This window comes from Grus americana, chromosome 11 (assembly GCF_028858705.1).
Source record: "Grus americana isolate bGruAme1 chromosome 11, bGruAme1.mat, whole genome shotgun sequence".
Lineage (NCBI taxonomy): Eukaryota > Metazoa > Chordata > Aves > Gruiformes > Gruidae > Grus > Grus americana.
The window spans coordinates 24,389,459-24,450,220 of NC_072862.1; the positions used below are offsets into that span (position 1 = coordinate 24,389,459).

Here is a 60,762-nt window from a genome sequence, read left to right on the forward strand (position 1 = left end):
GCCAAACTGGGCCCTAGCCTGGAAACTGCCTACAGGAGGGAATCTTGCTCTTGTCTCAAGACTGACATAGAATCACAGAATCATTAAGGTTGGAAAAGACCCATAAGATCATCGAGTCCAACTGCAAACCTAACACTGCCAAGCCCACCACTAAACCATGTCCCTAAGTGCCACATCTACACATCTTTTAAATCCCTCCAGGGATGGTGACTCCACCACTTCCCTGGGCAGCCTGTTCCAGTGGTTGATAACCCTTTTGGTGAAAAAATTTTCCCTAATATCCGATCTAAACCTCCCCTGGTGCAATTTGAGGCTCTTTCCTCTCATCCTACCCCTTGTTACTTGGGAGAAGAGACCAACCCCCACCTGGCTACACCCTCCTTTCAGGTAGTTGTAGAGAGCGATCAGGTCTCCCCTCAGCCTCCTCTTCTCCAGACTAAACACCCCCAGTTCCCTCAGCCACTCCTCATCAGACTGGTGCTCCAGACCCTCCACCACTTGGTTGCCCTTCTCTGGACATGCTCCAGCACCTCAATGTCCTTCTTGGAGTGAGGGGCCCAAAGCTGAACCCAGCACTCGAGGTACGGCCTCACCAGTGCCGAGTACAGGGGGACTGGCACTGCCCTGGTCCTGCTGGCCACACCATTCCTGATCCAAGCCAGGATGCTGTTGGCCTTCTTGGCCACCTGGGCACACTGCTGGCTCATGTTCAGCCGGCTGTTGACCAACACCCCCAGGTCCTTTTCCACCGGGCAGCTTTCCAGCCACTCTTCCCCAAGCCTGTGGTGTTGCCTGGGGTTGGTGTGACCCAAGTGCAGGACCCAGCACCGAGCCTTGTTGAACCTCACGCAGTTGCCTCGGCCCAAGGATCCAGCCTGTCCAGATCCCTCTGCAGAGCCTTCCTGCCCTCCAGCAAATCGACACTCCCACACAACTTGGTGTCATCTGCGAACTAACTGAGGGCGCACTCAATCCCCTCATCCAGATCATTGATAAAGATGTTAAAGAGATCTGGCCCCAGTACTGAGCCCTGGGGAACACTGCCTGTGACTGGCCGCCAACTAGATTTAACTCCATTCACCACAACTCTTTGGGCCCGGCCATCCAGCCAGATTTTTACCTAGCGAAGAGTACACCCATCCAAGCCATCAGCAGCCAGTTTCTCCAGGAGAATGATGTGGGAAATGGTGTCAAAGGCTTTACTAAAGTCCAGGTAGACAACATCCACAGCCTTTCTCTCATGCATTAAGCAGGTCATCTTGTCATAGGAGATCAGGTTAGTAAAGCGGGACTTGCCCTTCATAAATCCATGCTGACTGGGCCTGATCACCTCGTTGTCCTGTACGTGTCGTGTGATGGCACTCAAGATGATCTGTTCCATGACCTTCCCCTGCACCAAGGTCGGGCTGACAGGCCTGTAGTTCCCCAGATCGTCCTTCTGACCCTTCTTGTAGACGGGCGTCACATTGGCTAAGCCCCAGTCAACTGGGACCTCCCCAGCCAGCCCAGACTGCTGACAAATGAAGGAAAGTATCCTGATTAGCACTCCTGCCAGGTCCCTCAGTACCCTTGGGTGGATCCCATCTGGTTTCATAGACTTGCATGTGTCTAAGTGGTGTAGCAGGTCACTAACCATTTCCCCTTGGATTATGGGGGCTTCATTTTGCTCCCCATCACTGTCTTCCAGCTCAAGGGGCTGGGCACTCTGAGAACAACTGGTCTCACTATTACAGACTGAGGCAAAGAGCTTTTTCCTCATGCTTTGTCACTATGTTCCCCCTTCATCCAATAAAGGATGGAGATTCTCCTTAGCCCTCCTTTTGTTGTTAGTGTATTTGTAGAAACATTTTTTACTGTCTTTTACCATAGTAGCCAAATCAAGTTCTAGTTGGGCTTTGGTCCTTCTAATTTTCTCCCTGCACAGCCTAACAACATCATTGTAATCCCCCTGAGTTGGCTGCCCCTTCTTCCAAAGGCCATAAACTCTCTTCTTTTTTCCTGAGTTCCAGCCAAAGCTCTCTGTTCAGCCAGGCTGGTCTTCTTCCCTGCTGGCTCATCTTTTGGCACATGGGGATGGCCTATTAAGATTTCCTTCTTGAAGAATGTCCAGCCTTCCTGGGCTCTTTTGCCCTTATGGACTGCCTCCCAAGGGACTCTGCCAACCTCCTACACAGGCCAAAGTCTGCCCTCCAGAAGTCCAAGGTGGCAGTTCTGCTGACCCTTCTCCTTACTTCTGTGAGAATCAAAAACTCTATCATTTCATGATCACTGTGCCCAAGATAGCCTTCAACCATCACATCACGCACAAGTCCTTCTCTGTTCACAAACAAGTCCAGTGGGACACGTTCCCTAGTTGGCTCACTCACCAGCTGTGTCAGGAAGTTCTCTTCCAGACACTCCAGGAACCTACTAGACTCTTTCCTCTCTGCTGTATTGTATTTCCAGCAGACATCTGATAAGTTGAAGTTCCCCCATGAGAACAAGGTCTAGAGATCCTGAGACTTCTCCCAGCTGCTTATAGAATATTTCATCTGCCTTTTCATCCTGGCTGGATGATCTACAACAGACTCCCACCATGATATCATGTGCTGTTGGTAACACCATGGGAGGAGGTCAGTATTTCTCCAGTGATACAACTTGGGCTATTTAGCCTGCTCAAACAGAAGAAACATGCATAAACCAAGCAAATGTGCCAGGCCTCTCTCTCCTACCCTCAGCCAGTCCCTTGTTTTTTCATTAACTGGCAAGAAAAGTGATTCTCAGGTCACTGACTGTACATGAACCGTGAGCACCCTGTTGTGAGGAGGATGTCCTGCAGTACGCATTCACCAGTGAGATGGAAGGGGGCAATGTCCAGCTTCTTCCTGGCAGGCACAGCAGGCTGGGGGCTGGCTTGCCCCTTCCCCAGCCCATGGCGAGGAGGCCCCAGCTCTTCTGCCCTCCCTGCCTGGGACAGCACTGCTGGACTCCCCTGGCTGCACTCCAGAGGCTCTCCACAAGTGCCCTCATGCCAGGGCACCTGAGAGCCTTCCCCATGCAGCCACAGCCGCCGACTTTGAGGTCACAGCAAGCCTGTGAGGTTACAGAGCCCCAAGGTGCTGCACTGGCCGTAAGCACCACCACTCCACCCCAGTCCAACAGCAGCGGCAGCAGCTAAAGCATCATGGTGCTAGTGTGGGGAGCCATGTCCCCAACCCAATGCCTCCTCCTCCTCCTCCTGGTGTCCCTGCATGCCCAGGCTGCTCCATGGCAAGTGCGGGGAGCAGGCAAGTGGGTGGCACTGGTGCAGCCTTTCACGGACCAGCAGAGGAGGGTGGATGATGGGTTTTTTGCTCCAGCATTTTAGCGAGGTCTTCCTCTGTGTGTGTGAGCTCTCCCTGTAAGAAAGCCCCAAGGGGCCGTATGTTGGTCCCCACCTGCTCCCTGAGGGGTGTTGCACATGGCCTGGAAAGAGTGTTTGGAGAGCAGACAGGTGCCAGCCAAGACGTCACCAGGCTGCTCCAGCTTTGGAAATCTTCACTTGTGTCTGGCTCCCACGCTGTTAGCTGACTCCCTTCCAGTGTCTGCAGTTCACTAACGCTGAAGTGGATCCCCACATGCAGTGAAAATGTTTCTCGTCTGTGCTTGCTTCTAGATGGTGGGGGTGGCAGTGCTTCTCCAGCCTCTCAGCGGGATGCTGGTTTTGAGCCCTTGGGGCATCCTGGAGGAAAGTTCTGGATGACCATTTCCTTGGAAGAATAAACATCGACAATATGGCAATAGTTTATCCATGTGCAATTTTACTTAAGGTCCTGTCGAGGTTGATGGCTTCCTGATTTCTTGGCCAGATCCTGTCCTTGAGCCTCAGGGTGATCCCACAGACCTGTCAGTGGGAGGAATGACCATTTACTTTTTAATGTTCTTTCTGTGTGAAGTGTAACTTAGTCCTTCCCTGGCCAATGCGCAGAGATGCAGAAGAGCAGAGAGGGAATGTGCTGGGCTCAGCAATGTGCCCCGGGGTGCTTTTCCTTGCAGAGATGTCTTTGCCAGCCACTCTGACCGTGCTCTGCCCCCGTGCCGGCTGCCAAGCCAGCGGGCTTGCTGGGCCTGAGTTTAGAGCCACTGTGGGCTGCAGGGAGTCCTTTCTCCTGGCAGCTCCGCGCGTGGTTCAGTCCGGTCCGTCCCGGTGCCGCTGCAGGCACACGGTAACTCTTGGCACCGTGCTCCTGAGTGGGAGGGAGAGACGAGTGCCGTGGAGTAATCCTGGCTTTGACTCACACTCGCTGCCACTCCGATCTGAAGAAGCACCACCTTGAACTGTGTCACGGCAGCTTTTTGTCCTGCGCTTCTTTGCAGCCCTGCCTGTAGGCGAAGGTGATCCAGTGTCCCGGCTGGGTTCCAGGACCGAGCCTCCGGCAGTTCGCGTGGGTACGTCCTGGCGCTTTCCTGCCTTTGCGAGCTGCCAGCTCAAAGCCCAGAGGTCAGCCAGCCGGGCGCCTCCGCGGCTGTGAGGACAGAGACCGGCACGTGTGTGCGCTCTCCTCGCGCGATCCCCTCGGCGCTGCTGCGGTTCGGTTCTGCCAATGTCAATGGCAGGAGATGACGGAGGCTTCTCTGGGTCTTTAGTTAGGGGGGTGCCTGCAGGGAGGGCTCTGCCAGCTCCTCGGCTGGATGCTGGGCTACAGCCCGGCTGGCATCACAGGGATGAGTGGTCTGTCTCTGCTGACCTCACAGGCTGTGCAGGGGCTTTCCGTAATTTATTCCTGTCAAATTGAACCCAATACTTTCTGTTAAGGTTCTCAAAGAGCAAAGTACCATGCTAAAAGAGGAAAAAAGTCCCCAGAGGCATCTGAAATCCTAAGGGAGATTCTGAAGGGACTGGAGAGAGGATATGGTGGGTATATTTCACTCTGCATTAGCCATGAGACTTGGCAGTTGGAGGTTTTAGGTACGTGTCTGGTCAGGCTGTAGCCTGCACAGCAGGAGGGGGTCGATCAGAGCCTCACTGTGCAGCACTGGGTTTCAGGTCTTGCGGGTGCTGGTGAGCCCCAGAGATGGTGCAGAGCCTCTGCTGCCAGTTGTGGCTCAGGCTGAGTGCCAGGGGCAGTTGCTGCCCCAGTTTCACCATTGCGGCTGGGAATGGCTGGTTCGTGCAGATGCGGGTCAGGCAGAGGCAAGGTGCTGGCTGCCCTTTCCCAGTGCTGGAAGTCGGATGGAGATGCTGATTCAGCAGGCTTTTTGGGTTATGCCCTGTTTCCTGTCTGCAGACCAATAGCTGGGATGGGACAATGTGACCGTTGCTGGTGCTTACAGGGAAGAGTGTGAGGGCCTTGTGGAGAAGCCCTTCTCGGCAGGCCTGGTTCCCCAGCTGGCCTGCCTGCAGCTTCTCCCCGTCGTCTCTGAAGGAAAGCATTTAGCATTACATTGCAGTTTGCCAAAAATGCACCACGCGCGATGCGAACCAGAAGATAGTGGGCAATTTGCTGGTCTCCCAGCAGGTCAGGTTTGGCTGTTGTTTGGAGCAGTGACTAGGCACAGCCCCAAAAGCCCAGGCATTTTTTCTCGACCTTATCAATGTCTTTGAGCAGTGTTGCCTCCTGAGGAAGCCATCTCCCAGATGGGGAGTGGTTCCATCTCATCCAGCTGTCCCACTTTCTTTCTCCAGAGACAGACTGAGAGGCCGTGCAGGAGGAGGCATTTCTGGAAGGAAGCAGTGGCTCACTGCCAGTCTCTGCCAAAGAGATGGAGTCAATGCAAGCCACCGGCATGCCAGGTAATTGCTGTCCCGTGGTCACGTGGTGTCACCCACCAGGATCACTGTGTGTCAGCAGGCTTTTCCCATGTGTCCACTCTTGCATGTCATGTCAGCAGTCAACCCTGAAAGGGTTAGTGCAGAGCAAGTGTTGTCAAAGAAGCCAGGAGCAGCTCTCTGAGGATGGCTGTCGGTTCTGGGCTGTGGAGGTTATTGCCAGCAGTCTGCCAGAGAGGCGCTTGCAAACCTCTGTGGATGTGGTTATTGCTCACCTCCCATTGCACCCCGCTGCCAGGAATTTTGGAAATTTGTCCTCTTGGACCATGTTCAGCAGATGATGGGAAATGTGACTCTTGCATGACTGTACCTCCCACTGTAGCTGCATCCCAGAGCTTGCTGTGAGGCCCAAGGCACAAGAGCAGTACAGAGCGGGATCCCTGCTGCCAGCTGAGGTCCAGATCAGGCAGGGGCTTAGAGGAAACCTCCCCGTCCTCCTGCATCCTCTGTGCCTGAGCCACGTTGAGGCTTTACCTGTTGTGTCTGCTTCTTGGCAGTGCTGCCAAAGCCCTTCAACCCTTCCGAGTTTGGTTCTGTGGGACAACTTATTCTAAAGGGTCAACAGCACTTGGGGGCCTGGGACAGTGCAGGTGAGTGGGTGTAAAAGAAATCTTGGCATGTGAGGGATCACTAAGAACGAGGAGCAAAACTGTGACCCTGGGAAAATTAGATTATTGACATCTCAGCACGTAAAGTTGAGAAACGAAGGAGAGGCTCCCAAGCACATTGATGTGCACTGGTTTGGGGAGTTCCCTTTGCTTCTGCTGCAAGCCAGGAAATGTTGCAGAGCTGGACCAGCTGCCCTGTCACACCTGAGAGCTGGACCCGACAGCAGCCGCTGCTCGTGCCTGCCTGCCAACACCATGAGCATCCATGGCTGTGCCCGGGCGTGGAGCTCAAGCCAGCGCTGGTGCCCTGTGGGGTTTGCTGTTGGTAGCACCAAGACACTTGTGTGACATCCCTACGTCACACTGTAACCGATGTCTTTAATTTTTTTTATCCATGGTGATGGGATAGGTTGTGTATAGTCTCTGTAAACAAGGTGATGAGATTGTTGGCAACAGTAAGGTAATGGTGGAATGATTGTGGTGTTAGTAACCAGTCTTGCTGCTGTGGTCCCTGTACAGCCCCAACCTAACAGGTAACTAATAAAAACATTTTAAGAATGAGAACCTGAGAGCTTGGTGGTACCATGGAGCTGACAAATTGTGTAGTTGGTACATGAGCCAAGTAATATTTCATTTTCTGACAAAATCATGTCCTTTGAGTGAACTTTGTTCATTATAATCTAATTCTAATACCAAAACACACCTCCATTCCAAAAGCTACCCACCTCCAAGGTATGACCACCCCCCACGTGCTCTCTGAATTTCTTTATAGCTTTAAAAGCAAAGCGAGAAAGTTTTACACCAATCCTAACGAAGTAACTATGTAACTATGTGATGTGATTGTAACTATGTGTGTTTTGAGAATATAAATCTGTGTATGTTTGTAAGGTAGGTGGGCATGGTAGGAGGGGAGATCCCCCATGCACCCCAGCGCTGAATAAACCGATGTTGGCTTTCTAAACTGCATTGCTGTTTGGAAAATTTTTATTGCTGTTTGAGCGGTAACACTATGAGGTTGATGTAGAGTTAAACCTTCCTGTGATATCCACCACTAAGAGACATTGCTTTGCAGCAACAGCCAGAGAAGCCCCCAAAATATGTGCCAGATCCCCAGTCATAGAAAAAATTTAAAGCTTTTCATGGATTTTGCACCTGTTTTCCATGGCTTGTTCAGGTTCTTGAGATGTTACAGGTTCTGGAGTAGATAATAGGGCAGGAGCAGGCACCTGGCTTGTGCAGGTGCTTGTGGTATCTCTGGTAGCTGAGTAGATGATAGGGTAGCATCAGATGGCAGAACTGGCCATTTTGTCTTTATGGAGGTGGTCATGATGCAGGGGATAGGCTGACTCCTTGTCATGGAACCTCACAAACCAAGCCAGACCAACTAACAGACTAAAATGGGATTTATTTTTACAAGATGGTAACAAAATCAAACTCAGTTTTACTCTAAACAAAACTGCTTTGAGACTTCAGCAAACATTAACAATCCACAGGATCAGGATGATGATTGGGATATTAATACTGCACGCTCTTAAGATTTATGATCAATGACCCAAAATGCACATAATCACTCACCTATATAAGAGGAGGTCTCTCAATCTGTACAGAAAATGAACTGTAGGTGGTGTCCCAACCCATGGGGAGAGCCCGCAACCGCAGCCCTGCTGCTCTGAGGGAGACCGACTCAAAATGGCTCTCTTGCTGAGCCCCGTTTATACCCAATTTGAATCTGATCTGTGGTCTTATATGGTCACATAGCCCCCTCTTTGGCCGAAGACCCCAACTTCACGTTTCCACTGAAGTGACCACCACCGTATGGGCAGAACATAAGCTGTGGTGGGAAGTTTTTGTTGAGTCTTTGTTGGGTTTTCATGGGCTTTTGTCAGATCTTACCTGATTTTTGTCAGGGCTTTGTCAGGGTGGGTACATCTGCCACACTCCTTTAGCACAGATGAATCATCATTCACCTCATCATGTCCCTGTCCTTCCAATTCCAGAGCCTTGCGTCTGTTTCAGTAATGGCACCTGGGAAGGCAAGTTAGACAAGGAGGAACTTCTCCCACTGCCCTGAACAGTGAAGTGTTTCCATTTACCACTGTCTGTCAGGTCACTGCTTTCTGCCTGGTGGAGTGCCGTATTCCCCTTGTCATGTGTTATGCTTACTTGACATTTCTGTTCCAGTGAGGGCAAAGTATGGTTCCACCAGTCAACCTCCTTGGACTCCTGGATGCTCCTCAACCTTTCCTCCTGAAGCTCAGCCACCAAGCTGAGCAGTTCTTCCACATGGGTGCACATCTCCCACAGACATTCTTGCTACTGCCCAGTTTCTACACCAGTAGAAACCATGAGCACACCCTGCAGCTGGAGATCTAGATGGCTGCATGTTCCCTTGCGAGCTCTCTCTGGGTAGCTGCATGGGGCCCAGTGGGTCCCACTACCACAGAGGATGCAGAGGACATAGCTTTCTGTCACGTGATCACCATTGTTTGAGTTCCCTGGGGGGACAGGAGGAATTATGGTCACTGATGAAGGCCTGGGAATGAGTGGTCTGGTTGGTGAAGCTGCAGTCCCCCAGCATCTTGGTGTCCGCTAGCAGCTGGTCATCCTTGCTGCCACCTGGTCCCTCCCCGCTCACACAGCCCTAGGGTTTCAGTGGCCCAGAAGTCCCTTCAGACCCCTCCTGGGGATCTCACAAACCTTGCACTCCTCTCAGCATGTGTCAACTGCTGATGCTGATGCTAGTGTCAGGTTTGAACTAGCTGCTGGTCACTGATATCCCAGGAGGAAAAACCTGTCTTTTGCAGGTGCTCGTGATGTCCCTGGTGGCTGAGTAGCTGACTGGGCAGGAGCCGGAACCTGGCTTGTTCAGGTTCTTGTGATGCCATATGTGGCTGAGTAGCTGATAGGGCAAGAGCAGGCACCTGGCTGTTGTGGAGGCTTGCCATAGAATCATAGAATAACCTGAGTTGGAAGGGACCCACAAGGATCATCAAGTCAACTCCTGCCTCCACACAGGGAGTCAAACATATATCTAAGAGTGTTGTCCTAACACTTCTTGAACACTGACAGGCTAGGGGCCATGCCCACTTCCCTGGAGAGCTTGTTCCAGTGCTTGACCACCCTCTCAGTGCAGAACTTTTTCCTGATAGCAAATCAGAACTTCCTCGATGCAGCTTCAAGCCATTCCCTTGTCTCCTAACACTGGACAATAGAGAGAAGACATCAGCACCTCTCTCTCTGCTCCCCCTCATGATGAAGTTGTAGACAGCAGTGAGCTCACCTCTTAGTCTCCTCTGGTCTATGCTGAACAAACCTACTATCCTCAGTTACTCCTCATAAGTCATGCCCTCTAGTCCATTTGCCCTCCTTTGGACACATTCTGGTATTTTTATATCCTTCTTATATTGTGAAACCCCTAAACTGCACACAGGACTTAAGTTGAGGCTGCACCAATGCTGAGTAGAGCAGGAAAATCACTTCTTTTGACTGCTTAGCTGTATTGTGCTTAATGCACCCCAAGATACAGTTGGTCCTTTTGACTGCCAGGGCATGTTGTTGACTCACATAGAGCTTGCCATCAACCCAAACCCGCAGGTCCTTTTCTTCAGGACTGCACTCCAGCCTCTTGTCTTCCATTCTATACATACATCCAGGATTATACTGTCCCAGGTGTAGAATTCAGCATTTGTCCTTGTTAAATTTCATGTGGTTGATGATTGCTCAGTGCTCTAAGCTATCAAGATCTCTGTAAGACATCTCTACCCTTGCTACCTGAAGGCAGTGGTCATAGCTGCAAGTGTACCCAGCTAGAAGAACTCTTCAAAGAAGTAGCTATGTTACAAGGGGAGCTCAACAGGCAGGACAGTATCTGGGAATGTGAGTAGGAGATCAATACATGGTATTATGCACTGTCCCAGGTTGAGTGACAGCCCTGCCTTAAGGCTGTGCAAGGGGAAGGTAAGCCTGAATTTAACTTTAAGCTGACTGACACAAGTAATCCATGAAATGGAGACTAGAACTTGCTTCTGCTCAGGGCATAGAGACCCTTCTCCGTCCCCTGAAGCACCCCTGCATAACAGATAGGATGCTCTGGGGTTGGAGAATGAAGAGCATGAGTAATGAACAGGATCCAGGAAAAGCTGACCATACAAAGTTGATCCAACCACCCATCTGCATTAGAACCAGTGCCACCAGAAAAGCATATAAAGTGTTAGTAATTGCAGATTGCTTGCTGAGAGGCACTGAAGCACCCATTTGCTGTCCAGACAGCTTTTCTAGAGAAGTTTGCTGCCTACCAGGAGCTCGCATTTGCAATGTCACTGAAAGGCTGCCAAGCCAGATTACAATTTGCTCCTACTATTCCATGTAGGGTTTAATGACACTGCAACAAGGCAACTTAGAACCATCAAAAAAGACTTTATGTCCTTCAGAGCAATGTTAAAAGGATCAGGAGCATAGGTGGTATTCTTGGTCCGCCCAGTTGGAGTAGGATCAAGATCAGCAAGGAGCAGATGAATTGAACAGGTGAATACTTGGCTGTGTGGCTGGTGCCATACTCAAGATATTTGTTTCTATGATCATGGATCTATGAGAAGCGGCATCTGTTGGGAGGTATTGGTGTCCATGAATGCTGGTCACTTTGCTGTAGGCAGAAAATTTGTGCAGCCAAAGCTCAATTAGAGTTCAAGCTGGCCAGCACTGTGAAGGACAACAAAAAGGGCTTTTTAAAATAAGTTAACAGCAAAAGGAGGATCAGAGAGAGCATTCATCTGTTACTTGATGAGGTCAGTCACCTCACAAATGGGGATGTAGACAAAGCAGAGACATTTAATGCCACCTTTGCCTCTGTCTTTAACACCAATGATGGGCCCTGGGACCCGTGGAGTCCACTGTTGAAAGACTATGACTGGGGGGATGATAACCTCCCAGCTGACCCTGACCTTGTTCAAGACTTGCTGCTCCAGCTGGATGCACATAAATCTATGGGGCCCGATGGGATTCATCCCAGGGTTCTAAAAGAGCTGTCCAATGTCATTGCGGGACCTTTCTCCATTATTTTTCAATGGTCTTGGGAGTCTGGAGAGGTCCCAGTAGACTGGAAGCTGGCAGTTTTCAAGAAGGGAAAGAAGGAAGACCCTGGTAATTACAGGCCTGTCAGTCTCACTTCAGTGCTGGTAAAATTATGGAGAAGGTTATTCTGGGAGTTATTGAAAAACACTGGAGAGTCAATGGAGTCAGTGGTCATAGCCAGCATGGGGTCATGAGGGGAAAGTCCTGTTTAACTACCTTAATTCCCTTTTATGACAAGGGCACCCATCTAGTGGACCAAGGGAAGACAGTAGATGTGGGATTTTTTGATTTTAGCAAGTCTTTTGATACTGTCTCTCACAGTATACTCCTGGATAAAGTGTCCAGCACACAGCTAGAGAAGTCCATAATACATCAAGTGAGCAACTGGCTGATGGGCAGGCTCAAAGGGTTATAGTAAATGGGTTACATCAGGCTGGCATCCAGTTCCAGGGCTCAATTTTAGGGCCAGTGCTCTTTAATATTTTTATAAATGATCTGGACGCAGGAGTCGAATGTACATCAAGTAAATTTGCTGACCATTCTAAATTAGGAGGAGTTGTGGACTCCCTGGAGGGTAGAGAGGCCTTACAGACAGATCTGGATAGACTAGAGAGCTGGGCAATCACCAACTGTATGAAATTTAACAAGAGCAAGTGCCGGATTCTCCACCTGGGACAGGATAATCCTGGTTATACCTAGAAACTGGGGGACGAGAGGCTGGAGAGTAGCCCCACGGAAAGAGATCTGGGGGTTTGGGTTGACAGCAAGTTGAAATGAGTCTGTGTCCCCTGGCAGCCAAAAGGGCCAACCGTGTCCTGGGGTGCATCAAGCACAGCATCACTAGTCAAGGGAGGTGATCGTCTCACTCTACACTGCACTGGTGCGGTCCCACCTCCAGTTCTGTGTGCAGGTTTGGGCGCCTCAATATAAGAAGGACACCAGACTACTGGAGTGTGTCCAGAGGAGGGCGACCAAGATGGTGAAAGGTCTCGAGAGCAACACTCAGGAGGAACGGCTGAGGTCACTTGGTTTATTCAGCTTGGAGAAGAGAAGGCTGAGGGGTGACCTCAGAGCAGCCTACAGCTTCCTCAAGTGGGGCAGTGGAGAGGGAGGTGCTGATCTCCTCTCTCTGGTGACCAGCGACAGGACACGAGGAAATGGAATGAAGCTGCGTCGGGGAAGTTTAGATGGGACATTCTCACCATCACTGAGAGGGTGGTCGGTTACTGGAACAGGCTCCCCAGGGAAGCGGTCGTGGCAACAAGCCTGTCAGAGTTCAAGGAGCATCTGGAGGATGCTCTTAGTCATAAGGTTTAGCGTTAGGGAGTCCTGTGAGGAGCAGGGAGTTGGACGCGATGATCTTTATGGGTCCCTTCCAACTTGAGATATTCTATGATTCTATGATCTTTTAAAGGCAGTAACTGAAAACCACTGCCACACATGGACTTTATTTCATTATAAAGCTCTGCTTTGCCATGGCTAGGAGGGTGTCGTTTTCTTACCAGTAACAGCTACTGACTGTGCAGCATTTGCTGGTGATCTTCCCATCTGGACTCCTGGAAAAGCAAAAAAAAAAAAGAAAAAAAAAGAAAAAAAAAAGAAAAAAAAAGAAAAAAAAAGAAAAAAATTTCACAGAATCACTCTTTACATTTGCTTCAAGTCAGCTTAGCAGCTGCTTATGGAGTTAGAATACATCAGCACAATAGAATATTGTTGATATTAGCATTAATTAGCAAGTGATTACTTGTTTCAGGAAGTTGTGTTTTGGGTTTTTTTTTATTCTCCATGATAGTGCCAGGCTGGCACTTTCTTTTAAAGATAATTTAGCAGTGCAGTTGCAAACCCCTTTGCGCTTAGCGTTTTACTCTTTGGCACTGTATAACTGAGATGTATTACTCTTAGAGGAAAAAGGCACCCATGAAGGGAATTTCATGAGGTTACAAAGGATCTCTAAATAATGCAGTTGCATGCAAGTGTCCTTTCACATGCTTTTCTTCCTAGCTTACCTGAATTACAAACCCACCAAAACCAAAGCCCCCACTTAGACAAGTTAAAGGGGCAAAACCTCTTGCAGAATACATCCGCTCTCCAGGTCTTCATAACAATGTGGAGCCCTTCATGACTAGGGATTGGAAGAATGTGGCTCCAGCATATCCCAGCTGCAGACGTCCCAGGATAAACACCAAGATTGCACCTGGACCATGTAAGTAATGTTTCTCCAGCCATTCATTCAGACAAGACAAACATGCTTTCTTTTTACCCTGCATTAGAGGGTACAAAACCATCAGCTCACCCCTTGAAAGAGTTGTAGATGTTTTCAGACAGCTGGCAGCTGTCTGCAAACATGTCTGGGAGCATCATACAGTGGACACAGTGTCCCTGCAGGAGGGCCTAGAGGTTCCTCGAGTACTTCATGGCTCCTCTCTCTGTTTTGTGTGTGTGGCATGTGGGGGTGCTGCTGCAGCTTCATCATAGCCTGACTCCAGATGTCAGCCCTTTGACTGAGGCAAGGGCTGCAGGAAAATGCTCAAAGAAGCACTGCAGTCTTGGGAAAGAATTTATTTTTAAAGTCTTGCCTTTGTCCAGGGTATTTTTTTTCATTGTGTGACAGCAGGAGAGGTGAATTCCTGGGACATCCTTTTGGAAGCACTGGAGGACCTTGTTCTGGGCATGTTCAAGAAGCTTGAGTTCAAATTATCACATCATTGATTATGAAGGCACGTACAATCTGTACAAAGGTTTGCTTGAAAAAGCCAATGAGGCAGTCAAGCTTGCTGAGCACATGTGCGAGCACTAGGGACCAGATGCTGCTGGTCTCGCCTCCAAGGGTGAGGAATTGCATGGACCTTCTTTTGCTCTGCTCACCTATTTCAGGGACTGCTGTCATAGTTCCTCCATGTCCCCTGGGATCTCCCAGCGCTTGTCCTCAATGGCGGGAGAACCCCTTGATCAGGCAGGGGTGGGCAGTGCTCCTCTTTCTGCTCAGGGAAGGAGAGTATTCCTGTGCAGGAGCGGGGGCTCCTTGGGAAGGACAGGCCTCATAGGCCCTGGCTCAGGGACCCCCAGCGCTGAAAGCAAGGATGGTCCCCTGAGCCCCAGGCATGACTGGGTAATGCCATGGCAACAAGGTGATATGGGGCAGGGCAGGGGATGGGCCAGAAAGGGGCCTTTGGACTTCACAACTGATGGGCTCTGCCTGGGTGGATGGTCCTGTTGAGGACTGGAATGGATCATCCATGGCCGTCCAGGTGCTTGGGGTGGCTGAGGGCTGGATTCAGGGGGTTGGGGGATCGGGGGGCCTCGGGGAAGCCCTGGGGGGTGCTTGTCATGGGGGGCCGGGCTTTGGATGGGGCTGGGGACTGTTGGGCGGGATCTGGAGGGGCCTTGAGGCAGGCCCACAGGGTGCCCACAGGGTCCCCACAGGCCGGGCCAGTGTGAGGCAGTCCTCTCCCTCATCCCCAGCCATGCTTACCTCTCATCTGCCCGATGCCTGGTGATGCTGGGAGCAGCATGGATCACCATTGGTGAATGGGCCATATCCCTCCCCAATGGCAGGGTGGGGAGAACAGGGGCAGGGGCACCAGGAGGGCCAGCTGGGCTGCTGCATCTGGCAGTGACATCAGGTGCAGTATGGGTCGCCATTGGCGAGGTGCTCAGGTGTCAGGCGCAGCACAGGTCACTGTTGGCAGGGTGCTGAGGCTGGGGCAGGCCTTGGGCTGCTGCTGGGGGTCCTGGGCTGGGCATCAAGCTGTGAGCGTAGGGTCCCTGGGACCCCATCTCACCCTTGCACCACGGGGTAGGGCCACGGGGACATGTGGGAGGAGGAAGGGACCTGTGGGGACAGAGGAGGGACTGGTGGGGCTGTGGAAGGGGAATTGGGAACGGGCAGTTTGGGATGAGGAAGGGGGCCAGTGCCAGGGCTGGGGATGTGTGGGGAAAGGGAGGGACGTTGTGGTTAGGGGAAGGTGTCGTGGTTTAGCCCCAGCCGGCAGCTGAGCACCACGCGGCCGCTCGCTTATCCCCCCAGCGGGATGGGGAGGAGAATGGGAAGACAAAGGTAAACCTCGTGGGCTGGGATAAGGACAGGTTACTGGGAAAGCAGAGGGAGAGGGAAATAACAACAACAGTACTTAGAATATACAAAATGGGTGATACACAATGCAGTTTCTCACCCGATGACCGTAGAACTCAGACTGCACACTCAGACCCGTCCCAAAGCCAGACCATCCCTGAGCCTCGTGTCCTGGAGCCGTGCTGCCCCTCCCCGACTAGTCGCCTTTTATGCTGAGCATGACATCATATGGTATGGAATACCCCCTTTGGCTAGTTTGGGTCACCTGTCCTGGCTGAGTCCCATCCCAGCTTCTGGTGAAAATTAACTCTATCCTAGCTGAACCCAGGACAGAAGGGGACACAGTGGGAAGAGGGATGAGGAGGGGTGTGAGGCAGAGCACCTGGGTAGGCAGGTAAGGGGGACTCCCTTGCCCATGGGGTCACAGGAGGCCAAGAAGGCTGGGCTGGGGCGCCTTGGCCTGTGGCCACAGGTGCTGGGGGAATTTAGGTGGGAGCAAGGCCATCCTCAGGGCTGCAGGTGGGGTCCCCTGTGGCCACAGCGGCACTCTGACACCTGGGGCGGTGCGGGTGACCCAACCCCTCTTTTCTACCCCCAGTGCAGGTGGGGGTGCCACCTGGCCGTGGACTACATCCATTGTCCCTGACAGGAATGTCCTTTGCTGCTGCTCCTGCCCAGAGAGCCTGGCCTAGACATCTCTGTCCCCTCTGTGCTGCTGCCCCCAGCACTGAACTGGGCAGGTGTTCCCCAGTGTGGCTGTATTTCCCATGGGGGATGCAAACCCAGTTCCCATAGCTGGCTGCATGCCTGGGCTCGCCATGCCCCCAAGCTGTGTGCTGGCCCATACCTGTTTGTCACCATTCCCTGGTCCCAGGGATCTGGTGCAGAGGTGCTGATATGCCCTGAGAAGTGTGGGTGGGTGGAAAACAGTCATTCCCTGCCCTGGCCTGCCTTGTCACTGGCCAAGTCTTGCTGTTTTGTGGAGACCCTGGTGCCCCCCAGGACTAGGGGTTGGGGCCAGGGATACCCTGTTGGTGATGGGGGGCCTGTCCCAGTGATTCAGCCTGGGATGAGGAGTGTGGGCTGCACTAGGGTTCTTCCCACCTGTCCTGGGGTGAGCAGGAGCTGTGTGATGCCATGTGCTTGTGGGCGCTGGGCATGGCACACCAGGAGTTCCCACATGCATGGAGGTGTTAATTAGCGGTTTATTATCAGGGAGATGTGGGGGGCTGGTGTGGCCCTGGGGCATCCCTGGTATGGTATGTATGTCCTGTGCTCTCAGCTCCTGCAGGAGGGGAGGAGGTGAGTGAGGCTGGACAAGGGCAGGCAGCCCTGGCCAGGCAGCTCCCACCTGACGTGGCCTGGAGCAGATGGGGCTGGTGCAGCTGGGTGAAGAAGAGACCTCACCTGCGTCTGTAGCACCAGATGGCCCCAGCGAGGAATGCAGCCACAGTCAGCAGCACTGCGATGGTGATGCCGGCACTGAGAGCTACCTTGGAGCTCCCTGGAGGAGAGAGGAGAGAGAGGAGGGCGCACAGGAGGCCATGGCCAGACTTGCCATCAGAGCCTGACTTGCCATCAGAGCCTGACCCACCATCCTCCAGGCACCTGCATGTGGCCAGTGGCTGCTACCTCTACCCTGTGCCCCATCCCCATGTGTGGCACCTACCCCATGGGATGATGAGGCTGCGGGTGCCCAGGCTGCGGTGGCGCACGCGACAGGCGTAGCTGTGCCCATCACGAGGGGCCACAGCCAGGATGCTGCGGAGCTGGTAGGTGAGGTCAGCATTGGGCAGGATGTCACTGGTGTTGAGCGCCGGGCCTGGCGGCACCTCCTGGCCATCCCGCAGCCAGGCCACACTGATGGGCCGTGGGTAGAAGCCGGTGACGCGGCAAACCAGCAGGACTTGGTCTGGTCTGGGTGTGCGGGCGAAGACCGTGACCACAGGCAGCTCTGGGGAGGTGAGAACCAAGGGGTGGGGGGAGCCGTGGTGGGGCACTGCTTGGCCCCATTGTGTGGGGCTTTGGGATAGTCATGCAAGGGTTGGGGTGGTCTCACCTTGTCTCTCCAGATCAGCCCTCCCATACTCGATGAATTTCTTCATATGGTCAACACAGGTGACATTGAGAAGGTGCTGCAGGTTTGCAGAGAAGCCGGCGAAAGTGTTGAACTGCCTCTCAACTTGCACTGCCAGCTCACTCTCCTGCTGCCTCTCCCAGTGGCTGTTGTCCACATCAAAGCTGAGGAAGTTCTGGGCATTGTAGGCCAGATGGTAGAATGTGGTATAGGAGCCATTGGAATACAAGTTGCAGCCAGTCATGCACTGGAACACAAAGGGGTCTGGGGCGGGCGGGGGGGGGAGAGATGATGGCCATCACATGTGCAGCTCGAGCTGGAGCCTGAAATTGCAGCCTGGCACTCACTTCTTTGGGCACAGCCCTTTCCCTTTCCCTCTGCACCCCAAGTCATTCTCCACAGGGAGAAGACACAAAAGGTCAAAGCTCAGTTAGACTTGAATCTGGCCAGTGTTGTGTCAGACAACAAGAAAGGCTTTTTAAAGTACATTAATAGCAAGAGGAGGTCTAAAGAAAACATTGCACCAATACTTGTTGAAGATGGTCACCTGACTAATAGGGATGAAGAAAAAGTGGAGGTATTCAATGCTTTTTTTGCCTCAGTCTTTAATAATACCAGTAGACCTTGGGCTGCCCAGTCCTCTGAGTCAGAGGACCACGACTACAGGAACAGTGACTTTCCTTTTGGGGACACTGAAACTGTCAGGGCCCAGCTGTATCAGCTAAATGTTCACAAGTCCATGGGGCCTGATGAGATTCATTCCAGAGTACTGAAGGAGCTGGTGGATGTTATGGCAGGACATCTCTCCATCATCTACCAAAGGTCTTGGAAGTCTGGGGAAGTCCCTGCTGACTGCAAGCTAGCCAATGTTATTCCACATTACAAGAAGGATGTGAGGTAAGCTACAGGAAACTACAGACCTGTTAATCTAACCTCAGTACCTGGAAAAATTATGGAGATCATACTGGGTGCTACTGAAAAGCATTTAAAGGACAATGCAATCATCAGGCATAGTTAACATGGATTCACAAAGGGAAAGTTCTGTAACTAATTTTATATCCTTCTACAATAAGGTCACCCATTTAATGGATGAAGGAAAGGCGGTGGATGTAGTTTTTCTAGACTTTAGTAAGGCTTTTGATACAGTCCCTTACAGCAGCCTTCTGGACAAGTTGTCCAGCTGTGAGATGAGCAGGTTCATGTGGCGCTGGGTAAAGAACTGGCTGGACGGCAGGGCTCAAAAGGTTGTAGTGAATGGGGCTACATCTGGCTGGCAACTGGTCACCAGCAGTGTTCCTCATGGCTCAATCCTATGGCCAGGGCTGTTCAATATTTTGATCAATGATCTGGATGCAGGAGTTGAATGCACCATTAGCAAGTTTGCTGACTATCAAACTGGGAGGTGCTGTTGATTCTTTTGAGGGATAAGAGGCTTTACAGAGGGATCTGGATAGGTTGGAGCATTGAGCAATCATCAGGCATGAAATTTAACAAGAACAAATACCAGATTCTGCACCTGGGGCAGAGTTCCACTGGACACAAATATAAATTATCAGGGGAATGGCTGGAGAGCATCCCTGCAGAAAGGGACCTGGGAGTGCTGGATGGCAGCAGACTCAATATGAGTCAACAGCGTTCCCTGGCCGCCAAGAGGGCAAACCGCACCCTGGGAGGCATCAAACACAGCATAAGCAGTTGGTCAAGAGAGGTGATTATCCCGCTGTATTTAGTGTTGGTGCAGTCTCACCTTGAGTACTGTGTGCAGTTCTGGGCCCTGTCATTTAAGAAGGATGTGAAGGTACTAGAATGCATCCAGAGAAGGGTGACCAAGCTGGTGATTGGGCTGGAAGGCATGTCCTATGAGGAGCCGCTGAGGACTCTGGGCTTGTCTAGTTTGGAGAAAAGGAGGCTGAGGGGTGACCTCATCGCTCTCTGCAGCTTTCTGAGAAGGGAATGTGGAGAGGGAGGTCCTGATCTCCCTTGGGACCTTGGGATCCAGGACAGGATGCATGGAAATGGTTCAAAGCTGCCTCAGAGCAGATTCAGACTTGACATTGGGAAACTCTTTACAGAGATGGCCAATGCCCCAGGCCTGTCAGTGTTTAAGAGGCATTTGGACAATGCCCTTAATAATTTGGTTTAACTTTTGGTCAACCCTGAAGTGGTCAGGCAGTTGGACTGGATGATCATTGTAGGTCCTTTCCAACTGAACTATTCTATTCTATTCTATTCTATTCTATTCTATTCTATTCTATTCTATTCTATTCTATTCTATTCCATTCCATTCCATTCCATTCCATTCCATTCCATTCCATTCCATTCCATTCCATTCTATTCTATTCTATATTCTATATTTTCCCATGCCACTGCTCTGCTTTACACCAGGTGGAAACTCTGCAGGTGAGAAACCTGTCCTGAGGCCTGTAGTTCGTTGTCCACAAGTTGTCCCTGGCCACAGCACAGTTGGGAGCCATGGCAAAGCAGGAAGCACTGCTTTGGGGGAGTGACAGGACATGGGCTGCAGGCGAGTAGGAGGACAGTGGCACTCTGCCCAGCACCCTGCCTGCGCTGCACCAGCATATGGGACCAGGTGCTTGCTCCATGTGTCTTTGTCCCACAGACATGAGCGGAGAGGCCCCTTTGACCTTCTACTCCACTTTCTCAGATGACTTCTCTAGTGGGATTTGGGGTGCCTGCAGAGCAATAAGGGTGGCTGGTGTGAGGGCGTAAGTGGAGCTAAACATGGCCAAGGTTTGTGCTGGGGACTAAGATGGCCCCATGTGATCTCTGCAGAGGACAAGGTGGTTTGGGGGTCTTGCTGGTCCAGAATGAGGCCCATTCCCTGCCCTCCTGCCAGCCCCTGTTTGGGAAAGCTATTGTTGGTGGGTCTGAGCTTCTTCTCACAGCTCCCTGACTTGGATGAGGAGGTGCTGAAGCACCTGGTACTCACAGGGTATCTGGAACAGCTTGGCATCACCGGCCAGGGACAGGATGAAGTTGTGCACATAGAGCCTGAACAGGTTTTGCAGGTTCTCCCACTCTGCTGCAGGCAGGGCTGGGTAGACCCATGGGTAGAGGTAGCGGATGTTCCAGGTGTATTTCTCCAGGGTAGCAAAGAGAATGTCTTCCAGGGTGGCCCAGCCCGAAACGTCCACAAAGTTGGTGTTGTGGAAGATGGAGGTTTGGAAAAGGTGGAGTTTACAAGAGCCTGTTGGGAGGGGGGAGAGGAAGTGGCATTGGGGTGCATGAGGATGAAGGGGTGGTGGCAGCCCCAGGCGGAAGGGTGGCTTGCCGTGTCCCTGGGGACAGGCAGAGCAAGATGGGGCAGATGGGCATGGTGGGGGAAATCCCCTGGTTTCACTCACTTTGCATTTTCCTTTCACAGCCTCTCTGAGCCTCTTCCTGCTTCTCCTCTAATTTCGGGGGTTTTAGCCATTTAGCACCCCACTGTGACCTTCTGGGAGCTGCCGCTTACCCATGTGGAGGGATGGCAGAGGGGACCTCAGTGCTGTTTTGGGGTGATGCTCCCCCAGCAAGGAGCACCCATACCAGACCTGGATCCACTGGAGACCTGCAGATACTGCAGGGGCATGGGGGCTGGGAGGGAGGGGCATTTCACCCTAGTTTAGGGGCTCTCAGGCAGTGCTCAAGACTGAACCCTAACAGGAGGCAGGAGACTGAGTTCAATGCTGCAACACTGAATGAGGCTCTTGGTAGTAGGCAGGGCAGAGCAAAGCCTGTTTTGGAGCAGTGGGTGTGCCCTGGTCAGTGCGCGATGAGCGCCTGCCCCCGGCATGGGAAACACAGGCTGGGGCTGAAGGTGAAGGCTCGTTGTAGCTGCAGGATGAACCTTCGAGCATTGTTTCACAGGGGAAGAATGCAGAGGATCTGGGGACCCTTCAATTGCAAGAGAAATGATCCTGCAGGCTGAGGGCATTGCCCAGGACCTGCACAAGGGGGTGGAGCCCAGTGCAGGGCTGTTGTGTTGTGAGGGGCTGAGAACCCCTGCTGCCCACAGGCTCCCTGGTAGAGGAAGGCATCCCTGGGAGCACCCCAGCACCTCAGACCTGGCTGAGGCACCCTTTGCCTCTTGGCTGCTCAGGCACCTGAACCCCAGTGCCAGTAGTGCTGGGCTAGGCAGGATGGTGTGGGGCAGGGAACCCTGAGCAGGTGGGTAGGGATGGGGCATCTTTGGGTGCTGTGCGGTAGGGGGTGGCCCCTTGGTGATGGGGACAGTGGCCTGTCTGTGCCCACCCCCTGCCACCTCTGTGGGGTCCCGCAGTGCAGGGATGGGAGCAGGTGGGGGTGAGCCAGGGGTCCCACTTACCCTCTGGATCTGCCCATGTCCCACGGAGGAGGAGAAGGAAGAGGAAGAGTAGATGGTGAGAGGGCTGCATGGTGCCAGCAGCAAGTGTGCAGGAGCAAATGTAGCAGGAGGAGGAAGGGGCCACGGGAGCTGTTACAGCATGCTTCTTCCCATGGCTGCTCTGCCTGGGCAGCTCTGGTGGTCTGGTGATGTCAGTGTCATGAGGCGGCCCCAGTAGCCAATGAGGATGGTGCTGAGGTTTTGGGGAGGACCGGGTTGGGTGTGTTCCCCAGGGGAAGGTGGTGGGGCTGGTGGAGGGCTGGGCTGGCGTGCTCTGGCAGGCAGCTGCAAGCGCCAGGGGAATTTGGGTGGGTGCAAAGTCATCCCTCCTGGCTGCAGCAGCACCCTGACACCCAAGGAGATGTAGTCTGAGCATGGCCAATGGTGGCCTTCTCCTCCTCCCGTGATGACCCCCAGGGGATTACTCTGTAGAGTGTATTGGGTTTATGTGGCAAAGTTTTGGTAGCAGGAGGCCTGTAGAGGTGGCTTCTGTGAGAAGCTGCCCCCATGTCCAACAGAGCCAGTTCTAGCCAGCTTGAAGACAGACTCACCGCTGACCAAGACTGAGCCAATCAGCAATATTTGTAGTGCCGCTGTGATAACGTATTTAAGAAATGGTAAAAACTGCTGTGCAATAGCAGCTGGGAGAGAGAAGTGAGAATATGTGAAAGAAACAACTATGGAGACACCAAAGTCAGTGAAGAAGGAGGAGATGCTCCAGGCACTGGATGGTGCCCATGCAGCCTGTGGTGAAGGACCACAGTGAAGCAGATACCTACCTGCAGCCCATGGAGGACCCCACAATGGAGTAGGTGAATGTGCCTAAAGGAGGCTGTGATCCCATGGAGAGGAGCCCACGCTGCAGCAGGTCTTGTGGTAGGACTTGTGACCCCGTGGGGGACCTGTTCTGGAGCAGTCTGTTCCTGAAGGTCTGCACCCCATGGAAGGGACTCATGCTGAAGCAGTTTGTGAAGAACTGCAGCCCTTGTAAAGGACAGTCTCCTACGGGTGGGACCCAATGCTGGAGCGGGGTGAGGAGGAAGGAGCAACAGAGACCATGCATAATAAAATGATGGCAATCTCCATTCCTCATCCTGCTGTGTCACTTGGGAGGAGGAGAAGTCAAGAGTGAAGTTCAGCCCGGAGAGAAGGGAGGGGTGGGAGGAAGGTGTTTTTAGATTTTTTCTTATTTCTCATTATCCTACTCTGGTTTTGATTGGCAATAAATTAATTTCCCCAACATGAGCCTGTTTTGCCTGTGACGTTAATTGTTGAGTGATCTCCCTGTCCTTATCTCAACCCAGAAGCCTTTTGTTGTATTTTCTCTCCCTTGTCCAGTTGAGAAAAGGGAGTGATAGAGCAGTTGGTGGGCACCTGGTGGTCAGCCACGGTCAACCCACCACACCACCCTTCTTGGGGGGCATGTTGCTCAAACACAGAGCCTCAGCATGGCTTTCATGGCTGTCAGGCATATTGGGAGGGTGTCTCCCATCCCTCCAGCTTTTTCAAGGGCAGGAGTCAGGCATGGGGTCAGGAGTCAGGAGTGGAGGAGATCCCAACCCAAAACCATCCTGGACAGAGAGTGAGATCAGCACTGGAGCTGGAGCAGCTTTGCACTTGTGTGAAATGCCTCCCTGCATCAGGGGATTGGAGATGTCACTTGGATCCTCCCTTTCCCTTCTCTCCCCAGCAAAATGGCTTAAATCCCTCATGTCTCCCTGGTTTGTGTCCTGCTCCATGCCCCATCCCACTCAGTGGTCCCACGTTGGTCTGACCCCAGGTTGTCACTGCCCTTCTGCCAGGGACAGACACTGGCCACGGAGATGCTGAGATGTGGGAGAGGTTGGCGGAGGAATTGCTTCTCCTGGCATGCCAGGGGAGATCGGCCAGTGTCCAGGAAAAAGGAAAGTCTTCCTGGCTGCAATGTGGGGGCCTCTGCAGTGCACTGAGGGGTTTTCTGGGGGGACCTTGTGAGGGGAAAGGAGAGTGAGAGCCACAGGGAGCCGTGTGCGGCTGGGGAAGTTTGTAGCTGTTTAATGCAGTGGTTTTCCAGAGCAAACCCCTGTCGATGCTCATGGATCAGAGATGGGAGATGAGATAAGTGGGGACAGCTGGTGGTGAGGGAGCTCATTGCTGGGTGGGCAGTCAGGCCTCAAATGATGAATTCCTGGGTCTCCTGTGTGGACTTGTTACCTTTCCTGCAAGGGGGAGCAACTGTGAGCCACGCTCAGGGCCAGGGAGTTCATGCCTGCAGAGCTGTTGCAACCCCCTGGCCCGACCCATCTGCCCACAAACCTGAGAGCAGACAGTGGGAGGGACACCTCACCTGCACTTCCACCACCAAATTCCCCCAGCAGAGGCTGAGGCCACAAGCAGCAGCAATGCGATGGTGATGCCAAGGGTTGGAGCTGCACTGCGGTTTTCTGGAAGAGGGAGAGAAGAGGGCGGCCATGTAAGTGTGGCAGCACCAGGCAGGAGCTGCCCTTCGCAGGACCAGTAGCTGCTACCTGCACCCTGTGCCCCATCCCCATGGGCGGCACCTACCCCATGGGATGATGAGGCTGCGGGTGCCCAGGCTGCGGTGGCGCACGCGACAGGCGTAGCTGTGCCCATCATGGGGGGCCACAGCCAGGATGCTGCGGAGCTGGTAGGTGAGGTCAGCATTGGGCAGGATGTCACTGGTGTTGAGCGCCGGGCCTGGCGGCACCTCCTGGCCATCCCGCAGCCAGGCCACACTGATGGGCCGTGGGTAGAAGCCGGTGACGCGGCAAACCAGCAGGACTTGGTCTGGTCTGGGTGTGCGAGCGAAGACCGTGACCACAGGCAGCTCTGGGGAGGTGAGAACCAAGGGGTGGGGGGAGCCGTGGTGGGGCACTGCTTGGCCCCATTGTGTGGGGCTTTGGGATAGTCATGCAAGGGTTGGGGTGGTCTCACCTTGTCTCTCCAGATCAGCTCTCCCATACTTCCACAGGGTGAGGATGTAGCTCTGGCAGGAGATGGATAAGATGTGGTCCAGGAGCCCCATGATGGCCTTCTTGCTGGTGAGGGACTTGCTGACTAGCTCCGCTAGCCGGGATGTCTGCTGGGACTCCCAGCGCTGCCTCTCCATGTCGTAAACTATGAAGTCTCTGCCGCCCTCCCCAGCATCCAAAAAGCCCCAGCTTGTCCTGTTGGGGTGCAGCACACAGCCTCCACGGATTTGGATCACAAATGGGTCTGCAAGTGGAGAGGTCTCATGAGTGTGTGGGACATGGGTAGCATGACATAGGATGTGGCTGGAGGCATGTGCAGGGGTGCGATGGGCAGCAGGGGATGGGGTCATGCTTCAGGAAGCCCTAGGATACCCTGCAACCCCTCAGTCCCCTTGGAGGGCCAGAGTGGATATGGGGTCAGTTAGCGTGGGGAGGTTGCTCAAACAGAGTGTTGTCCCCCAAAATATTTGCCCCAACTTTCTCTTTCCCTTATCTGTGCTGTGTGGATCCTGCAGCCCAGGTAAATTTGGTGGCAGCTCCCCAGTGTGCAGAGGGGTTGTCCTGTGCCAGGAGCCCTGAGGGGTATTTTCAATGTGCTGCCCTCCCCACCTCTGCTAGCCATGTTCCCCATCAGCTGCAGCATTTCCCATTACCCTTTCAGGAGCTGTTGCACCCCATGAGACCCCATAAATGCTACCCCAGTGGGGAGGAGGGCACAATTGGAACCTGGGGAAAGGGGCTGGGGCTTTGGCTGGGGTTGCCCCTGTACTCACAGTCCTGTTGCACCTGCCGGGCTGTTTCATGCACGTATCGGACCAAATTGCGTAGAAAGAGTTTGGAGTGGGAATAGAGCTTCCCCATATCACCCTCGGCTATGGCCTGGCGGGCCCATGGCTGGTGGAATTGGATGCTCCAGTCGACAGGATCCAGCTCAAAGATGGGCACGTCCCCCAGCAAAGTCACCCCGGACACCTCAGCAGAGCTGATGTTGGCAAAGATGCTGGTTAGGAGCAGCTGGAGAACCTGCAGCTCTGCCAGGAAAAAGGATGGGGATGGGAAGTGCTGCAGGAAAGAGGAGATGAGTGGGGGTGTGTGTGTGGAGGGGAAACGGGGGATTCAGACAAGATATAAGGAAGAAATTTTTTGCACTAAGTGTGGTGAGGCACTGGCACAGGTTGCCCAGAGAGGTGGTAGATGCCCCATCCCTGGAAACATTCCAGATCAGGTTGGATGGGGCTCTGAGCAATCTGATGTAGTTGAAAATGTCCCTGGTCATTGCTGGGGGCGGGGGTTGGACTAGATGACCTTGAAAGGTCCCTTCCAACCCAAACCATTCTATGATTCTATGCTCTTTCTATGCTCTATGATTCTACACCTCACATCACGGGGACCCGCAGCAGCCTGGCAACTCCCCAGCCATGTCTTCACTGGACTCCAACCTCCTCGCCCGCCAAGAGTTGCTTTCCTGTCTGAACTTCCTCTGCCTCCACTGCTCTTTTTTCTTCTCTATTTTACTTTCAGTGAGAGATTTCTCTCCCATACAGGATTTCAAGCACCTCATCCCCTCCCCTCCCTGCCTCCCTCCTGCCCAATGCCTGCTGTCTGGCTGTGCAGAGCAGATGGTGGGGGGCACCTCAGCATTTGTTTGGGGCAAGGCTTCCTACAAAAGAAGCACCCATGCCAGGACCCGGATCTGCCAGACACCTGCACATGGTGCAGAGGACATGGAGGATGGAGGAGGGAAAAGGGCATTTTGTCTAGGTTTGGGGGCTCCTGGACATCAGGAGCTCAAGGAGACCGAACCCTGCCAGGGGCAGGGGAGTAGCCCAGCCCAGAGATCAATCCTGTGCTCCAATGTCTGCTGCTGCCTCCCCGGAAATGTGAGGTCTCACAGGGTTGTGGTGAAATGCTCTGTGCGATGGCAGTGCCCCAAACACCCTCTCACAGATGCAGCTCCCCAACAAACAAGGGGCTGCTGGAAGGGGCCGACAGCACCACATGGAGCTGAGACTCCCCTGGTGCCCACAGGCTCCCCGCAGGAGGAAGGCACCTTTGGGAGAACCCCACCACAGGCCTGGCTGGGGGCACCTGGCCCCACTTCTGCTTGGGTGCCCAAGCCCCTGTGCCAGTGGGGCACGAAGCCATGAGCTGGAGGCCGGAACATAGAGGGTGGGCAGGGACAGGGCATCTTTGGGTGCTGTGTGGTGGGGGGTGGCCCTTTGATGCTGGGGATCATCATCCCCCATGCAGGGGACAGTGGCCTGGCCCTGCTCCCGAAGGAACCTGTGGGGTCCTCTGACAGGGCAGGTGAGAGCAGTTGGGGTGAGTCAGGGCTCCCACTTACCCTCTGGGTCTGCCCACATCCCAGGGAGGAGGACAGGGAGAAAGAGGAAGAGGTGAGGGGGCTGCACGGTGCACGCGACAAGACCGAAGCAGCAGCAGCAGTGACTGTGGGAGGAGGAAGCACCCGTAGGGTCCTACGCTTTAACCCAGCCCAGCAGTCATGCCGGTGGCTCTCCACCAATGGGACTGGTGCGGATGTGTTGGGGAGGGCCCCAGAGGTCCTGAGCTTGGGGTTAGAGACGTATGTGAGGGAGGAAAGCCGAAATGAGGTCTTGAGCATGAAGTGTCATGACAGGCTGGGGCTGGGGGAGGAGTCAGGAGGAGAGGGCAGGGAAAGGGAAGCCCAGGAAATGGCACTAGGAGAAAACGGGTGCTCAGGGAACCTGGTCCCACTGACACCTCCTCCCCACTGATGGTACCTCGCCCCCATCCCTTTATTTGTGGGATGCATCAGATCCAATGAAGGTGACGATGGGTTTTGGGTTTCAGCCCTGACTGGAGAAAGATGGCTGCTGTCCTCTCAGCCCTGCACAGGGAGAAGGGCTGCTTTGGCCTCGCCTTGCACACACACACCCCCCCCCCCCCCCCCCATACCTCCAGCTCAGGCTCCTCCTGCACTGCCTGCCTAACCAGGCACCTCTCCCCAGGGAGGAGGTGGCGAGCAGTTCCCACCCAGTCCATGGTTGCAGGAACAGTGCTGGGGAGCTCCAACAATAAATGCCCCCAGGAGAGGGGCTGGGGCTGGGCTGCAGCCTGGCACTCCCCTTTCCTTCCCACCATATTTGGTGGGGAACCCTGTCCTCCAAATGCCCTCTGGGCATGGGACTAGGAATGGTGGGGGCCATCCCCCTGCTCTGTCCCCGTTATCACCAGTGTCCAGCGCTGGAGGGACAACGGGGTGACCAGAGCCGGCCTCACCCCCACACTGTCCCCTACCCACTGCTCCTCCATGGCTGTCCCCTGGTGCCTCCCTTCACCCTGCAGTTTCTCTTCCCCTTTCCTGGGGGTGTCTACGTTGGGGCAAAAGCAGAACTGAAACCAGAGCCAAGGGGAACTCTGAGGGGGCATGCCCCAGTAACTTCCAAACACTTGAACCCCTCCCTTCCATGGAGCTGTTCCATGGAGAAGTTAAGGGTGCTGCGGTGGCCTGGCAGGCCCAGAAATGGCACCAACAGTCCCACTTCCCTAGCAACTCACCTTGGCATCGCCCAGGGGATGTCCGGCCATGCCACCACAACGTCCACATCCCTCCTGGCTGGGCCACCAGTGCTGGGCTCAGAGGAGAGTGTGTGGCTGGTGGGATGGCAAAGCACAGCCATGGGGTGGCCCGGGAGGGAAGGGGCAGAGGGATGTTTGTCCACACAGTCCTATGAGGTGACCATTTGTCCTCATGGTCCCTCCCGAAGGTGACTGTTGGTCACCTCTTGCTGAGCAGCTGATGGGCCATTAGCAGGCCTCTGGCTTGTGCAGGTGCGTGGGAGGTCACTGGTGGCTGAGTAGCTCATAGGGCAGGAGCAGGCTTTGCAGGTGCTCCTGATGTGTTCAACCCCCTCTGAATTTCCTCCAGATGTCTCCCGCTCTTGCAGTGGCCCAGAAGTTCTACTTTAGCTCTTCCTGATCTCTACTGAATGCATTTGTCCTCATATTTTTGTTGGGTTTTTTATTTATTTACGCTTCTTACTTGCTGTAGCAGGGAGAGGCCTCAACTTCTTCCTCCTTGATATTGTCACTGTCTCCCAGGTGGCCACTGGTCCTCACTGTACCCCCCCCAGGTGACTGTAGGACTTTGCATTTCCACCTCATGTGATCACCGGTCCTTGCAGACCCCACAGGTAACATTGGTCCTTGCAGTGTCCCCTCAGGTAGGGGCTGTAACCCTCCCCAAGCCCAGAGCCGTGCCTGAGTGAGTTGGGGTGGGGTGGGCAGGGCTGCAGTGCCTCTGGGGGCTGCAGTGGGTGTGTGGGCACCAGCACCTGCTGCTCTGGGCTGAAATGCCTGAAGAGACCTCTTGAAACGCCTGGGTGTTTGTGCGTACGTTATTGTAGGGTCCCTGGGGAGCTGTGAACAAACACTTGCAGACACCTCCCTGGTTTGTGTATGTGTTATTGTAGGGTCTCATGGGAGGTCATGCACATGACCACCTTTTCTTACCAGGTTTGCTCACTGGCTGCATCTGCTGTCCAGGTTGGTGGGTGAGCTTCATCCTGCCATGTCCCATGAGTGCTGCAGGGTTTTTCACTCCGTTTGGGAGATGAATTGCCCCATGTGCCTTTTTGGTGCTGAGGCTGCAGGCTCCCAACCTGAGGTGAGCCCTGCCCACACCTGAAAGTTTCATCTGTCTGTCCTAGCTCAGCAAGGGCTGGGAGAGACCAAGTATCACTCTACCTGCAGCGAGACCCTTGAGCCCCTCGGTGCCAGCAGGCAACTCTGGCTGTCAGGGAAATTCAGCCCTGCCCACAGCACTGTGGTTCACAGGGTTTGGCCAGGGGACAACCAGCCGCAGCGGAGTTGTGGTAGATGTGGCCACAGGCCGGCTGACTCAGCTGATAGTTGACTCGTGCATGGCTGCTAGAGACTTTTCCAGTGAAACTTTACCAGGAAGTCCTGTGAAACCACACATTCAAGTGCGTGGTTGATTGCGAGCACGAACTAAATTCCTTCCTATGCCTGTCTGAACTCCGCTGTCTCCGCTGGGAGATTGTCTTCCTTTTTTTCCTTAATTGGGAGGCTTGGGGATATTTTACCCCCATGTGCACAGTTGCTTATTTCCATGAAATATGTAAGAATGTGTTTGTATATGCGCAAACACACTTCCCTCCCCCCTTTGGTGTTTCCTGTAATTAGCACCAGTAATTCAGTGGTGCTCCAGCTTCCATTTGCAGCTGATCAAAACCTCCCTGAGCCCATCCAAATGCTGTGGAAAGGCATGTGTTCTTAGATAAAACATGAATGTTTTAATTTCATTTTATACACATCTGTAGCTCCCACAGATTACATCAGAGTTTCAGTGTCACTCGGCACTTTGTAAAACGGTTTGTGGCCAAGTGCTGTTAGTCTGTGGTGGAACAGTTCTGTCTCAGCACAAATATATCTGGAATAAGGTTAAAAAAGGCAGCTTTTAGAAAAAGTACTAGAAAGGAACAGCAGAGGGGCACAGCTTACCACCTACTGATAAATTTGTTATTGTACCAGAACTCAGAGAAGTTGCCACTGGGCATTGGGGTGCCCTAAAGAGCCTCAGTGGGTGCATGAGGCACTGCCATGAGGTAAGAGATCATTGTGTGTAATGAGTGAGGAGGTCTCAGACTTGCATCCTTGTCTGCTTAGCAAACTGAAGTGGGTCAGGAGTCCCCCAGGTTTCCCCCCAGCGTCTCCAAGTCGAGTTGTTCTCACACTCAGCAGTGCCCAGAATTTTGTCAAAGCAGAAGAAGGTAGATTTTTTTGTCCCTGTGAAGGTGGTGAAAGGAAACAAAGGCTGTTGGCTCCCTTCTGGGCTAAGCTTCTTTGCTCAGGATGGAGTTCCTGGACTCTGATTCCTCCATCTGCTGGTGCTTTCTGAAATGAGAAGGGGATGACTCATGGATACTGCATACTCCATGGAAGAGACTTCATGAGGGTGCAGATAGCAGCTGTCAGGGCCAGAGCAGGAGCTTTGGTGCTAAGTGCAGCCATCTCCTGGGGCATTTCCTCCCATCCTCTCCCACTGCTGCTCCATGGGGCAGAAAGGGCCTCACCTGCGTCTCCACACCCAAAGTGCCATGATGGCAGCCACAGCCACAGCTGCCAGTAGCCCGGCCATGAGCACTGTGATCAGCACCAGCTCTGAGTTCCCTGAGAGACACGAGCAGAGGCTGCCATGAGCTTTCCTGGCTTTGCTCCATCACACAGGGCAGGGCTGCTCAGGAGCCCCATCCCTGTCCCCATGGGCGGCACCTACCCCATGGGATGATGAGGCTGCGGGTGCCCAGGCTGCGGTGGCGCACGCGACAGGCGTAGCTGTGCCCATCACGGGGGGCCACAGCCAGGATGCTGCGGAGCTGGTAGGTGAGGTCAGCATTGGGCAGGATGTCACTGGTGTTGAGCGCCGGGCCTGGCGGCACCTCCTGGCCATCCCGCAGCCAGGCCACACTGATGGGCCGTGGGTAGAAGCCGGTGACGCGGCAAACCAGCAGGACTTGGTCTGGTCTGGGTGTGCGAGCGAAGACCGTGGCCACAGGCAGCTCTGGGGAGGTGAGAACCAAGGGGTGGGGGGAGCCCTGGTGGGGCACCGCTTGGCCCCATTGTGTGGGGCTTTGGGGTGGTCATGCAAGGGTTGGGATGGTCTCACCTTGTCTCTCAAGAGCTGCCTTCCCATAGTGCAGTAACACCTCCATGTCATCAATACAGGTATCATTGAAGAGGACATCCACCAGCTCGCTGAAGGCGGTATAGTTCTGGAGAACAGCCTGGACGTACCGTGACAGATTGGTGTCTTGGGAGAGGAGCCAGGTGGCATTGTCCACGTTGAAGCTCAGGAAGTCCTGGCCGTTGTAGCCTACATAGGCAAAGGCTTGGGCGGTCCTGTTGGGGTAGAGCTTGCAGCCAGCCATGCACTGGGCCACGAAGGGGTCTGGAAGGGCAGAGAGGAGAGAAAGGTTGCATGAGGAGCTGGGACTGCCTTCCTGTGGACGGGTTCAGCATCTCTTGTGCAGCACCAGCACTACTGAGCCCTTCACCACTTTCCGGATGCTGTTCAGAGAGGGGACACAGAGAAGACTGGGTACTCACAGGGCACATCCTTCTGCATTGCACCTTCATTGATCAGGTGGCTGAACTGCTGCAAATAGATCTTGATCATGTTCTCAATGGTGTCCCAGTCACTGTGGGGCAGGGCTGGGCGCACCCAGGGCTGGTAGAAGCGGATGGTCCAAGTGCGCTTGTCAAGAGAACCGAGCTCGATGTCTTCCAGCAGGCCCAGCCCCTCTGTGTCCACAAAGGAAGTATTTTGGAAGGTGGAGGTCTGGAGCAGCTGGAGGGTGAAGGTCCCTACATGAGACAGAGGTCAACAGGGGAAGATGGGGGTGGCAGGATAGGGCTGGGGAAAGTGGAAGGGCTGAGGGACAGGTCCTCGGGGTTGCAGGGACCTGCGGATCCCCCAAACCCCCCTGTATCCTTGGCAGCCCCAGCTTCCACCCCCTGCACCTACCCGGGGTGGCTGCATCCCTGCCAGGGAGGAGGCATGGAGCCAGGGGACAAGGAAGCATGAGGAGGCAAGTGCATAAGGTGGGTGGGGAGCAGGAAGCCCCTCACTGTTGGGTCCCATGGGGGCATGGGAGCAGATGTGGATGAGCCATGGCTCCTACTTACCCTCCTGGTCTGCCCATGTCCCAGAGAGGAGGAGGAGGTGGAGGAGAAGGAGGAGGCAGCAGTGGGGGGACTGCATGGTGCCAGCAGCGAAGCCCTGAGTATGCAGTAGTGGGTGCAGCAGCAGGAGGAAGGGGCTGTGAGAGACGTGGCTGCACACTTCTGCTCAGGGTGGCTCTGCCCGGGCAGCTCTGCTGGTACTAGTGGCCCTGGCAGCCAATGGGGCTGGCACTGAGGTTTTGGGGAGGGCCTCAAGGTTTTTGCTTGGGGTGGGCTGGTCTGGGTCACCCTGAGTATGGCTGTGAGTGCTAGGGGAATTTGGGTGTGAGTGAGGCCATGCCACTGGCTGCAGAATGGGTGCCTCATGGCTGTGGCAGCACCTTGACAATCAGGGCAGTGAGGGTGAGCCAACCCCTCTTTTCTACCCCCATTACAGGTGGAGGTGCCATCTGGCCATGGGCTGCATCCATCGTTGCTGACAGGAATGTCCCTCACTGCCACTCATGGCTGGCATGATGGGCCCTGCGTAGCACAGACATCTCCATCTGCTCTGTGCTGCCTACTTAACCAGCCGGGTTCACCACAACGTTGCTGTCTTTCTTGCAGGGAAGGCAAACCCCATTCCCACAGCCCAGCCACATGCCTGGGCTCCCCCTGCCCCCAGGCTGTGTGCTGCCCCCATGCCTCTTTGTCACCTCCCAGCTGTCCCTTAGCCAGGCTATGCTGATGGGCCATGGGTAGAAGCCGGTGATGTGGCAAACCAGCAGGAGCAGAGCTGAGCAGGCGTGCAGGTGAAGACCGTGGCCATGGACACTCTGAAGGGCAAGAGTGAGGAGAGCTGCTGATATCCTCTGACCCCTTGGAACCGCTGGCCTGATCCTGGGGAAGGGGCTCCCCAGGAAGGATGTGACGAGCAGTTCCCACCCAGTCCATGGCTGCAGGGTAGGGAATGGGTGCAGGCAGGGCTGGAGGAAGAGGTTCCTCCAGGAGCTCCTCTCAGGGCAAGTGAAGTGGATGGGCTGGAGCAGCTGTAGTGCGATGGTCCCCAAGGAGAGAGATGGGCTGCAGGGCCTGGAAGGAACTGTTTCCTACTGACAGTCATCAGATTCTTGGAGCAGAGGCACTTGGCCAGGCAGGATCCCAAAGCAGGGACAGGGATGGGACCATAGTCCCCCCACCCTGAGGCCCATTCCAGGAAGCTGCAGTGAATGAACAGCCTCCTCATTTCCATGGAGCCATAGGACCTGCCTCTCTGAATCCCTGCACCCCACAGTGCTGGGGAGCTCCAACTGTCCCATAAATGCCCCCAGGAGAGGGTCTGGGGCTGGGCTGCAGCCTGGCACTCCCCTTTCCTTCCCACCATATTTGGTGGGGAACCCTGTCCTCCAAATGCCCTCTGGGCATGGGACTAGGAATGGTGGGGGCCATCCCCCTGCTCTGTCCCCGTTATCACCAGTGTCCAGCGCTGGAGGGACAACGGGGTGACCAGAGCCGGCCTCACCCCCACACTGTCCCCTACCCACTGCTCCTCCATGGCTGTCCCCTGGTGCCTCCCTTCACCCTGCAGTTTCTCTTCCCCTTTCCTGGGGGTGTCTACGTTGGGGCAAAAGCAGAACTGAAACCAGACCAAGGGCACCTCGATAACCTCCAAACACAACCAGGGCCAAGGTGTTCCCAGTGCCATGTATCAGGGCACCATGTGACCCCTGCAAGCACAACTGGGACCAGGTGTCCCTGCTCCATGTCTTCATCTCGGATGTCCTCAGCTGTGGTGAGCACACGGGGAAGACCCATATGGGGTTGCTGTGGGCTGAGCTCCTGCACCCCATGACACTGAGTCAGACAGGGGGAGACAAGGACAACGAACCCCTTCTCTTCCATGGAGCTGTTCCATGGAGAAGTTAAGGGTGCTGCGGTGGCCTGGCAGGCCCAGAAATGGCACCAACAGTCCCACTTCCCTAGCAACTCACCTTGGCATCGCCCAGGGGATGTCCGGCCATGCCACCACAATGTCCACATCCCTCCTGGCTGGGCCACCAGTGCTGGGCTCAGAGGAGAGTGTGTGGCTGGTGGGATGGCAAAGCACAGCCATGGGGTGGCCCAGGAGGGAAGGGGCAGAGGGATGTTTGTCCACACAGTCCTATGAGGTGACCATTTGTCCTCATGGTCCCTCCCGAAGGTGACTGTTGGTCACCTCTTGCTGAGCAGCTGATGGGCCATTAGCAGGCCTCTGGCTTGTGCAGGTGCGTGGGAGGTCACTGGTGGCTGAGTAGCTCATAGGGCAGGAGCAGGCATCTGGCTTGTGTGGGTGCATGTGAATTTACTGACACCTCTCCTCCCACTTTCCAGTCTCCACTCCCCTTGTTATTGTCACAGGTTACAGTAATTTCCTTTGATGCGATGGCAGCGGCATGGGAGGTTGCACTCAGTGCACAGCCGTTTCTTTTGGCCACCCCTTATTCCTTAAACTTTTCTTCTGCTGCTCCTTCCTTCTTGCTAGTTTCCTTTGCTTCAGAATGGGACCTCTATGGTCCACAGTCCCTTTGGGATGTACCTGCTCTTCCATGGTCACCTCCTACTGCTCTGACCCTGCTGACCCTTTTTCTGGGTGTTTACTTCTCTTTTCTAAATACATTGTCACAGAAGTGCCACAAACTCCCCTTGTTCAAAGGAGATGAGCTGGCTGGAACCAGCTGTCATCAGCACAGGGCACTTTATGATCCCTTCGTCAGAGGTCACCATGCCTCTGCCCCCTCCCCACCTCCTCCCCCCAAAACCTTGTCATTCGTGCTCAATACAATTCTTTATTGCAGTACAGCTACAATGGCTTGAACTGGATGACTATTTGGGTGAAATTTTTTTGGGGTTGGTGTATATTCACCATAGTAGGATAAAAGTTGCATTTATGAGGGACTGCTGTGCACTTCTGCCTTTCTAGTTTAGCTTAAGGATGGCTTGCTGATAACAGTTGTCATTAAGAAACAGATAAGAAACTTGATCATAACCCCACCTCTGCTTGGGAACTGCTTTTAACTGAGAATTTTGTCCTTGGCTCCCACCTGTGCTACACAGGAGATATGTTGCAGCTCTGTCTGTGGCAAGTCTTGTACCTCCTCATTCCTGACACCAGTCCTGTCCCATTGGCTTGACTGGATCTGAATTGTCACCTCAGATTTGCTGGGTGATCACTGGACTCCTGGCTGATGCTGGTTACAATCTCTAGACCTGATTCTTACCCTGAGTTTGCTGATTTGACTTCCTGGATCCTTGTTGGTGATGTAGCAACCTTCCTCCCTTGCTGTGACCCTCAGTTCCTAGCTCATCTTCCCTTGTAGAGCAGCCTGTCCTTGACACCCACCAGTACAGTGGGTTTATCCGAGGACTGTCCAGGGAGCTTTTGTACATGAAGAATGATTTATTTGTAAATCTTGGCCACTTGGTCTTTGCTGGAGCTGCACCAGTTTCACATCAGCTGGAGACATGATTCTTTGTCCTCAGTGATGCTAAATTATTTTGCCCTTTTTGTGAAATGCAATGTTTTCCCCACTGGTTTATGTGATCCAAACTATGAACTGGTTTTATATCCCATTAAGTAAACTGTCCAATTAGTCAAATTGGCTTTGATCCACTGATACATTTTAGGCTGAGAAGCCTTGCACTTTCAAAAATATTTTTGCCATGAATGGGATGAATTGTACCTGAGAACTGCCTACCTCGCTACACTAAGTGTTGATGGAGCGTAGGTGATCAGACCCATGCAAAATGTGAATGTGACTATTGGTACAGAAGATGAACCTCTATATTTCCACCCCCCCGGTTTTGTTTTTTAATGATGCCTTTCTTCTGTTCATATAGAGAGACCCTAAAACCATCTAGACACCAAAATGAGGTGCCTTAGAGTGGGGGGCAACTTACTGTGGGGGATTTCACATAATGATACAATTTTCCCTGTTTCTCTTATTAGCACATACTAAACTTTGAATGGATTTGGTAGTACACAACACTTAATTGCTTCCCTCGTATTTCTTTGTTAAAGTTTGCTGAACAAACACGGAAACTTAAATATTCCAAGTTGGACGTTTCACAGTTACTAAAGACACCTCAAGGGAGAAACTAGTGCCAAGGAGCAACATAGACTTTTTGCCTCCCCTGTACTCTCATTTTCTCAAATACATCCTTCATCTCCCACATTGCGTTATATTATGGGTGTAAAAACAATTTAAGGTTTCTCTTAGCTTTTCAGATAGCTGAGCTTGAGTCTTGGTATAAACTGTAGCAACAGGCTGCTCCCCCAAACAGCTGTAGATGAGTGCACTTATCAATCCTGATACTAGCCAAAGAAACCTTGGTAGGTGTGAATTGTCTATCCAAACAACATTGTCTTCATGGTAGGTGATTATAGCTGAGCTACTTCAGTGGAAGAAACATTCACTTCAAGGACACAAGTCATCTCATACTAACATAGGTTTCAAAGCTTGGAGTACAGATTAATCCTCTCGAGTCACTATTTCTAAATATTAACTGTAAAGGTACAAATAATTTCCTAATAGTAGACATCTGGTGACTTTTGATATACCCAAGGATAATGAGCATGCCCTTGATTTATTACTGCAGAAGGCCAGGTTTCACATGTCCCTTCTGCCAGTCCCACGCACTTACCTTGGACACCAAAGGACATCTCAAGTGGTGCAAGGCACCAGTGCATGGGCAAATGAGTTAAACCCCATCTAAAAGCTTGTGAAGAAATTCCTGAAGGGTTGATCTCATATGTCTCATCTGTTAGTAATGGAGCTGTGACCCTAGACTAGAGGTGTGTGATGTCATTTTAGGTGATCCAGCATCATTTTCCTACTTCAAAGTAGTTTCCTATAGGTTCTCTATATTCTTCTCAGCCTCAGGCAGACATGTCAGACAGCCAGGGGCATTTCTGAGCACACTAGACAGATCTGTTCAAACAAGGAAAATAACACCTGTGTATCTTTTCCATGAATGCCTAAAATGAGAGGGGATGAATCCTAACCATGGAGTTTAAACTTGCTATAAACCTAAGGGGAGAAATCTCAGGACCAATTCATTCTGTGTTGCAGGGTGACTGAGGGTCTTCAAGTAGCTAAAGGTGAGCAATGTTAAAAAAAAAAAAGAAAAGGAATGCATCTGAAAATGACCAAGACTTCGGTTCAGTCTAACACAGCGAGTGATAACTTGTCCTCAAGCATGGAGAATAGGGTGTTTCTTTCTTCTTGGGAACTTTCATCCCATTTTGTCTAGCTGTCTGGAGATTAAAGCATTTTCCAGAAAATCCTGCTATCAAATGATTAAGAAACAGAAGGTACCCACCCTTTATTTAAGGAAATGTTTCTTCTTTTCTTCTCTAACTTGCTACACAAAATCTCTCCTTCCCAACTTTCTTTTTATGAGCATTGTCCTCAAAGCTTTCTTCATATCTTGACTTTTTAGGCTGCAGATCATTGGATTCAACAGGGGAGTAGGCACACTGTATACCACTGATACAATTTTGTTCATATTCAAGGAAGTCCTTGCTGTTGGACTCAAATACATGAAAATCCCTGTCCCACAACACAATGAGAGAACCACGAGATGGGAAACACAAGTGGAGAAGGCTTGAGTGGAAGAGGTCTTCAGGACAGCGATGACAATATAGATGTAAGGCATAGCAATAGAGAGCAAGGTGCCCCAAATCACCAGAGAAGTAAGTATCAGTATCAGCTTTTGCATTGCATAGATGCCTACACATGCCAATTGCAGCAGTGGTAGAATATCACGGAAGTGAGTAACTATACTGATCCACAAAAAGGTAAACCAGTGAGTAAAATGGCAGGCATCAAAGTGGACAGACAGCCTCCAATCCAGAAAAGGAGGATGATCTGGGTGCTTGATCTTCTACCTGTAACAGTAACCTGAGGGTGTAGCATATGGTTATGTATCTGTCACAGGCTATCGCTGCAAGTAGAAAACACCCAGGTATCCCAAGAATAAAGCAGAAATAAGATGGCAAGACACAGTTGGCAAAACAGATAGTCTGATTCCCACTTATCAGTATGGAGAGCAACCTGGGGACAGGGACTGAGGTATATGTTGTACCGAGGAAGGACAACCCCAGGGAAAAATACATGGGTGTTGGAAATGACATTCAAGATGCAAAGCCATGATGATGATAATGTTGCCTATTATAATGATGAGATAAAGAACTAAGAAGAGAAAGAAGAGGGAAAGTTGTATTTCTTGAGAGCTGGGAAGTCCCAGGATGATAAACTTCACTGGGGAGCTGTGGTTCCATGACTTTCCTACGGTCTGCAAGGGTATACAGCAATAGCATCAGAGGTTGTGCTTGCTTTAAAAGAAAAATAAAAAATCTGAGGAGAGATTAAGTATGTTTTCCTTTCCTGACTGCATGTACTTTGCCATATGCATGGTGACAGTCTACCCAAGAATGTATGTATATGACCATTCTTCCAATTAGCCAGAGCTGAATCAGAGAGATGCCTGCAATATGAGCTTTTGAGATCTTGATATCTCAGAAATATGGTTCTTCATAAATTTTAGGCTGGGATTCATCTTATCTAACTTTGAGCACCTTCCAGGTAAATATCTACCTGTAGAAAAGGTACCCAAAGAAACAGGCATTTAGGTGTGCCATTCCACTGCCCTGTTTTAAAGTATGGCATTTGGCAGGGCAGGTCCTTGACTGGTTCTCCACCAGTTTTGAAGGGAACCAAGGACGAACAGGTGACATGTAGACATTCTGTCTGCCTGCATGTCCTAGGTGACTTCTCCCCTCTCTTATAGGTGGTAGGATGGGATTCCCTTGCCTAAACATGAATGCTAACTATTTTTAAGATGTGCTCTGTCATACTTGGCACCATGGTGTAGATGTCTAAGAAATGTATGTTCAGTCCTCTGTATCTTTCCTAGAGTTACAATGGATCATACCCTAGATTTTGAAAATGTGGTGATCTTTCTGTTGCCACATTTTTAGCCACCTTTTATGGCCAACAGGAAACAGAAGGTATTTCTAGGGTTTGCTTCTTCTAATTTCATGTTATCTGGAAAGTAAATTAACATAATCCCAGAAGTGTCCATTTAAATCATCTTGCTGAGTCAAAAAAAAAAAAAAGTCTGTTCAGAATTTCTTGCAACAGAGAAGAAATAGCTGTTTCCTACAGGTCATAGCAAGGTCTAATTTTTATAATCTTTGAACAATGGGGTCACAAATTATAGCTCTGTATTATTATGAGGGCCAAGGCAGAGTTGTAAGTATGGATGAAACATCATAGCAACCCTGATTTCAACAAAACTATACCAGTTTGCCCGGGAAGGAAAAGGTTTGTGATTATGAACATGATACAGCTGGTTTTGTGAGCAAGTCTGACCAACATATAAAAAATAGAGAAATGCAATAATTGATGCATGACTTTTCCACAAATGCAGAGCTGTATAGAAATTCTTATCTTTTTAACAGATGCTTAGTCTACAACAGAGAGATTTGCTTTTCTCATATTATTTTTCCTTGGTTTATGTATAGGTACCTACTATACCTTTTCCCCTGTTTAAGGCATTGAAATTTAGGCATGACTAAATGATCTGGTTTGCTTCAGCATTTCGAAACACAAATGCTCACGCTGAATGTTGAAACAAAATTTCTGTGGATTTCTGAAACCTAGAGTAGGACTTCATAGAGACATAGAAGTGAACTGTCTACCCAGGCTTACTTTGTACCAGATGATGATTTCATCATTAGTGTCAATGGAGTCCAGGTCTGTTGCAGGAATTATGCAGCCATCACTTAGTGTGTGTTAGGAATTACATAGATGCTGCCTCAGCAGGGCTCAACCCTAGGTTCCTGTTTGAAGAAGATGAGTCACTAATCCGCTGAGTAAATAAGTGGTTTATTTATCCGACATGCAGAGCAGCTCAAGCTGGGTGCCTCTGAAGAGGGACCTCTACTGCAGATCACACACCCCAAATATACCTGTACCACCCATCACCTGATCCCCAACTCCAAACACTTAATTCTGGTCAGGGGGTCTCTTGATTTCTTATTGGTTTTCTTAATTGCTGGGCTGGCCGCCTTCTGCAGTTACCTCATTCTACTGGAATTGTTTCCTTGGTCCTTTTCTTCTTCATTGTGCTCGCATCTGCCAGTTTCAGCTAGTTCTGTGTTTGCAGCATTAGTTTTATCAAAAAGTTTACTCCTGGTCAGCTCTTGTGGCCTAAGGCTTCAACTCTTCCAGCTTCTAGTGCTAAGCAAGGCTATTAATCCTAACAATTTGCAACAGTCCTCCCTTTTTTTTTATAGGCACACCTGCTTTATAAAGGGTCATCAAGAAGGGTATGTCTATACCCTTGCATAGTCCTAAGTACTATGTTTGTCAGACAAGTCTGAACACATTGAAAAAAAGCAAAAGAACTACAAGAGCATAACAACGACAGGAAGTAAAATCTTAATAAGAGTGACTAATAGGCTTGATAACCAAGAATTAGGTCCCCAATGGCTGAACAGTGTTTCCCACCAATCTTCGGAGGGGCCTGAGTGTAGACAGGAAACTAAAAATTTTTCCTGGTTTTGGCTAGGATAGAGTTAATTTTCACAAGAAGCTGGGATGGACACAGCCAGGACAGGTGACCCAAACGGGTATTCCCTGCCATATGATGTCATGCTTAGCATAAAAGGGGTCTAGTCGGGGAGCAGCAGCACGGTTCCAGGACCAGCTCTGGGATGGTCTGAGTGTGCGGTCGTCGGATCAGTAAATTGCATTGTGTACCACCCGTTGTGTATATTCTCTTATAAATACCGTTGTTATTTTCCTCTTCCTTTACTGTCCCAGTAAACTGTCCTGATCCCAACCCATGAGTTTTACCTTTGTCTTCCCACTCTCCTCCCTATCCCACCATGGGGGTGAGGAGTAAGCGACCGGCCATGTGGCGCTCAGTTGCCAGCTGGGGCTAATCCACAACTGCAAGCAGAGGCATTAGGGGGAGGAAAAAAAATGAGTTGGTCTGCTATTGCTTGTATGAAGGCAATAGCCAAATTAGAGCTAGCTGCTCTACTATCACTAAAAAGTGTTAAATAATAGAAGAAGCCCAGAGAATATATGGTTCTTGGGGTTGACCTACTAGGGTCACCACACATTTTGGCATGATTGTTTTAGTTCTTGATGAATGTAGATATATACAAAGTGTTACAAAAAGGATTCAAGGAGTTTCCAGAGTATCAATATCACAAGTTCCCACAACTGTAAAAACCTATAATCAGTATAAAGGCTATATGATTAGAGATAAACAGGCTAAGCAACTACGGATACGTGTAATTCATCAAGATGTTATTCCTAAAGTGTCAATACCCTGTATTGCTGCAAAGCTCTTCTAACTGTTAGTGGCTGGTGCAGTCTGCACAGCACCAGTTTATGTGTTCAGAGGCACCCTCCCTAGCTGGACTTCCCCAACTCCAATCCTGTTGACAATGTTCCCAATGACCTTTAAAACAATTAGTAGTACACCTTCTAGGATGACAAGGACCACAACTGTTACAGGATAACCAAAGCCAACCGTGCTGAGTTCTTCTCTTGGGGGATTGCTTGGATGTATAGCAGCTTGTCCTGGTTTCAGCAGGAATAGAGTTAATTTTCTTTCTAGCAGCTGTTACGGTGCTGTGTTTTGGATTTAGGATGAGAATAATGTTAGTAACAGACTGATGTTTTCAGTTGTTGCCAAGCAGACAACGGCTTTTCAGCTTCTCACACTGCCCTGCTAACGAGAAAGTGAGGGGTGCCCAAGAAGCTGAGAGGGGACACGGCCAGGACAGCTGACCCCGACTGGCCACAGGGATATTCCATACCATACAACATCATGTTCTGTATATAACTGGGGGGTGGGCCAGGAGGCGAGTCAGCTCAGGGTCTTGCGGAGCATCGACTTCAGGTGATGAGAAATTGTGCTGTTCATCACTTGTTTTGTATATTTTTTATTGTTGTTATTATTATTATTATCTTCCTTTTTTGTCCTATTAAATTGTCTTTATCTGAACCTATGAGTTTATTTTCCTTTTCCATTTTGAATTCTTTCTCCCATCCCACTGGGGGGGTGGGGTGTAAGCAAACAGCTGTGTGGTTGTTTTAGTTGCCTGCTGGGTTAAACCATGACACAGGTCTATATAGATGATGAATACACCAAACAGGACACTATCCTCTTTTAACAGTGTCCAATGGCCCTCTTGGCCATGTAGCAGGAGCCTCTCTGGTCCAGGTAGCCCTAGAAAGGAAACAAAAGCAACATGGTTCCAGAATTCCTTCCTCCTTAAGGAATTTGTATGGTCTTGGCTTTAATTCCCCTGGAAGGACTGGTGGGGTTCTGCATGGCTGGCGGTTATTCATTTAATTCCTTAGGAATTCATTTAATGTATGAGTGATGAATCCAATTCTTTTTCTCTGTAACTTTTACAGCAAAATAAGAAGTTAATAACACAGTATATAGACCCTCCCATTTAGGGTCCAACTTTGTTTTGCAAGAGTGGATTTTTATCATCACTGCATCCCCAGACTGGATATCATGTACTTGCATTCCTGCTGGTACTGTTTGAAATCGTTGGGCTTGTGCTCTATGTTACTGTAGGTGTTTTTGTATCCCAAATACAAATCTGGTAAGTGGTTCATCTCCATCTAAGAGGCTGGTCTTAGCAGGGAAAAAGGTTCCAGGTATAGCTAAATGCCTGCCAAACACTACTTCTGCTGGTGACAACCCCAGAGGTTGGCGAGGAGTATATCTGATATCCCATAGCAATATTCCTAAAACTTCAAGGCTGTTTCAAACCTACTTAACTACAAGTTCAAGCAATTTTACTTTTAAGAATCCTGTTCATTCTTTCTACCTGTCCTGAGGAGTGTGGATGATATGGAACATGTAGCTGTCGCTGTATTCCTAAACTTTTACAAATGTTGTTTCATACTTCCTCTGAAAAATGAGAACTCCTATTGGATTCTACGGTTTCAGGTATCCTGCATCTGGGAATGATTTCCCACAAGAGTGCTCTGACCACTCCCACAGTATCAGCATTCCTGGTGGGAAAAGCTTCTGCCCATCCTGAGAGTTGATCCATGATTACCAGCAGGTGCTTAAGTCCGCTCATGGGAGGCATGTCAGCATAATCAATTTGCAGTCTTTGAAATGGGAAGTATGCCCACGGTCATCCTCCAGCCTCCTATTTGGACTTTGCGTCAGAAAATTTCCAACATGTGGGACAAGAACTCACAATCCTTTTTACTGCCATATGTATTCCGGGGGCTGCCCACATTCTCTCATTCTGGTTGACAATTGTTGCCATCCCTCCATGTGTTTTACCATGAAACCACCTACACACTCATTAAATATTTTCTTGGTAAAACGGGTTTTCCTCCAATAGTCCAAATTCCAGTTTCATCTTTCACAGCCTCTCAATTTTCCCATTGAGCCTAGTGATCTCCGTATATATTTGGGCTGGATTATTGATATCTGGCCAGTCATTGGTAGAGGGAGTTGTTACGGTGGTACACTCATATATAGGTTGGTGGGCAGCACCTTTTAGCTGCTCTACCTGCCAGTTCATTATTCCTTTCAATTTTGCTGGAGCCTTTGGTATGAGCTGGACAGTGTACTACAGTGATTTCCCTTGGAAGCTTAATAGCTTCCAACAGCATTCAGATTTCAGTTCCATTACAAATATTTTTCCCTGCTGAGGTATGGAATCCTCATCTTTTCCATAGCATACCCGTTGCATGACACACTCCAAAGGCATATTTAGAATCAGTATAAGTAGTTACCTGCTGATTATGTCCCCACCAGGCTACTCTTGCTAACACAGTTAATTCAGCCCCTTGGGCACTCATTGAAGGCTGTAGAGGCTCTGCTTCAAGTACCTCTAAGTTTCTTGCCACTGCATAGCCCATGTGTCATTTTCCATTCATGTAGTATGAAGATCCATTGATGAAAAGGGTTAGACCTGAGTTCTCTAGAGGTTGATCTTGCAGACCTTCCTGTAGGCAGCTGGAGTGAAACACTACCTTAGAACAATCATGATACGGCTCACCATTGGAGGGAACAGGCTGTAAAGTTGCTGGATTCAAAACATCACATCTTTTAAAAGTAATATTATCTGCATTTAATACCATTAATTCATAACAATGCACACTTTGTGGGGATAATGCTTGTGTAGCATGTTGTTTAAGAATCAGTTCTGCTTCATGTGGGACATACATGGTTGTTGGGTGACCCGGTACTAATGGTCTGCTTTCTATGATAGTTGCTGTTGCTGCTATTGCTTTAACAGAGGAATTATTCCCTGCTGCCCGTTGAGTTGAGTAGTAAGCCACAGGGCAGCGATGTCCATCTGGCTTTTGAGTAAGGACTCCACTGGTTATTCCTCTGTTCCCATGCACAAATAGTTCAAAGGACTTTGAGTAATCTGGCAATCCCAGAGTCGGAGAAGAAGCTAAAGCACCTTTTATAGCTTGTAAAGCCTTTTCTCTCTCTGGACCCCACTGTATAGGCTCCACTTCCTCTGCCTCGGTAGCTTCTGTCAACGGCTTGCTTAACTCCCCTAGCCCCGGTATCCAGGGTCTGCAGTATGCTACTGCGCCTAAAAATTCTCACAGTTGTTTCTCTTCTAGGTCTACTAATCTTTGGCCTTCTTTTAATATAAATCCTAAATATTTTACTTCCTGCTGACACAGCTGAAGCTTGGAAAGAGTTGCTTTTGCTTTTTCTGCTAAGGCGGTACATAGACAAATAGTATCTTTCAAGCAATCTTCGTATATCTTGTTGGCAAGTAACAAATCATCTACGTGTTGTGTAAGTATAGAGCCTCCAGATAATATAGTATCTTAAAGTCATCTTTAAGCAAACAGGAGAACATCATAGGAGACCCAATGAACCCATGGGGCAAGCAAGTCCACGTTAGTTGTTGGTCTGTCCATGTAAATGCCACAGATACTTGCTGTCTTCTGCTATAGGAATACTAAAGAATGCAGCTGCTAAATGAATTACAGTGAAGTATTTTGCCCAACATGGAATTTGCCCTTAGGTTTGAAATTCAAAAGTGATATAGTGGCTCCTATGTCCACTAGAAATGGTATTCGTCTTCTTTTTTCCCCACAATTTGACCCTCATGATTCAGCTTAGTAGTCCAAAACCCATATAATACCCCGAGATTCTTCTGAGTCCTCTTCCTCCTGTCATTGCTGTTGAGCAATATTCATCTGATCTTTCCCAAATCTGGGTCTGCAGGACCCCTCATAGCCTCACGGGACATTCTCTTTTCCAGTGTCCTTGCTCCCCACAGTAGTTACAACAATCATTCCAATCACCACCTAATCTATCATCGACTCCTCTCCCCCTGCCTTTCTGCCAATCTCCCTGATGCCCCGGTGGTCTCCACCCTAGAGACAGAGCTCTGCCCCACCCTCGCACGCCTTGAACAATTGCTGCTGCAAGCAGACTAGCCTCTTGCCATCTCACCTTTAACCTTACCTACTCTAACTTGTGTTTCTATTTTCCACCTCTATTATCAAAAATCAGTATTGCAGTGCTCAGATATTTTGCCCCCTTCCCCACATGCTCTGATCGTCTCTATTAAGTTCCAATACACGGTTTGCCAGTTTGCCATGTCACCCGTTGCATTATAATGGGGAACAGCAGCTGGGAACGGCTGCCATCCCCCTCTGGCTTGCTGAGTCAGTTCAGCATCCTTTTCAAATATCCTGTCTATCTCGTCTGCTCTGAACAACTCTTTCAACAGTATTTGAACATCAGAACATGAGGGGTTCTGCCCTGAACAGCTATTGGAAAAGAGTGGAGCACATTGCTCAGCATCTTCTTGAAGACATGGCATTTTACTTCCCCAAAGTAGTGAATCTTCTGGATTCCAGGGTTGCTGACTGTACACATGCAAGACCCGCACAGGAGCAGCAGTGCCTGCCCCTGTGGGGGCAGAGGCATCTCCTGCAGCAGCTTGGATGGCAGCAGGTTTTGGCATGACATGACCGATTAGGGAATACATTTATATAGGAGAGGGAGAAGCAAAAGGAAGGGGTGCACAGGGTGGAGCAGCAGAATCCACGAGCCATTTAGAAAGCAGAGTACTCACGATCTGATTACTTTTTTACTTTTTTCACCCTATTTTTTTTCCGAGTGAATGCCCAATTGTCCCAAACATACCCATACTCCATTTGTCCCAGGAAATGGTCAAGGGGAGATCACCGCCTTGCAGCCAGCTGCTATGGAGGGAGAGCTCAAGGTCTCATTAAGGCTGTTAATATTTATTGTGTTGACTGCTGGTCAAACCATAAGTATATGCATCCTTTTCTGTACTTGGGGGTCTCTGATAATCTGGTTTAAACTTGTTTCATGCCCTTGTCCATGGTCCAGGGGCTATTACACCCACAGGTTCATGTCGGATCATGAGGCCTGTTGTTCCTTTATCAGCCTGAACCAAAGTACAGGCAACTTGATTAAGGAGTCGAGCGTATCCCTCACAGCATCTAGGTTGTACTTGGACCAGTTTCCAAGCTTCTCTTGCATCACGAAGAGCAGCAGAAGACAATACTGTAGCTGTGTGGCTAAAAGGGTATGGAACTTATTCCTGTGCATTTCAGCCAACATCTGGGAAGGGAGGAGGGCCAAAGGGAAGAAATAAAACTTTGAAATAGTAATTGTAATCAAACCGGTAATAAGGATGTTTTTCCTTAGCACTAATCGAAGCTCCCTGGGGGCTCCATGTGGGTTGGACAGTTTTCTGAAGTGCCTTATTAAACATGTGAGTAAATGGACCAACAAGCCACAGTTGCCACCACGTGATTTGAATTTATTCCAGCAGGTCATTCAACTAAGAGCACTTGTATTTTTCCATTGAATGTTGTGTATTTTTTTCCTGCTTTTCTTGTATCCAGTTGGAGTCTATCAAGCATGTCCATTATTTTATTGCTGTGGTAACTAGTTAGAAGGATAGTCTACATGCTTAATTCTTGGTCTTGCAAACTTGCTGAGCGTGCTAGATCTAATAAACCATGCATATAGTTCCCTGCTTTACCCATTTGACTACAGCTACACATGCATATGACTAGTGTGCTAAACTGAAATGGCATTACCAGGTAATCCACATGTAAACATCTCTTCCTAAAAAGCAGTAGAAACTGTTGACCACTGCTACACTTCCTTCTTGAAGGAGTTACTGCACTTTTTCAATTATATCAGTTGGGTGATTTTAATATCAGTATTAAGAGTGCTACTATCAAATGATGTAGCTTTGCCACTGTGGGATATATGATCATTTAAATAAATGCCAAGACGACTTTTACTCCCTCTGCATCAAAGCATTAGCAATCTTATGTTCTAGTTCATGAGTATTCTGCCTGTAAAATTAATGGATGTTGGTTTCTGCAGTGCAGCTGCATATTTCTAGTGAGTTCTAATTTTTGTAATGTAGAAAGTTAAAGACAGTAGGGTGTGCCCAATAAAGTAATGTTAGCAACGTACGTGTTCAGAATACACAAATCATGATCTGAAATTGTGAGGCTAGAAAGAAATGGGTTGAAGTGCAGGGAAAGGTCTCCCATTTCTACTAGTGCATTACATTTCCAAATGTCCACAATTAGCAGTGTAGAAAGCTCCGTTGATATGAGGAGCTTGGGGGCCAGACACACAGCTGTGAGCTATGTGAAATGAAGTTGTAAGTTATGTTTTCTTTTTTGAATTATTAAATAACTGCAGAATGTGTAAATGACTGCCAACTGTGTCTGAAAGGTGTGTGTGGTGCCTAGCAAAGAAGAGGTTTTCTACCTTTTTAATATTTTATAAATGATCTGGACGCAGGAGTTGAATGTACATCAAGTAAATTTGCTGACCATTCTAAATTAGGAGGAGTTGTGGACTCCCTGGAGGGTAGAGAGGCCTTACAGACAGATCTGGATAGACTAGAGAGCTGGGCAATCACCAACTGTATGAAATTTAACAAGAGCAAGTGCCGGATTCTCCACCTGGGACAGGATAATCCTGGTTATACCTAGAAACTGGGGGACGAGAGGCTGGAGAGTAGCCCCACGGAAAGAGATCTGGGGGTTTGGGTTGACGGCAAGTTGAAATGAGTCTGTGTCCCCTGGCAGCCAAAAGGGCCAACCGTGTCCTGGGGTGCATCAAGCACAGCATCACTAGTCAAGGGAGGTGATCGTCTCACTCTACACTGCACTGGTGCGGTCCCACCTCCAGTTCTGTGTGCAGGTTTGGGCGCCTCAATATAAGAAGGACACCAGACTACTGGAGTGTGTCCAGAGGGCGACCAAGATGGTGAAAGGTCTCGAGAGCAACACTCAGGAGGAACGGCTGAGGTCACTTGGTTTATTCAGCTTGGAGAAGAGAAGGCTGAGGGGTGACCTCAGAGCAGCCTACAGCTTCCTCAAGTGGGGCAGTGGAGAGGGAGGTGCTGATCTCCTCTCTCTGGTGACCAGCGACAGGACACGAGGAAATGGAATGAAGCTGCGTCGGGGAAGTTTAGATGGGACATTCTCACCATCACTGAGAGGGTGATCGGTTACTGGAACAGGCTCCCCAGGGAAGCGGTCGTGGCAACAAGCCTGTCAGAGTTCAAGGAGCATCTGGAGGATGCTCTTAGTCATAAGGTTTAGCGTTAGGGAGTCCTGTGAGGAGCAGGGAGTTGGGCGCGATGATCTTTATGGGTCCCTTCCAACTTGAGATATTCTATGATTCTATGACAATATTTCCTCTACCTTTTTCCCTCCCAGCCAATTTGAGTATTTCATATATTTTCAGAAACTTTAGAACCCAAGCCTTGAACAAAAATTGAAACAAGTGCAGGTCTTATTTGTTCCACAGGGTTTTCTATTCTTGCACTATTTATAAATATTTCTCTTAATCTATCCCAGTAGCCTGCTGAATTTTCATCCTTGAATCGTTTGCATGTATAAACCTTAATCCAGTCTGTTTTCCTAGGACATACTTGGGAAGCAGCACACAATACAGAATCTCTGTGCTGCTGAAGATCAGCGTTTGGAACGAGCTGTGCTGCCTGCTTGGCTGTGTCATACAGCATTATTAAAGTTCCCTGTGGCACAGCAGCTCTCACAAGCTGATCCCTATCAGCCCAGCCTAATCATTATCTGCAGCTTCTTACACTTCTCAGGCCTTGACGCCGACGTCATCAACAGACCACTCAGACACATGCATCTTTGTGCTTCTGAGTACGAGACTGTGAGTGAAGTGGGTTTTGTTGTGAAATAAACCCATCCTTCCCTCCCGTGTGGGGTTTTCTGACTTAACTGCTTTAACATTACGATGTTACCTGCAACTGCTGAATTCAAAACTACATGGCAATGACCCAGGTAAGTGGATCACTGAACAGGACAATCACCAGCATCTCTTGCTTATGTCACCCAGAGTGGCAACTTCTTCCTTACCTCCTGTGGCTCCGGCTGTGCAATACGCTGCCCGTTCAGTGTCTGAAGTAGAGACAAAAAAACTCCCAACACCCAAAAGCACCTAAAAACATCATATAAAGTGAGAGTTGCCCTTTAAGCAAAGACACAACATGCACAATGCTTTCAGCAATATTTTATTGCCACGACACTGCGACACATCATTTCAATGTTATTTGGCAGAGTACTGAAATTCCTCTGTTTACGTGCATCTAGCACTGAATGCACGCTGAACCATGCACGCATTTCAACTTGAACATGATAGCTGCGCTCCCACGCTCTGCCCGCAGATTCCTGCGCATCCCCAACACTTTTCTGCTGGACAAGGGGGGTCGAGATTGTGCAAGGCCCCTCCACCGGCCTGTGCCCCCACGTTAAACACACGCAGCTGCTTTGCTGCCGAGTACTGCTCACCCCGAGCAGGCTGCTGGTCGGAGCCCAAGGCCGCTGCCCTGCCGCAGGATGGGTACGGGAAGCGGGGAGGGACCCCCCACCCGGAACAGCCCCCGGCGCCCCCGGAGAGCGTGGAATGGGCCACCTCGGGCCCGGACGCCGCCAGCCCCGCGGAGCAAGGCGCCGAGGGGGCCGCTCCTGCCCGGGATGGCCGGGCCCGCCCGCAGAGGGCCCCAGGCCACCCCACGCCAGCCTGCGGCACACGGCGCCTCAGCGGCAGCCACGGCCCGGGCCGCCCCACTCAACCGCGCAGCAGCGGAGCCGCCACCCCGGAGCCGCCACCCCTGCTTTGCTCACCCCGGCTCTGCTCACCCCGGAGCCGCCACCCCGGCTCTGTTCAGTCCGGCCCTGCTCACCCCGGAGCCGCCACCCCGGCCGTGAGACGCCCAAAGCACCGCCCCCCCCCGCTTTTGGGTGCGACAGCGTCTTTTTTCTGAAGTTCTTTTCGTTTTCTTCTCTATGCCTGTCTCCTGAAGTTTGTCTGAGTCACTTTTTTCTTTTTGTTTTTTCTTTCTGACTTCAGAATTAATTTTGCATTATAGAAGGCTGAAAACATAAAAATATTTCTTTACTTACTCTCGCATATTCTTTGGCAAATGATACGTTTATAGGTAACAGGATTATCTTTGAAAGCAATGAGATGAGACTGAATTTTTAAATACCTTGATGTGTCATGGTGCTTTGTGAAGATCTTTAATTGAGCTGTTTTTTTTGTGGTGCATGATCATTTCTCTTCCTGGGCAAGGAGGTTCTCCTCGTTGTAATAAATGCCCCGTTTTGCAGTATACTGCCTTACTACTTCTGCATGCTCTTATTTTCTCCTAAGAATTCTTGTAGCTTTAAAGTTCTAATGTGCTGCTGTCCTGTGATCCTGAGCTTCACAACCGTTAACTGCTAGACATAGCGCATCATAGTATGAAGAGACCTAATGACATACTATTCACAGCAGTATAGGTTTTCAATCAAGACTAATCTTTTCAGGCCACTTGGATGGGCATTAAACTAAGAAACAGGTACATCCAAGCCCCAGATTAGCAAAGGAATAAAAGTGCTGGGCACCTGCTATCAGCCCTTCTGACTTCACTGGAGTTTGTACAGCTGCACAGTTCAACCTGCAGGGACTGTCATGTAGGATGGCTGGAGAAGGTTAAGGAGCACTAAGCTAAATTCTCTTTGACTTTTACTATAACAAGGAACAGGTTTGTACCAGTTTTCCAGGAGAGAATATATCATGCAGTAGCACATTACTAGAAAATCCTCTTTCTTGTAAACCTGCACTTGTACATGGATCAGTATTGATGCTTATGCAAAATTGCTGACTTGTTTTGCTACCAACCAGTGCTTTCCTGGAACCTAATCACTCAGATTACTCACGTCCTTGGAATATTTTAAGAGTAAAGACTGGTGTATCAAATCAATTTATTAAATTGATATGACTGGCCAAAGGAATACCTGATTTTTAAAAGATTTTTACATATTTGCAAAGTTATGATGGTGGTACTTTTTTATGTCTTAAAATTTAGTAAGTTTTTTCCATAATAACGTTTCATCTGTCACATTTGAGGAAATTGCAAATATGAATGTTTAGTATCTTTGTTCAGTCTTCCTTTTTATCCCTTGTCTTGTGACATTTTTTTTTTCTTTCCTTACAATTCTGTGGTTTCCCCTATGGTGTTTTAAGTCAGATGTTTGGAATATTATGCTGTCTAGTTATTGTATTGAAAATATGAAACGTCTCACTGAAAACACCTGGTCTGTCAGCAGCAGCAACATGTCAATACTGCATGCCGCAAATTGAAAGCACGTTACTCTGCAAGTGCTGTCATGTAGACGCTGTATCAGTTTCTTCCTGACGGTGGCACCAGTTGTACAAGTCGAAGACTCCCTCAGCGGCCCTCGCACACCCCCACTGACATTGGGGCAGCGGGCTCGCCTAGACGCCGACAGGGTCTGAGCATAATCCTTACCATCCCTCTCGCCCAAAATCAGCATCCAGCCTCCAAACCGAAAACATCCAGCCCCTGCTCCCAGGCGAAAGGTGCAAGCCCCAAAACAGGTTTCTGGCCTGAAACCTCCCTCAGCAGTCCTTTCACATCACCATTTCATGATCACTGTGCCCAAGATGGCCTCCAACCATCACATTACCAAGTCCTTCTCCGTTTGCAAACAACAGATCCAGTGGGACACCTTCCCTAGTTGGCTCACTCACCAACTATGTCAGGAAGTTCTCTTCCACACACTCCAGGAACCTCCTAGACTCTTTCCTCTCTGTTGTACTGTATTTCCAGCAGACATCTGGTAGTTGAAGTTCCCCATGAGAACAAGGGCTAGGGATTGTGAGACTTCTCCCAGATGCTTATAGAATATTTTGTCTGCCTCTTCATCCTGGTTGGATGGACTATAACAGACTCGCACCATGACATCTGCCTTGTTGGCCTCCCCTGATTCTTACTTATGAACACACAACCCTATCGTGACTATCATTAAGCACTAGACAATCAAAACATTCCCTAACATACAGGGCTACCCCACCACCTCTCCTTCCTTGTCTATCTCTTCTGAAGAGTTTGTAGCCATCCATTGCAGCATTCCAGTTGTGCGAATCATCCCACCATGTTCTGTCATGGCAACTATATCATAGTTTTCCTGCTGCACAGTTCCTCCTGTTTGTTGCCCATGCTGCATGCATTGGTGTAGATGCACTTAAGTTGGATTATTGATTCTGCTACCTTTTTGGGGGGAGAAGCCCTAATTCCTATGTGACCTTTCTCAGTCACTTCTGTGGTTTCTAACACAATAACCCTTGTATCTTTGCTGCCGCATGACTCTCCATCCCCTACCTCCAATGAGATGGCAGACCAAAGGACCTCATTAGCACGGTGCCCCTCAAACATTGGCGTGCCGCCCCCAGGGTTATCTCTAGCAAGCCTGGTTTTATTCCTTTCCCAGTTCAAATCTAGTTTATCTGCTTGCTTATGAGATACAAAGGCACAAGTGGCCTTCCCCTTCCCTTCCCTTCCGTTCCCTGTGGTTCCCATGGTATGGGTCTGGCTGGACACTCGCACCTTGGGCTCTTGGATATTCCTGGTATAGGAGATGCTCAGTGCTCCTGGTCCACACAACGGTGTTCAAGGGGTGAAAAAAACCAGAACCAGCCCTGTCCTGTGAAGGCCCCCCACCACAGTGATGTGACACCTGCAGTAAGGGGGGGTGTGTGTCTGTGATGAGCCAATGCCTTTGTGTTTCAAAGACAGCAGTACAAGTAGGAACATGTGAGGCTGAGAGCGAGGTGGGGATAGTGTGTCTACAGCCTGCAGAGAAACAGGCACAGGCGTGGGAGCGTGTGGGACATCCTGTGGTGGAGATGACTGACAGTGGTATCTGTACAAGAAATGTTTTAGACAGAGAGACAGGAAGGGAGATATAAACACGATTAAGGAGCTGATCAAGGAGTTAATCTGACTTCTGAAAGATGGAGCAAGTTTCTAACTCCCTGAAGTTCAAAGCAACAACTAGCTAATTGGGATGTATCTCAATGAACAAAAAGCAAGGGGAGGGGGAAATCTGGAAATAAGTTTCTCTTTGTAATTTCTTCCCATCATAAGCACAGAGTTGCTTCTTTTCTCTTCTCCAGGGATTTCCCTATCCACAGAGAGCCTTTCCCCAGGGCAGTGTGTTCATGCTGGCCTAGCCAGCTGTTACTTCCCCTTCTTCTGCTCCTTGCAGGGCCTTGAGCTGGCTGTGCTGCTCTGCAGGGCAAGGGGGTGGTCGTGCCTGAAACCCATGAGGAGACAATCCCAAACAGATCCCTGCTGATCATTCAGCACCTCCCGGGGCACTGGGCACATGTGAAGGTTCAGCCCAGGCCCATTCCCCAACACATGGCTCCATGGCCTCCTCCCCTCAGCCTATGGAGAACTCGAGCACAGCAGTACAGCTTTGTAAGTGGAAGTTTCTTCAGCCTGTCCTTCATTTCAGCTTTGGAACAAGAGCCCAACCTCTGGACACTGGCACTGAGGAAATACCCTTTTATTGTAGAGATGTGACACGGGAGGCCAGCTGTACCATAGTGCCAGACACGTGTACAAAGGCCTCTGGGTCAGACAGGCTATGTTCATGCCCCTGGAGAAGTTGTGTGGATGCTGACACTCCTGGATAAACTTGATTATCACAGATAAAATGACCAAGGCACAGAAGGTTCCTGAGGTACGTTGGAAATCACTTGTGAAAAGATGTGCAGTTTATTGCTGCTGACAGAAAAGTAATTGAATCAGTTTCTTCAGTGCATCTTTGAGTTCCTCATTCCTCATGCTGTAGGTCAGGGCATTCACTGCTGGAGGTACCACTGAGTACAGCACTGCCACCACCAGGTCCAGAGCTGATGAAAATATGGAGAGGGGCTTCGGGTAGGCAAACACGGCAGTGATCAAAAACAGGGAGACCACATCCATGTGAGGAAGGCACATGGAAAATGTTTTGTGCCATCCGTGCTTAGACGGGATCCTCAGCACAGCCATGAAGATCTGCACATAGGACAGCACAATGAAAACAAAACACCCTGAAGATAAAGAAAAAACAAACAGAAGAAGCCCAGTTTTCCTGAGATAGGAGTGTGAACAGGGCAGCTTGAGGATCTGGGGGATTTGACAGAAGAACTGGTGCACAGCATTGCCGTGGTAGTGAAAATGTATTGGCAGTGTGCAGCACAGCATGGAGAAATGCACCGCCCCAGGCAGCTGCTGCCATGTGGACACAAGCTCTGCTGCCCAGGCGGGTCCCATAGTGCAGGGGTTTGCAGATGGCCGTATAGCGGTCATAGGCCATGGTGGTGAGAAGACAGTACTCCCATACCATAAAGAACAGAAAGAAAAAGACCTGTGTAGCACACCCTGTGTAGAAGATGGCCCTAGTGTCCCAGAGGGAATTGCCATGGCTTTGAGGAGAGCGGTGGAGATGGAGCCCAGGTTGAGGAGGGAGAGGTTGAGGAGGAAAAAGTACATGGGCGTGTGGAGGTGGTGGTCAAAGGCTACAGTGGTGATGATGAGGCTGTTGCCCAGGATGGCAGCCAGGTAGATGCCCAGGAAGAGCCAGTGCAGCTCCCGTGTGTCTGTGAATGCCAGGAGGAGGGACTGGGTGACAGAGCTGCCATTGGACATTTGCTGCTTCTGGGCATGGAACACTGTCGAAAGAGGAAAAGCCATTGACAAGTCAGGGGAGACTTCTCTGAGCAAAATCACAGACATTTCCCTTGGACATCTGTTCTTGGACAACACCCCCCAGCCTCCCCCAGCCACACACCTGTCCTTTTTGTTTTCTAGGAGACCTTCAGCTTTGTGGCTTGAGCTCTGGTTGGTGCTGGCTGAGCGTGCCCTGGGGAGCAGGGCCTTTGCCCACTGGCTGCTGAAGAGTCAGCCCTGCTCTGCAGCAGCAGTTTCATGGGAACATTGGGGCAGGCGCCAATCCTAGTGTTTGAGTTTTTTCAGGTTAAACTGCTCCAAACACAGAAGGGGTATGACAGAAGGCAGTCTGAGAGATTATTTTTAATGTGTTCCTCCATCTCACCTGTGGAATATTCTTGGAAGTCAGAAACAATCAGCATTTCTGTCACACTCAGGGAGAACACAGTGAGCCCTGCGAGTTAAGAGGATTGCTTGTGGCTTAGTGCAGACTGAGGGGAGCTAGTCTGTCTCTGCATTTTGTTTCCAGTTTTCCTGTGATTGCACCTTTCTGAGATGCAGGATGATTGCACTCCCATGTTACCCTGAAAGAAAATCAGATGCTGCTGAGAGCAGAAAGATCCACTGTAGACAACCAAACCTCTTACCCTTTCTGAAGATTGCAGCACCCCACTTCTAGCCCAGGACACACATTCATGCTCATTTCACCAACTCAACAGCATTTCCTCCATTGTAGCATCTCTGCGTTTCTCCATGAGTCTTTCAGATAACCCAAAGGTGTTATCAAAAAGCTTTGCTTTCTAGAGGGCAGTTCACAGCTTGGAAGGAGATACTGAAATGTTCGAACCATGGCATCTGATTAAGGGAGCATCAGCTCATTCCCTAGCTCCACTGACTGTGTTGCCCACAACCGCATAGGTTAGAGGAAAGCTGGGATACTTGCCCATGGACACACCTGCATGGCAGGACCCACAAGATCAGTGTGTGACTCTTCAGCTGAAACTCCCATCCCCAGACAGCCTGACAGCAATGTCAATAGCAGCCGAGAGAGGCAAGGAGAGGAACAGACTGGCACTAAGGAAAGGCTTTTCCTTAAAGCAACACTGCACATTACCTCCCTGACTGTGATAATGCAGGACAGTATCCCTCATCCTTCTTGATGGTCAGTGGGAAATGGGCACGTGGTAGGAGAGCTGCCTGTCACCTCTTCTGCTGGCTGAGTGGACACGGAGTAGACTCCCACCCTAGCCCCCACAGCCATGAGGGCCGAGAGCTCTGCTAGATGATAGACAAGAGATTAGGCGGGTTGCTCAGGGAAGGTGTCTGGACTGCAGGGCATGGCCAGGAGGTGCCCATACTTTCCCTGCAACAGGGTTTCCCTTAGCAGTTCTCTCCTTCCCTGACCATGTCTCTCCTGCCTGGTGCTGTCCCTGCTGGGAGGTCTTTCTCTGTCTGCATGTCTCGTCTCTTCCCTGTCAGTGCTCACAGACCCACTCCAGCCCCTGTGCTCCCATCTCTTCCCTACAACCTCCCCATGAGTGCAGGGACTAAAAAGCAGGTGAAAAACCCCAATGAAACTTGGCCAGTGCTATCTGTAGCCTCCAGAGTTGCAAACTGAAAACACGGCTTCAGGAAAGCTCCTTATGTTTAGGCTTTTATCCCCTGTGAAATGTCTCACTGCCCATTCAGCCAACCAAGAGAAGAAACTCAAAGGGTAGACACCTTTCTTTTCAGACAACCCCTGTCTTGATATCCGTCTTGAAAAGTTCTCAGGGTGACCTGTAGCTGTGAGCAGCCTTGACCCATGAAGCACCCTCTTGACAGCAACTGGACGTTGCCCTGCCCTTCCAGGGACTGCTCCTTCCACCCACAGCTTCTTCCTGCAGTGCCGTGTGGATCTCCTGGTCAGGCTGAGTGTTGACCCTGGCAGGCAGCAGGGTCCCTGCCCTGGCACACAGCCCCCTGGGGTTAAAGGACCCTGCTCTAAAGGACAGTCCTGGGCATCCTTGGCTGCACACCCAGCTTCACATCCCTGCAGCCGTCTCTGAGAGAAGGCAGCTGTCCTATGACGGTACAGCAGGGAATCCTTGCTCTGCAGCAAGTCCTCCTCTTCTACACTAGAAAAGCTGTGAGAATCCTCCTGAAAGATTCCATTGGCTGTGCAATGTGCCAGCTTTAAGAGGTCCGATTTGCCCTGCAGCGAGAAACATACCATGTTAAGGATTGCTGTAAGCATTGTCCCACCCCAGATTGTCTCTAACCTCTCTCTGTCTGCTCCTCTCCCCTCAGTGGCTGCAGGCAGTGCCCTCAGCCCTGTTGTGCTTTGAAGAGGAGCTGCTCCTGGTCAGAACCATCTCTTTGCAGTGATTCCCACGTGCCATGAGCTCCCTCTGTCCCAGGAGCTGGGCCTAGCTCAGTAGCAGAGGACCAGTCCAAGGCATCACTTTCTCTGCCCCCTCTGGGCTCCTTTGATTTGTCCCTGGGGCTCCAGGGGAACCTACTATGAAACAGGCTGATGTAATTCCTTATTTTCCCTCCCTCAGCTGGGGACTCTTCTTTCCAGCAGTGGCATTTCTCTTATCAGGAAAAAGTTAGGCATGAGACTCACCTTTCCATCTCCCATCAATAGCAGCACACAGTGGCAGAGAGGAAAGGGTTCAGCTAAGTCAATTGAGGCATCTCATCCTGAGTCTTTAGTCCTGGGGCTAGAAGGGGAGACAGCTCTCTCCCATGCCTGCCACAAACACTCAGGAGATGAGATTCCTCTTGCCTTGGTTCATGTGTGCTTTTCTATGATTTTAGAAAATAGGCATCTGCATGCCAGCTTGTCTCAGCTCCCATGCAAATCAATGGAGACAGAGGCCAGGAGTGAGCTTCTCATGCTTACGCCTGGTGATACTGGAAGTGTCAGAGGTGGTCCAAGATAAGTGCAGGTAACTGCAACCTCTTACAGAGCAATTCATAAAGAACAGCATCTTGGGGCATCATCTTGAAGGGTGCTGGGGAATTCCTTTGGACAACAGCAGATGCCCACATTTAGGAAAACTGAACTTTCCCTACTCATGATGTTCAGGACAGCCTATTTAGGTAGTCAGTTGGTCAAATGACTCATGGGCCATAGGGATATCCCAGTTATTTTTTAAATTTTTATTTCTCCATCAGCTGTATAGACTAGATTGTCACTGACTGTAATTGCAATAGTCTCATGGACATCCTTCTATTGCCTAACTAAATCCAGGGCAGCTACTCAGTGGCAAAACAGAGCTCTGTAGTGCTATATAAGATGCGAGGGCTGTACAGCTGTAAGGCTCTAAGAACAAGTCAATGTCGCAAACACCCATCTTGAACGAGGGAGTGTCGACAAAAAACAGAACTTGCAGAGGCAGGATACTGTCTTGGGATCCCATCCCCCTATTCCTGAAACATGCGGACAAAGACCATCTGTGTCCTGTGCATGTGTGCCTGTGAGAGGTCATCGCACGGTCAGCCCTGAAGGGAAGGAGACAGTGAGACCCCCAAGACACCCATAGCCCACCAACTCATTCCTGAGCATTCCTGAACACATACTGTGCCTGCTCAGTGGTGACAAAACCCCACCAGGGCGAAGGAGGAGGGGGGGCACACTGGGTTATAAAAAGGGGAAACACAAGTTTTTGGCGCTTGCCCGCCACCTAAAGGATTACAGCTTGAGCAGAGAACGTCGCTGGATTAGGGGTGGTGATATCTTTTTTCTTTTCTTCCTTTTCTTCCCTTTCTTCCCTTTCTTCCCTTTCTTTCTTTCTTTCTTTCTTTCTTTCTTTCTTTCTTTCTTTCTTTCTTTCTTTCTCTCTCTCTCTCTCTCTCTCTCTCTCTTTCTCCACTGCTCTCTTTGTCTCTAACTTCGTTTCTGGCACATTAGGGTAATATCATTATAAGTTTTGCTATGCCATTATCTTTCGTGGTTCCACCAAGTTTTAAGTAGTGTTATAACTTTTGCCAAGCCACTATCTTTTGTAGTTCTGCTAAGTTCTAAGTAAATTTGTGATTTGTTTGAACCTCTAGAGTAATTCTTGTTACTCCTGATTACTGTGCAGAGAATTAAAAAGTTAACCTCACCCTCATCCACTGAGTGGGATGGGACATTAAATTGGCATCATGGACAGGATTCTCTGTGAGAAGCGGTAAAGAGGTTCCCTAAAGGGGATATCAGCCAGAGTGCTGAAGAAAGGAGAACTGATAATTGCTTGAAGCTGAAATCTCCGACAGTAGGTCACAGCAACCCGGGATAAGCCTGATCTTGACTGCTCCCCGCTGTTGGATTTGTTAAAGAGCTATAAAGCTTGCCCGACCCCGAAAGGGCATAGCTGGGCAGACGGACACTGGCAGTCCCCAACAACTGTAGCGGAACAGATAAGAGACTTGGCAAAAGGAAACAAGTTTAAGCCTGGAAAGGGAAAGGCTGTGGTTTGTGGTGTCTTGGGAGCTGCGTTGATAGCTGCCCAGAAGGACAAATGCATTGTCACACAAGGTGAGCGGGAGGCAAATGAGTCCCTTCAGGAACTGGTTAGAAAACTACAGGCAGAATTGGAAATGGAACAGGTGAAACGGCAACTAGCTGGAAAAGTGTTAGCGGATGAGAAAAGAATCACAGAAAACTTGAAGCCTGTGAGATGCTTTTGTGAGGGAAAGAGAGCTGAAGTTGCAGCTCCCTGGGGTCCTTGACAGTGAACCAGGATTTTCTAGCTTATCAAAAGAAGCCAACCCCCATTGCGAGGAAGGTTGCCCCTCACTACCCATGGGAGGAGCTGACGACGGTGACAGAACCTGACCCTACACCCAAGCTCCGGCCACTTATTAAAACTGAAGTCGTAATTGATGACGAAGATGCAGAACCCACCGTTACCACTAAGGAGATACCTTATACTGTTACTGAATTGGCAAAACTACAGGAAAAAAAATATAGTAGGCAGGCTAAGGAAACTGAGACTGAATATGTGTGGAGGGTCTCCCTGACAGGCAGAGACAGAATAAGGCTTTCAG

At 50.5% G+C, this 60,762-nt stretch overlaps 3 protein-coding genes across 5 annotated transcripts; all 3 read right to left on the bottom strand.

The window, feature by feature from the left end:
• Window positions 1-13,980: 13,980 nt before the first annotated feature.
• LOC129211449 (antigen-presenting glycoprotein CD1d-like) lies at window positions 13,981-22,101 on the bottom strand. 2 transcript variants are annotated; one of them, XM_054838577.1, is made up of 6 exons: window positions 21,943-22,101; window positions 20,566-20,823; window positions 17,598-17,879; window positions 17,208-17,492; window positions 16,946-17,042; window positions 13,981-14,444 (listed from the first exon to the last, which is right to left on the bottom strand). In XM_054838577.1, exons 1-6 carry the CDS (start codon window positions 22,010-22,012, stop codon window positions 14,393-14,395), a joined length of 1,044 nt encoding a protein of 347 aa, XP_054694552.1. In that variant the 5' UTR covers window positions 22,013-22,101; the 3' UTR covers window positions 13,981-14,392. The 2 variants fall into 2 exon arrangements, with proteins under 2 accessions (XP_054694552.1, XP_054694553.1); XM_054838578.1 differs by lacking the exon at window positions 13,981-14,444 and adding an exon at window positions 14,451-16,823.
• Window positions 22,102-24,003: 1,902 nt separating this feature from the next.
• Window positions 24,004-27,390, bottom strand: LOC129211450 (T-cell surface glycoprotein CD1b-3-like). Its single transcript, XM_054838579.1, has 6 exons — window positions 27,298-27,390; window positions 25,727-25,984; window positions 24,916-25,197; window positions 24,526-24,810; window positions 24,308-24,404; window positions 24,004-24,179 (listed from the first exon to the last, which is right to left on the bottom strand). Exons 1-6 carry the CDS (start codon window positions 27,314-27,316, stop codon window positions 24,134-24,136), a joined length of 987 nt encoding a protein of 328 aa, XP_054694554.1. The 5' UTR covers window positions 27,317-27,390; the 3' UTR covers window positions 24,004-24,133.
• A 2,897-nt stretch (window positions 27,391-30,287) lies between these two features.
• LOC129211448 (T-cell surface glycoprotein CD1b-3-like) lies at window positions 30,288-32,786 on the bottom strand. 2 transcript variants are annotated; one of them, XM_054838575.1, is made up of 6 exons: window positions 32,643-32,786; window positions 32,064-32,321; window positions 31,624-31,905; window positions 31,234-31,518; window positions 31,031-31,127; window positions 30,288-30,851 (listed from the first exon to the last, which is right to left on the bottom strand). In XM_054838575.1, the coding sequence occupies exons 1-6, from the start codon at window positions 32,716-32,718 to the stop codon at window positions 30,791-30,793; spliced, it is 1,059 nt and encodes a 352-aa protein (XP_054694550.1). In that variant the 5' UTR covers window positions 32,719-32,786; the 3' UTR covers window positions 30,288-30,790. The 2 variants fall into 2 exon arrangements, with proteins under 2 accessions (XP_054694550.1, XP_054694551.1); XM_054838576.1 differs by lacking the exon at window positions 31,031-31,127.
• Between the last annotated feature and the right edge of the window lie 27,976 nt (window positions 32,787-60,762).

Bases quoted from the DNA above. Each gene is read 5' to 3' on its own strand.
- LOC129211449 (XM_054838577.1), bottom strand. From the start codon at position 22,012: ATGCAGCCCTCTCACCATCTACTCTTCCTCTTCCTTCTCCTCCTCCGT. The intron at 20,824-21,942 runs GTAAGTGGGACC...CCCTCCCAACAG, and splicing joins GACATGGGCAGATCCAGAGG to GCTCTTGTAAACTCCACCTT. The intron at 14,445-16,945 runs GTGAGGTCTCTT...TTCCCTGAGCAG, and splicing joins ATCTGGTGCTACAGACGCAG to AAAGAGGAGCACTGCCCACC.
- LOC129211450 (XM_054838579.1), bottom strand. The intron at 24,811-24,915 runs GTGAGACCACCC...TCACCTCCCCAG, and splicing joins AGCTGATCTGGAGAGACAAG to AGCTGCCTGTGGTCACGGTC. The intron at 24,405-24,525 runs GTAGGTGCCGCC...TCCCTCTTCCAG, and splicing joins CAGCCTCATCATCCCATGGG to AAAACCGCAGTGCAGCTCCA.
- LOC129211448 (XM_054838575.1), bottom strand. From the start codon at position 32,718: ATGCAGTCCCCCCACTGCTGCCTCCTCCTTCTCCTCCACCTCCTCCTC. The intron at 31,906-32,063 runs GTGAGTACCCAG...CTGCCCTTCCAG, and splicing joins AATGCAGAAGGATGTGCCCT to ACCCCTTCGTGGCCCAGTGC. The intron at 31,519-31,623 runs GTGAGACCATCC...TCACCTCCCCAG, and splicing joins GGCAGCTCTTGAGAGACAAG to AGCTGCCTGTGGCCACGGTC.